General features: G+C 52.0%; 1 protein-coding gene across 2 annotated transcripts; it reads left to right on the plus strand.

Moving 5' to 3' along the window:
• Positions 1 to 4,324: 4,324 nt before the first annotated feature.
• Positions 4,325 to 38,179, plus strand: ATOH8 (atonal bHLH transcription factor 8). Of its 2 annotated transcripts, XM_068564516.1 has the most exons (3): positions 4,325 to 5,201; positions 14,507 to 14,698; positions 37,136 to 38,179. In XM_068564516.1, the coding sequence occupies exons 1-3, from the start codon at positions 4,446 to 4,448 to the stop codon at positions 37,139 to 37,141; spliced, it is 954 nt and encodes a 317-aa protein (XP_068420617.1). In that variant the 5' UTR covers positions 4,325 to 4,445; the 3' UTR covers positions 37,142 to 38,179. The 2 variants fall into 2 exon arrangements, with proteins under 2 accessions (XP_068420617.1, XP_068420618.1); XM_068564517.1 differs by lacking the exon at positions 37,136 to 38,179 and having other exon boundaries at positions 4,325 to 5,238; positions 14,507 to 14,665.
• Positions 38,180 to 70,787: the final 32,608 nt, after the last annotated feature.

A 70,787-nucleotide genomic window follows, 5' to 3' on the forward strand; every position in this document is an offset into this window, starting at 1 on the left:
TTCCAACCAGCAACGCTAGGAGGGCACCAGTACCTGGATAAGACCTGGGATCCATATGCCCGAGAACATCGAATGTCCAGAGGCAGTGCCCCTGCCATCTGACCCTGACCTGGAAGGAGCTGGAGGGTCATTGAGCTGGTCCAAGGGAGGACAGTGGTTTCCCTTGAGAAGAGGACAGCAAGAAGCTCGCCCCAGGCTGGTGGCACATGCAGGGACAGCCAGGCTTCCAGAGAGGCCAGCCCTGTAGGTGGCCCAGTGGCTCACCTCCCCAGATGCTACTCGCTGAGGTCTCGGGAGGCAGCAAAACACAATGGTTCAAAGCTTAAGTTTTTGGGTCCGTTGGCCTGGATTCAAATCCCACTTCTGTTATTTCCTTTCCATTGGCAAGTTTTTGTTTCGTTTTGTTTTTTGGTCTAGGAGCCTCAGTTTCCTTATCTGTAGAATGGGTTTACTTCCCTGGGTTGTTATAAGGATTTAGTGAAATAGAGCCTGTAGTCACTCCCTGTGTGGTGGTGAGTTTTGCTGCCTGGCTTTCTAACATCTGTTCCCAGTGGTCTAAGCCCTAAGCTCTTGCCTTCACTTCCCTTTCTAGTTTCATTCCCATTCCCTGGACCAGCCATACAGGGGATGTGGAACCTCCCAGTGGCACGGTCATGCTAGCCCAGAGTAACCTCAAACACTTGATTCAGTGGGGGATGTTTTTAATGTAGGGCATAGGTTTTCTTTGGATGTCCGTGTTGTCCCATTCCAAACAGGGGGTGAGACCACCTGGAGCCTGGAGAGCCTTTTTATCCTGGAAATTCTATGAATTCACAAAATCCAAATTGCTGTCATTGCAGGGCTACCACTCCTGGCTCTAAATCCTTGTGGGGGAACGGCTATGTTGTGTACAGTCCGGACAGTGTCATACCACCAGGGGGTGCTGGCAGGCTGGTCTCCCTCCACTTCTCCGGGAGGCTGAGGGAAGGGAGCCCTGGGTGGCCGGTTTGCCCTTAGGCTGGGGGACCTTGGGCAGTTAGCCTGGACTTCGAAGGTCTGCCACCTGGTGGGCTGAGAATCACAATAACAGGGACCCTTCACATCACTTGGGCCCCCCCGTTCCGGTACATGGCATTCCATCTTATGACTAAGGAGATAACGCCCAGATAACAAACTGCGGCTCAGAGAGGTGAAGGGGCTGCTCAAGGCCACACAGCTGGTGAGTGGCAAAGCACTAGGCTAGCCTGATGCCGACCCCTGGGCCCCGCGATTTGACCAGCGGGAGAGGCAGCATGGCGAGGGGGAAGGAGCATGTCCTGGGAGACCGGCTGGGTCTGAGTCCCGTTCTACCTCCACCCAGCGCAGATGACCACTCCTATCCACTCCCTTCTCTTCCTCCCACCCCTTGGGATCTCAGTGACCTTCTCCTCTGTTTTGGAAGAGTTGGTGACAGGCTCAGGATCAGCATGAGTGGAGCCTTTGCTATTCAACCAAGACGCGTGATTTTCCTGGAGCATAGCCTGGCCTCTTTAGGGACAATTTTCAGTCCTGCCATGAGACTTCTGCACGCCCTAACTAGCCATGGACACCCCAGCCTGCAAGTGCACCCCGAGCCTGGGGGGAAAAGCTGGGATGCAAGGAGCCTGGGCAGCTGTGCTAACCCAGGATGCGTAAAGCCACCGTCATTCCACTTACGTACCAGGCTCAGTGCTGTACTTGCAGCCTCACTTAATCCTCATGCCAGCCCTATGAGACAATATTACGATCTCCATTTTACAGAGGGGGAAACTGAGGCTCAGAGAGGACCTCAGCAGCTCTGGAGAGGTGGTCTTGGCTTTCCCCCCAACTCTGCCACCGACTGGCTGGGTGCATGAGGAGTGGGTAGGCTGGGGTCTCAGCTTCTGCTTGGGATCTGGAGAATGTAAAGGGCATGAAGCCTTCAGCAAAAGTTTCCTGGAAGACAGGGAGGAAACAGTGGCTTTTCAGGAGCTCACAAACCCAGGGGTTCAGGCAGGACCTCAGTGGAGGACGAGTTGCAGCAATTCTTGTGAGTGACCACATGCAGAGGCCAGCAAGAGTGACAGGGGGCTGTGCTGACCAGCCAAGGCTTACAGGAGGAGGGGAGACTGGGGCCAGTCATCAAAGAGTGAGAATACTATTCTCTTCAGAGGGTCCCAGGCTGGTGGGGGAAACAGAAGGAGAATGGGGACTTCTCTCTGGGGCTTACCCTGGGTCTTCAGGAGAGAGATAAGGTATGGGAAGATGCTGGGTGCCCAGGGAAGGAGGTGCCTCAGGAAGCACACATTTTATGATGCCGGGACCCATCCCGGTGGAAAAAATGAGGTTTTGCATTTACCATAGTCAGAAAACTGCATGCCTCTGTGTGTGTCCCTGTGTGAATGTGGACGTGTGAAGGGATGTTTGAAGTCTTATGTCAAAGTCCTTTTACATCTGTGATCTCTTTTTACTTCCCCAACTATCTTGAGAGGTTGGCTGGACAGAAATATCATCCTCAAGGACAGATTCAGAACCCCAGTGGGATGAACTGTCTTGCTCAGGGTCATGGAGCTTGATAGTTGAAAAGCCAAGTACAATCTACGCTCTTGCCCCTGAACCTTCTGCCTGGACCCCCATCCTACCTCACAGGACACTGTATGGCACAGGTCACCATGTCATCTGCCCCCTCCCACCCCCAGGGCATTCTCCCCTAGAGGAGAGAAGGCACTCTGATGAACCCTGTATTTTCACAAGAAAAACCCCACCGGGTTTGGTGGGTCTGGGGATGGGAGTGAATGACTGAAATCAGAAAGACAAAGATTCCAGTGGCTGCAGAGGTCAGAGCCCAAGGCCAGGGTCAAGGGTCTATCTTCTCTCAAACTGCTTAAAGCAACCACCACCAAGGAGGAACTTAACTACCACAGAGGAAGGACCTGCGAGGAGGGAAGGACCGTGTGCTGGTCCTCAGGGCAGCCTCCGGGAGGTGGGCTCCGGTGAGGGCCCACTAGTTTGCCCTTTTTTTCCCCCCCAGAATCTCCAGTGGGATGGCACTGAGGACCGAGGGTCTGGGCAGTCGACCTCTGTCCCCTGCCAATAACAGTGGGCACCTGCAAAGCTCTCACTTTGTGCCAGGCAGCTCTGAACGCTTTGCACACATATGCTCAATTAATCTTCACAACACCTCGGGAAGAAGGTACAATTGTTACTTCCATTCTACAGACGAGGAAAGGGAGGCACAGAGAGGTTCAGTGACTTGCCCAACAACACTCAGTTTGTAAGTGGCAGAGCTGGCATTTGAACCCAGGAAATCTGCCTCTAGAAGCTATTCTGTTATTAATAATAATAATAACCAAAGCTTCCATTTGACTGGTACCCCCTATGTGCCTGGGGCTGAATTCCCCACAGGAACGTAGCGGGCAACCTGGGGTGAGGTGACTTGAGATTCTCCCAGATGCTGCGTCTAAACCCAAAGCTTCCACGCTGCTCGGCCTCTTTAACTCGCTGCGTGACCGTGGGAAAGCCCACTCCTTTTCAGAGCCTCGGTTTGACTGGCGCTTAGGCCTTCTCTCTGCTCCAGCAAGTGACCCGAGCGGATGGGGCTGCGGTGCAGGGGGAGTGAGGGTCTCGGGCAACCCCAGAGCCTTTCCCTTCCCTCGTCGACCTACCCCCACCCCCGCCCCCCAAGAGAAGTCGCCATTCTGTTTCTTTCTCGATTGGCAAGCTGGGGTGGAGGGCTGGACGTGGAGGTGCTGGGTGCGGAAGGCGACGCTGCGTCACCAAGAGGTCAGCAAGGCCAGGGAGACAAGGCCCGGCTCTGATCTGGGGAAGGGCCGAAGGGCCCAGAAGGCACGTGCTCGGGAGCGGACTGTCCTCTGGGGAAAGAGAAGCGCCCCGGACTTGAGGAGGGGGCGGGGAGGGAGAGTCAGAGGACGCAGGTTCTGGGCAGAAGGGATGGGGGTGGGGGGAGGTGGAGAGGACGCGGACAAAGGAGGCGGCCGGCAGCCCAGCTGTTTTGAAAAATGCTTCCTGTTTCTTTAAAGGCGCTCGCTGATCGGGCGGCCGGGGCTGGGGAGGCGGCGGCGGGAGCTGCCTCCTCTCCGGGCGGCGGCGCTGACTGATCTAGCGAATTGGGCTTCTGTGTAAACTGAGGCTAAACAAACACAGATGGAGCGCAGCGGGCGTTCTCCAGAAATGCTGGCACGGCGGCAGCGACTTCAGATGACACTCTGAGCGCTCCGGGAACGGACAGCCCGGCGGCTTCGCTGAGCCGGCGGCGCAGCTGCCCCGGACGAGGGGGAGAAAGGGAGGGAGGGAGGGAGGGAGGGAGCGAGCAGGGGGAGAGCTGGAGACTCCGAGGCGCTGAGCGCCGCGGCCGCCCGGGCAGAGCCGGCGCGCAGCGTGTAAGAGCGAGCGCGGCGGGCGCGCTTCCCGGGCAGCCCCACGCCCCTGCCTTGCGCGCTGCCCGCGCCATGAAGCACATCCCGGTTCTCGAGGACGGGCCGTGGAAGACCGTGTGCGTGAAGGAGCTGAACGGCCTCAAGAAGCTCAAGAGGAAGGGCAAGGAGCCGGCGCGGCGCGCGAACGGCTATAAAACTTTCCGATTGGACTTCGAAGCGCCCGAGCACGGCGCCGCCGCCACCAACGGGCTGCGGGACAGGACCCAGCGGCTGCAGCCGGTCCCGGCCCCGGTGCCAGCCCGGGTGGCGCCGGCCGTTCCCTCAGGTGGGGGCGCGGACACGGCCGGGGAGCGCGGGGGCGCCCGGGCTCCGGAGGTCTTGGACGCGCGGAAACGCGGCTTCGCCCTGGGCGCAGTGGGGCCGGGACTCCCCACGCCGCCGCCGCCGCCGCCGCCTCCAGCGCCCCAGGGCCAGGTACCTGGGGGTCCCGAGGCACAGCCTTTCCGGGAGCCCGGCCTACGTCCCCGCATCTTGCTGTGCGCACCGCCAGCACGCCCCACGCCGTCGGCGGCCCCTGCTCCCCCGGAGCCCTCAGTGCGCCCGGCCCCCCCCACGCGCCCTGGGGAAAGTTCTTACTCGTCAATTTCACACGTAATTTACAATAACCACCCGGATTCCTCCGCGTCGCCTAGGAAACGGCCGGGCGAAGCTACAGCCGCCTCCTCGGAGATCAAAGCCCTGCAGCAGACCCGGAGGCTCCTGGCGAACGCCAGGGAGCGGACGAGGGTGCACACCATCAGCGCAGCCTTCGAGGCGCTCAGGAAGCAGGTACCGGCTCCCAGCCACACACCCTCACTGCGCCCGGGTATGACTGCGGGAGTGGGTGGGTAGGTGGCGGGGGGACTTTAGGGAGGATGAGGGCGTGGGTAAGCGGCAAGTTGTCCCCGCCCGGTCGGCCCCAGGGCCCAGACAGGTTTGGGTCCTCCTGGGGCAGTGACCTTTGCCACAGCGTTGGTACGGCTCTTAGTTTGCAAAGTGGGGGTGAAGGTTCGAGATCTCTGGCTCGGGCACGCCCTGGTTACAGCCACCCCCATCCCCCCTGGGGTGACCCTGTCTGCGCGTCTGACTTCACCCCTCATAGTTCACTTTTATGGCAGCGAATATTTGTCTCCCGGAGTCCCTCGGGCGCGGTGGGGAGTGGAGAGGGGCAATGTGGGAGTCAGTCTCCGGCGGGGAAAGGGGGAAGACCCTTACCCTTCCGGCAATTTGGCGTGGTCTTGGAGGCCCGGAATGCTGCGGAGGGGTGGTCCTGGTTTTGCCAGAACATAAGGGTCCCTCATTCCACGGGAACCTGTCAGTCCCTCCTCAGCCCCCACCTCCCAGCAGGGATGCCCCTGAACTCAGGTTGCTTCTGCGCTCTGCACCCCTCGCTCCTGGTGTCCTTAAGGACCCGGGGTACAAGCCTGAGCCCCCTCTGCAGGGGCGGCCTCAGGAATTGGCTGGGGAGAGCCTTCCCAGGAGATCCCCTCCACTGCTGCCCTTCGCCGCCCGCCGCATGCTGAAGCAGGCAGGTCTGCTGAGGGGACTGATTGGTCGGGGAATCTTCAGAAACTAGTTCTGGGGTGGGTTAGGGGCTTCTTAGTTTGGGGAAGGTGGGGGCTGTCCTCACCAGACGCTGTCTTCTGGGGCCGATGGGAAAGAATATTTGTCCAAGAATTACCCATAGTGGGGAGCGGCAGTTTTACAATTCCACTTAGACAAGATTGAGACCGCCCTGGGATTCTAGGCTGCTCATTTTCACAGAGCGGAGATCTAAGAAGAGTGTGGTAAGTGCCCCCTGCCCCCACCCCGCACAGGGCATGGGGAAGGGTTGGGGGGGGTGTGGATGTGACTGGTTTGAATGGTCAGGATTTTTGCTTGTTCTGCAGCTGATTTCCTGTGTGACTTCAGGAAAGTTACTCACCCTCTCTGGGCTTTAGCCAACAACAAAGGATTTCAGAAAACATGATCTTCTTTTTGGATCACACTCTCTCCTCTTCCTCCTGTGGGTGGGGCAGGGAAGGTGCCTGTGTCCATCCATGGGAAGGGAATTAAACTCCTGGGGAAAAGAGTTTCTATGACTTTTGAGCCAAAGTGTCACATTTGGGCTTGAGTAAGATGATTGGTCAGTGAGGTAGAGTGGAGTGGAGGAGTCAGATAACTGTCATAGACAGTTGGGACCTTGGGCAGTGGGCCCAGTGGAGAATTCAGTTTCACCCTCAGGCAGTGGCTCTGTGTCAGAGGGTGGCAGCCTGGAGGGCATCCTGCTACCTACCACCCAGGATGGAAGGATGAGATGGCAGAGAGATGACTGTCCACCTGCTCACCTTGCAGCTAGGGCAACCCGTCTCAGATTGGGGAGGCCACGTGCCCAGAGCATCACAGCTGGTGAGAGGAAGGGCAGGGCTGGCACCTAGGTCCTTTAACTGACAGTTCAGCGTCCTTTTTACTCCTCCAGCTGCCTCTTTCAGTTCCGAGAAAGTATTCACGGTCTCTGTGTGTTCAACTACATCTCATTTGTCCAGTGGCTTGAACTTCTTTCAGTAATAAATTCCATCTTATTTGATCTTAACATCCCTGTCGGTTGAATTAGCTTTCCATTTAATGGAATGGAAAACTGGAGCCTGGAGAAAGAAGGAAGGAAACGCTTCCAAGATCACCTAGTGGGTTAGGGAAGATGACAGAAGTTTCTGGAATGCCCGCCTGGCCAAATACTTCTCACAATGTCAGCTGTATCAGCGCTGTGGGCCCTGCACTCGCAGTGTTGTTAAGTCGGAAGGTGGGTGTACACATGGCTGACTCTCTGAGATGAGATTGTTAATCGTGGTTTCCTTTCACTTCTGTCCTTCTTGTGCGGAAGTTCTATATAAGAGGGACAAATTCAGGGAGAAAGTGTGCGCACACACACACAGGTACACACAGCTGTACCTATACACACGATCAGTACACGTGCCCAAGAGAACACACAAACGCGTGATCAGAAGCGCCTGCCCCGGTTTGTTCCCCCCCTTGTCCAGTCCATCGGTCCCTTCCCCAAAAAGGCTGCTGGTGGGCACCGGTCTATTGTCTGGGAGGGAAAGAAGTGTCACTAGGGCACACTCACCGTGTCCACATCACAGCCCCCATCCGATGGGGAAAGTCCTGCGTCTCAGAGGCGCTCCTTCCTCCTCTGGACCTCAGTATCCCACCTGTAGAAAGTGCACACGTGAGTACACACACACACTCGTGTGCGTATGTGTGTGTGTGCCCCTATCCAGGCAGGCTGTGACTCTGGATCTAGGCTTAGGCTTGACTGTCTGAAATGGACCCTGGGAAAGGAGGGTGAGGAAGAAGGACGGTTTTTCCTGAACTGAGGCCATGGCCCTTGCAGCAGCACCGAGGTCAGTTCTGGGACTGTGGCTCTGGTCTGGGGCTTCATTTCTCTGAGCAGATTCCTGGTACGGTGAAAAGAGCACTGGGCGGGGAGTCCGGAGGCCGGAGTTTGAGTTATACCTCTGCTGTATGCTTTCTGTGTGACCGTGGACAAGTCACTTTCCCTCTCTGAGCCTCAGTTGCTAAAGTTGGAAAATGGTGATAATGCTTACCTCATACACCGCTTCTCTGCAGAGAGCGAATGAAGAAAGGAATGGGGGCTGTAGGGGGAATGAACATTTCTCGAACATCTGCAACGTCCTCAGTGCTGGGCAAAGGCCTTGACCGATGTAGAAATAAGAATTCTGTAATCATTTTAATAATAATCATAGAAACTGCCATTTATCAGATGCTTCCTTTGTACTGGGTCGTGTGCTAAGCGTGTTATGCGTATTAGTTCATTTAATGAAGTAGATATTGTTCCCACCCCCCCATCCCCCCGCCCTCATTCCCACCCCTGTTTCACGGATGGTGAGGCCGAGGTTCAGGGAACTTCTGTAAGTTGGTGGAGGTCTCGCAGCCTTTGGCCACCGTATGAGGCCTCCTGGGTTTTGCACTGCATGCCTCCCCGGCCTGCCATTCACCAGGCTTCAGGGTGCCGGCGCCCTCCCGGGCGTGGTGCAGTCACAGCCTGCGTGGCTGTGTGCCGCTGTCATTGCAGAGCCTGGATTGAATCGGAGTCAGCGAGTCGCTCCAGGGCCCAGGCTCCTAACGGCCCCGCTCTTCAGCCTGGTGACCACCCCGGAGCTGTCCACCCTCAGCATGGGGGAAGCCAGACAGTCTTCTGTGTTGTCCAACCCATCATGCCCTCAAGCAGGAAGGGAATGGGGTGGGGGGCTGCTTGGCCATAACAAGTGCAGGTGGGGGAGAGGGAGGCCCCCGGGCAGCGGGGCCAGGGGGTGCGTATGCGGGGCAGATGGTCAGGCCGCAGCACATGCCACCAGCCCAGCTGCTCGGGGCCCTCCCCGCCGTCTCACGTGAAGGCCATGTGTGCATAGCTGGGCCTGGCCCATGTGCAGGGCTGCTCCGGGCCGGGTGGGAGAGGGTCCAAGGGAAAGCCTGGCCTTGCTGGGCGGCTGAGGGGAGGGGCCAGAACTGTGGGCCTCGGCCTCCCCCGCAGAACCTTCTGGTTCACAGGCTGTGCTCACCCTCGGGGCATCTGGTGTGTGTGCCGATTTGTGCAGATTTCCTCTCTCCCCAAGAAGCATGAAGCCCCTCAGCATTGATGGAGGAATGGCAGCCTAGCCAGGCAGAGGCCTGGGGCAGCCAGGAGGAGCCCTCAGGACCTGCTGAAGTGCCAAACCAGTGGCGCCCTCCTCTGCTGCCCCGGAGTGTCCCAGGGAATCCTCAGCAAGTGAACTCAGGATGGCCCAGGAGGGGGCATGAGGATGGCACCCCCAGCCCGGCACCTCCCTCAATCTCAGACCCCATAGGATGCCAGGGGCCCATGGCCCCACTGCAACCTGTACCCACCTCCTCAGGGAATGGGGGACGGGCCTGCTTGCATCCAGATGGAAGAGGGGTGACAGAAGCCTCTCTCCTGCCCCCTCGCATCCACAGTCACCAGGACAGCAGCTTGTTGAGCCTCATTGCACGGGGCGAAGTGCCTTACCTGGCCCTGTTGTCATGCTGCCTTCCCATTTCACAGATGGGGATGCTTACAGAGGTGGAGTGAGTGACCAGGATTTGTCCCGTCTGGCCCTGGGCCATGGCTTTTAACTACTCAGACCCAGGTTCTCAGGGTCCAGCCTCGTTGCTGTGTAGCAGGTTGGGATTTTGTTTAAATAGAACTTGACAAGGACCTTGAACAGCTCTGTGTAGAGTGGCTTCACCCCAGGGAGCCAGCACTCACCGACAGGAGCCGATTAGAGAAAAATTTCAAATGGAATCAAGTGCTCGGCTGTGTGCCGGGGATGCAGTGATGTTGGAGCTCTGCGGGTCCAGGAGTCTCAGTGGGCATCTTGGGCTGGGTCTGAAGGGTGGGTAGGAGTTGGCACAGAGGCAAGTGGGTGGAGGGCTTCCAGGCCTCCTCTACATTGGCTGGTTGGCTCCTGGCTTTGCTTCTCTGTGGCGCCTCCCTACATCTGCCCATGGCGATTCCATTCTGAGGTAGCAGGTATTCTGATTTCCTCACCATTTTATTGGTGAGGAAACTGAGGTCCCCTAAGGTTGTGGACCTAAGATCACGTGGATGGCCCGGAGTAGAGCTAGGTCCTCAGAATCCCGGGCCAGTGTCCTTCCTGCTTTTTCCCGCTTGCTGGAGCCAGGAGAGGGTCCAGCTTGGGGTAGGTGGGATGGAATCTTTTAGGGGCATGTGGGACCTGGTGAAAAATCCCCATACTGCACCTGCTTCTCTGAAGCGTAACAATTCTTGCAGGGTGAGCGTGAGGCAGGTCCTTTTACTTTACAGGAAGTTTTGCTGCCTGTCAGTAGCTGGAGCCGAGTGGCCCTGCTGCCTCCTTTGGCTTCTGTCCTCTGCCCAGGCTGAGCAGATGACTGCTGTGTGGTCCCCGGCAGGTGGTGGGATGGCTGGGCTCTGGGCCTCGCTGTGGATGCTCAGAGAGGTAATGCACCCAGGCTGGGGTCCCATGGAGTCCAGAACTCTCCATCCCCTGCTCAGAAGCGTGGGCTGCCCACCTCCCCACCATAGGCTATAGATGCTCATCCATCCCCCGAAGCCGTTGCTTCTGGCTGATTGGAAAGAGCCCAGCTAAGGTGTGAGTTCAAAACTCAGCTCATCTTTCATCAGCTGAGAGATACAGGAAGTTCTTACACTCCCTGGGCATCAAATGCTTCTCTGTAAAGTGGAAGTTGTCATTTCTACCTCATGGTGCTGTTTAAAGATGAATTATATTCACAACACCCAGCCCTCTGCCTGGCCTTAGTAGATCACAAGAAACAGCAAGGGGATGGCGTGGTTCCAGCAGTCATCCAGGGTACCCAGGCATTATTCCCACTCTGCAGATAAGAAAACTGAGGCTCAGAGAGGTGAAGCTACCTGTCCAAAGTCACCCCGCTGTTTGGGATTCAGACCAGCTCTTTCTGCCTTACCTTGACCTCCTAGAATCAGATCCTCATAGGCCAGGTTGCCTCTGGGCTGGGCTTTCGGGGGCCCAGCCGCTGCATCCTGGGCCGTGGGCACCAGGATCATCTGGGAATTAGCCAGGTGAGCAGAGGAGCACACCCTGGGGAGCGGGAGGAGGTAGAGTGAGCTGGCAGAAGGCGCCCTTGGTGTCCCATATATGGCCACCACTGGTGGTGGGAGTTTGGAGAGCCCGGTGGCCAAGCTCCTGGTGGGAGCTTGGAGAGCCCGCCTTCCTCGGGCGATAAACACACGAGCTTCTGGCTCCAACCGGGTCTTAGCTGAGTGACCTGGGGCCCAATATGTCACCTCTCTGTTTCCTCATGTGCAGATGGGGTAACAATCTTTATTTGGGGGAAAGTTTCAATGGGCTAAAACTACCTGTAAATAGTGACCACGGTGCCAGGTAAACAACCAGAGCTCAATACATGGGTATTTTTGTTTTTAAACTCCACAGTTGCTTCTTAATTTATTTACTTTATTTATTTATTTTTGGCTGCGCTGGGTCTTCGTTGCAGCGTGACGTAGGGCTTTCTCTAGTTGCGGCGAGCGGGGGCCACTCTTCGCTGCAGTGCACAGGCCTCTCATTGCGGCGGCTTCTCCCGCTGCGGAGCATGGGCTCCAGGCGCGCGGGCTTCAGTAGTTGTGGCGCACGGGCTTAGTTGCTCCGTGGCATGTGGGATCTTCCCGGACCAGGACTCGAACCCATGTCTCCTGCATTGGCAGGCGGATTCTTAACCACTGCGCCACCAGGGAAGCCCCCTCAATAGATGGTTTTCTTGTTAGACCTGGACTTTGACACAAGCAGTGGGACAGAGTGACAAATCTGGGGCAAAACTGGCTCAGAACTTGGCACGGGAACCCCTAGGTCGGCCTTGACCTCATCTGTTGCTCTGTGGTCCCGCAGTGACCCTGGATTCCCATGTGCAGATCCCTTCCAAGATCCCTGCTCCCTGCTGGCAGGGAAGCCCAGCTGCTCAGGGCCCAGGGCTCAAAGAGCTGGGTAACGCCCAGCATGGCCTCTGGGTAACAGCACACTAGGGCCTGTGTCACAGAGCCGCGCCCGGTGTCCAGAGCCTCCACCAGGAGGGCACTCCCTCCCTGGGTGCAGGGGAGGCAGAGGTGCTAGGCTGGTCCCTGAGACCCCTGCCCCTGCCCCAGGGAACCTTTCTGTCCCGCAGACCTTGTTTATTTGTTCAGGCTGATAAAGCAGGATTCTCTGGACTCTGGATGAGAACAGGCAAAGTGCATTGTTCTGCAGGCTTTTCTCAGATGGGTTTGGAGCTGTGGCCAGGGCTGGGAGGGGGAAGGGGAATGCACAGGAGTTGGTGGTCCCTGTGTCACCTCCCTGCCCCTCCCTGCGTTTCCTGGCCTGGTGAGGGGCAACTCCTTGGCTGCTAGAGGATTTTGAAAGGTGGCAGCAAACCTCACCTCGGGCCTGTGGTCCCAGGACCCCCAGGGGGTGGGGGAATGAGCAGGCAATATGTCCTGGCTCCAGATCTCCTGCTTCTCACCCTCTCTGGAGCCCCTCTTTGGAGACCCTCTGCAACACCCACCGTAATAATGTCACTGACTTGTATCAGGCCTTACTCTGTGCAGCGCATATGCCATCTCCTTTAGTCCTTACCATGCTGTGTGGTCAGTCCTGTTAGCAATATGACAAGGACACCAAGGCTCAGAACGCTTATGTCTCTTGCCCAGGGTTTGTAGCTAGAGCCAGGAGTTAGCCCAGGTGACCAGAAGGTGTACAAGCTTCACCTCTGCACCAAATAACTAAATCTTTATCCTCAGAGAATTTTGGGAATTCCCTGGCGGTCCAGTGGTTAGGACTCCACTTCCACTGTAGGGGGCGTGGGTTCAATCTCACGTCTGGGAACTAAGATCCTACAAGCTGAGCGGCATGGCCAAAAAAAAAAAAAAGAGAGAGAGAGAGAGAGAACAGTTTTTGAACCCAGTTCTAAACCTTCTGGAATCACCTGATAGATATGGAGGGAGAGCATTCATTTGTTCATTCATTCCCTCAGTCAACAAACCCTTTGGAGGCCGGTGATGGGCAGGACCTGGGCTAGGCTCTGCATACAGAGAGGCCTTCCCCTGTCAGCTCACACAGAGACTGACCATTAAATGAGTCACAGTAATCAGGAGTGAAGGACAGACGGCGGGCTATTAGAGCACCATCAAGGGGAGGCAGCCCTAGTCCCCGGGGTAGGGTTGGGTGGGAGGTCAGGGAAAGCTCCTGGACGAAGTGAGCTTTAACGTGAGATCAAGATGTTGACGCGTTTAGGGTCCTCATCTGAAGCGGCTCTCTTGATTATGTTTCTCGAGCACAGCGCTGCTGACGTTTCGGGCTGGGTCATTCTTTGTTGTGGAGGCATTGTAGGATCCTGAGCATCGTAGGATGTTTAGCAGCATTTCTGGCCTCTGCCCGCTACAGGCCGGTAGCCCCTCCCCGCCTGCTCCCCGGTGGTGACGATCAAGAATGTCTGCAGACATTGCCAGCTGCCCCTTAGGGACAACATCGTCCCCGGTTGAGAACCACTGGTCCAGAACAGTGCCCGGCATACTTGTTGAGTGGTCCCTGCAAGGCGCCCCACTCTCTGTGGGCTGAGGGTTAGTACCAGGTATCCGTGGTGGGGACGGATGCTGCATGTAGATCCTGGAGAGCCATAGAGAGGAGGATGCCGCAGCCTGGGTTGCAGTGCACGTTTGGGCCATTTAGGTGAACGACGCATCAGAGCAGCTCTACTGGTTAGCACCTGTCAGGTGGACTTTGTGGTGACGTCTCCGTGTTATGACACAGAACTCTGCTGCAGTCTTTGTAGCTTTTTGCTCAAGCAGCAGGAGCATTGGTGGACAATGTTAGAGATTCCATCGCTTCACCCATACAAATCCCTGTGCCATTAGTGAGTGCCTAGTTGGTGATGAATGTCAAGGCTGTCAAGTCTGGTTGGGGCTGTCCTGTTGCAATGCCCAGCAGCACCCCAGGTCCAGAGGGCAGAAAGAAAAAGAGAAAAGCAAAAGAAAGCCAATCATGTGTGGGCCCCCCAGCTGAGCACTGGTACTTTGCTTCTGGTCTGTTCCCAGAGTCCCGGGCACCCAACTCTGCTCTGACGTTGTAACGTCACTCTTGAGTGTAAGTTCTCTGATGGCAGACACGAGTTATTATTTGTTGTCGGGCCCCAAGTGCCCAGCAAGACAAGTGCCACTGAATGAGTAAGTAGACCCTCAGAGCTAAAAAACATCTGTTCTCTCTGAGAGATTCCTTCTCAGGGAGGGAGGCGGGTGGAGCTCTGTCCTGGGGGAACTCGGTGTGCTTCATGCTCACTGACATTCGGGCAAGAGCTGAGTCTCGATTTCTTCGCCTGCGACGCGGGAATGTGGATGCCTCCCAAGGTTGTGAGTGTGGAAACAGCGGGTGCTTAGAACAGGGAATAAAATCCGGGTTGAGGGATTAGATGGGCCACCTCTGCCGCCCTGCAGTCCCCTGTCCGGCGGTGCAGATGTCAGCGTGAGGGGCCCTACACCTGCCTGGCTGAGGTGCCCCCGGGCCGTTCTCAGCAGAGACCCTGGCAGCCCCTCCTGACGCCTTCTCACCCTCCAGGTGCCATGTTACTCATATGGGCAGAAGCTGTCCAAGCTGGCCATCCTGAGGATCGCCTGTAACTACATCCTGTCCCTGGCGCGGCTGGCCGACCTCGACTACAGTGCCGACCATAGCAACCTCAGCTTCTCCGAGTGTGTGCAACGCTGCACCCGCACCCTGCAGGCCGAGGGCCGTGCCAAGAAACGCAAGGTACGTGCCAGCCACGCAGGCAGCAGCCTCCTGGGAAGACAGAGAGATGGGGACAGGAACCTGGGGAGCCCCTCACTCCCCCAGGCTTCCAAAGGGACCGGTGAGCTCGGCCTTTAGGAGCTTTGCTGGGGTTCATGCCAGCTTCAGGGCTCCTCAGGCCCCTGGGATTGTGCGTGACTCTACTCCTGGTAATGGGGCTGCTGGGTACCTGGGACAGCCACCCTGGGCCTGTGTTTGTTCATCACTTAAATGAGGAGGACAGCTTATCTCTGAAGCTCTTTCTGGCCTTACATGCTCTTAGGATGAATCCCCCATGCGACCCCTGATTGATGTCATATCAGGGTGAGATCTCCTGAACTGGTAACAGCCCAAGAGAGCCCTTCGGTGTGTTTTGGTAATGTGACTTGGCCTATGGGTTACCTGAGGCCACGCATTAAGGCAAGTGATATTCATTCATTCATTCATGCATTCTGAAGAGATTTACTGAGCCCCAGCCATGTGCCACGCTTGCCGGGCAGGGGTATAAAAATGATAAACATGTGGTCGCAGCACCCCTGCAGCTCACAGGATGCTCAGAGACCCTCTTGCCTGTGGATAAGGGCAGAAGAGTGTAGGAAAGGAGGCCCCGGAGGCCTGTGCTGGGGCACGGGAAGGCCAGGCGGAGAAGGGACAGGTTACCTCTCCTGCCCAAGGGAGTTTGAAGGGTCATCTTTGTGTAAGTGGTGTTTGAGCTGGCATCAGCAGGACAACCAGGAGGTCACCGGGCAGATGAAGCAGGAACAATATCTGAGGCAGAGGGAACAGCCTGTACAAAGCCTGATGTGTTCGGAGAAATACGGGCAGGAGGAAAGGTGTCGGGCACAGCTACGCTTCCCAGATGGCCTAGGCTTCCAGCATTTCCAGTTGGGGGTCATTGCCAGGCAGTGCAGAGCAAGGCTGATGGCAACCCTCTGGATCTCTGTGCCCATGAGGCTAGAGGGAGAGAGACAGAGGGTGGGACCCAGTCTGCATCCATGAAGAGGGTAGAGGTGGTTAGAGATGCCTGACTGCCCTGGGCATCCGGGGATGGGGAGCGGGGGGGAGCCAAGTGACTCTGGCATCCTCCATTCATTCCTTCCTACCACCTCCTCCTTCCTTCCTGGCCGGCCCCTCCCCGCATCCCTGACATTCCTCCCCCAGCCCCCCTTTTCAAGGAGGCCCCTCTCTGGGTTCTCCAGGTTTCCCAGGGGCCCCTTCAAGAGGCTTCCAGCCAGGGAGGCCCTCTGTGGTCTCTCCTGCCCACAGCAGGGAGGGCCCCGGCATGTCCCCACCGCCAGCCACTGCCGCTGCTGCGGTGATGGCACGTTGGGATCCTGGGAGTGATTTAATGTGGACCAATTAGATGAAATCTTCATCAAGTGGGTGAGAGAGGAAGCGCCACTGGCTGCTCGCAGGGTGGCTTTCCTCTGGAAAGTGACACGGGTAAATTAAGGGCGTGATTGATGGCTCCATGCAGCGCTCTGTGACAAAGGAGGGTTGTAAACTCTCGGTGAACTTCCCCTGGCATTCGGTGGTGGTCGGTCGGAGGTGTGGATGGGCAGGGTGGGCAGGCGCCATTTCCCCCATCTCTGCCCCTCATCCCCCCCTCCCCAAGTCCTCCCGTCAGCCACCAAAGGCCAGAGTGCTGGGCCCCCCTCCTTCCCTGTTCTTTGATTGGAGCAAGTGCCCTGGGCTGGGGAGGAAACTAGATGCTTGGGAGGTGAGGGAAGAAGGGGGGTGGTGGGGTGACGAAGCCCAGCAGAGACGAGCTTTTGGCTTCCCCTGAAATCACATCAAATCTAAGACACCTTAGAGACCATCTGGTCCAGCCTCCCCATCGTCCAGATTGGGAGACTGAGGTGTTAGACTGTGGGTAAGAGCATCAAACAGCCCTGAGTTCAAGGCCTGGCTCACCACCTACTAGCTGTATCATTTTGGACCCATTTCTTAACCTCTTCTTGCTTCAGTTTTCTCCTCAATAAACGGGGATGGTGGAAACATCAGAGATTTCCAAGGCCCTTTTTAGTCTGACTCTACAAGCAGAGGTCCTGCCTCACCTCTGAAGGGCAAGGGGCCCCTTGCATCCTGTAGCCCCTCCTGCTGAGCGGGCTGTCCTGAGGCTGCCATCTCCCGAGGACCATGCCTGGACAACCACCATTGCCCAGAGGACTTAGAGGGAGGGATGGGACAGGGTCTTGGAGCTGCTGGGACATCTGAGGCCTTTTGGGCCCTGTAACTGCCCTGGTAGATGATTGGCAGATCACAGCACCACCCCACTCCTGGTGTGTGTGCCTTCCTGTATCTGTCCCCATGCAGGTAGGTGAGTTTCAGGGTGCCCTGAGGGATGGTCTTCAGTGACCCGCCCAGTGGCCCTGAGTGCCTGGGATAGGCCACCATTTTGTTAACCAGAACCAAGGGAGCTGGTGTCCCTGGAGACGCATTCCTTCATTTGTTCATACATTCATTCATTCAGTGTTTATCGAGCACTGGCAGTGAGTTCTGTGTTGGGCAATCCCATCCTGAGCACATGGGCACTGTGACGGGTATTTGCGGTGGGGCGGGCTTGACCCTCCCTAGTCCCTGTAGACAGGGCAGGTGGATGTGAGGCTCAAATCAAGCCCCTGTTGCCCCTCCCCTGCAGCCATTCAGGGCAGCCTGAGGGTTTGGGGATGGGAGTGAGTCAGGCTTACATTCTAATGAAGGAAAAAGAAAGGAAGAAACTAGAAAATATGCTGATGTAAGTGACCAGCTGAAAGGAAGTCCTCCATAAATGATCACCACCAATGCCACTGAGGGCGATCTGAGCTGTCCCAGAGAGCGTGGCTCTCTCACAGTTCATGTGCCCCAGAGGATGGGCGACCCTTTTCCAGAACGCCTCCTTGACAGATTGTACTCAGTGTCCCCTGATGAGCTGCCTTGTCCCTCCAGACCTGTGTTAAGAATGGGATTTAAAGTGATCTTTACTTACCCTCTAGGCCCCAGGCACATCCTTTTGCCCATCTCAGCCCTTCCTTGCTGGGGGTGGGGACCCATGTCCCTTGATGGGTGAGTGCTCTATATCTGGGCCTCACAGGAAGTGACTTTGAGGGTCCAGGGTCCGTTTGGAAGCCCTGGTCGTGCAGAGAGGCCCGTCGGAGGCTGCCAAGCAGAGAGACAGGTGGGAGGAGTGGAAGGGCTCTGCAGATCTCAGCTCGAGCTCTGGCTGCAGCCGGAGATAATGCACATTAAGCACCTGGCTCTGGGCCATGTTTCCGCAGCTCCTGTTTTTAAAGCAGCAACTCCTGGGAGCTTCTGAGGAGGAGAAGGAAAAGCAGCAGAACTGTTCCACACCTGGGCAGGGTGGGCATTGCCGGACCTGTGGGATAGGAGAGGACCAATTTCCCACAATCTAGGGCACTGCCTTCCAGTGAATAATAATAATAATAATAATAATAACAGCAGCAGCAGCTACTAACACTGATGGCATAGCTTAAGCCCTGGTGATAAATGGCCAGTAAGTTCCTGCCCCCAGGTTTCTCACAGGCCCCGGGGTGGCAGTGGGGGGGGGGGAGAGATAAGTCCATTACAGCGCGCTGAGCTAAGGGCCCTACCAGACGCCTGGGCACCGATTGGTGACCCCGGGGCTGTGACTGTAGCCGTGTGTGCCAGCTGGGCAGGGAAGGCTGGCTCTGCAAGGCCAGAGGCTGTTCCTCACCCTGTGGGTGGTCCAGTGCCAGAGGAGGCACTGAGGCTGGCGTAGCTCGACCGCGTCTTCTCTCTTCCTGCTGCTTTCTGGGTAGGGGAGGCTTTTCGTGGTGATGGCAGGTTCGAGCGTAGCCGGACTCCTGTTGGGAAGAACATCCTGGGTGCCGACTTCTGTATTTTTGGTGCTGGGGGCCAGCTGAGGTGGCACATTGGTTTTGGGTTGGGGGTTCAGTGGGAGCCGAGAGGGTTCTGTCTGGGGGGCTGAAACCAGGCCTCGGACAGGACCTGGTGGCACCTGCTCTTTCTGTGGTCTGTTCCGGAGCCCCAGAGTATGTGAGGCAGAGTCTCCAGCACCTGCTCTGGCTGGATCCAGCCCCTCGTGGGCAGGGTCTCCTGCATCCCCAGAGTCCCCATTGAGGGACACTGTCCTGTCTCTGTCCCCACCTGCCACGTACACAGTCACCCCCATTGGGGCTTTGGTCTCCCACTTCTGTAAGGTGAGTTGACCCCAGAAGTGACTTCTAAGGCCCCTTCTGGTCAGACTTTCCGAACTGAGGTCACCTCAGCTCCTTTTTCTGTCTAAATGACAAAAGGCGTTTACTCTCCCTTCCCCTCTGCCCATCACGGGCATTTCACACAGATCTGAAAGTTGCTCACAGAGACTGTTGGGACCCCAGTGCAGTGCACCTGGAGAATACTGATACTACCTGACGTTCTTAGAGCCCGGATCCCACGCCAGGCGTGGTGCTGGGTGCTTAGTACTTCTGACATATCACCCCGTTGACTCCTCCCGCCACCCCTTCAAGGTGGATCCTGACGTTGTCCCAGGAACCATGAATCTGAGGCTCAGAGGCCCGAGGAACTGGCCAGTAGGAGAGGTGCCCGGGGCTCCTACCACTTCCCTGTCCCGCCCCCCGCATGGAAATAGGGTGGTGAGAGGAGGTCCTGTTTCCACATCCTCCAAGCCATGTTACTGAGTTAAATACCATGTGCTTTGAAAGCCCATGGAGTCCGTCTATGCTGGGAAAGAAGTGGGGGTGGGTGGGAAACCACCATCAAATTCCCTTCTCGTCATAAAAATGGATGCAATTTATTTTTTCTGGCATTCCAATTACATAGACGTTTGTCGCCAGCTGTTTGTTCTAACACGGAGTGTTCTCTCAGCTGTGGTTTCTCCTCTCACAGTTGACACCGTTAGTCCACACGGCTGGCAGGGACCGGGATGGAGGGGTCGTGGGCTGGGGAGCCCCCCAGGTTAGCTTGGAGCTGGCTTCCTTGGAACGCAGAACTTGGCCCTCTGCTGTTCCCCGGGTGGTCCCGAGGTGGGGGAGAGACTGGGGCGCTGCTTTCCCCTCTCCTTTCACACTGTCTTCACCTCCTCCTCCTCTCCCCTCCTGACACGCACTCCCAGACCCCGCCCTTCTCCCCGCCACGCTGTGTATGAATGAAAACTTGGGGTCTCGGACAGTGAGAAAGAACCAACCTCTCATGCTCAGAAAGTCAGAGACGTGAAAAGTCCCCTCTGATGCTCTAAACTCCAGGGCACCTCTTTGAGCCAGGGTGCCCCGCTGGAAACCCCTTCAGAGGCTCAGTGGTCCAGGATGCTATAGGTGGGTGTTGAGTTGAGAGAACCCTACAATTCCTTTCAATTCTCTCTGGTGCTGTCATTTAACTAAGGCACATACAACAGGGAGACCCTTGGCAAGACCATGAGGTAGGGGAAGTGTAGGCTTTGGCGCTGGAGACCTGGGTTTGAATCATGGCACTGGTACTTCCTACCCATGTGACCTTGGGTGCGTTACCTAACTTCTCTGATCCCCCGTTCTCTCGTGTGTAAAGTGTGAGCTTGTAAACCTTCCTTGCCACCTTGCTGGAAGGATTAAAGGAGATCCAGTATGAGAAAGGGCTGGCCTTTTCTCAGTGCCAGAAGGGAAATCTCATGAATTTACAGCTACGAGGTAACAACTTCATATGGAATCCCAGGAAGGATCATCTCAGGAAAGGGCAGTGCCTGGAATGGATGAAGGACCAGACAAAAGGCAGATAAGGGCAGATAGTTCTGAATGGGGGACTCCTGTCTGTCCAGCATTCAGGGCAAACCCCCTGGCCCTGCATCCTTAAAGGGGGGCGAGCACCTAGCCAGCCCAGAAATCCCTGGGCTTTCAAAGTTCACAGATCCATATCAAAGAACATGCATAACGTGTGGCTGTACATGGTAATAATGCTAATAAACAGACTCTCACCAACAATCGTGCTGACCGAGTGGGGAGTGCCCATTGCGTGCCGAGCACCTCCCATACTTTATCTCTACCCTTTATGCTAACCCCACAAGTTAGCACCACTTCCCCATTGCACGGAGGGGAAACTGAGGCCAAGAGAAGGGCAGTAACTTGCCCAAGGCCATGCAGCGAGGAAGTGGTGGAGCTGCTTTGAGCACGTGTCTCTTTGGTTCTAAACTCCGAGCTCTTCAGCTGCGCCCGGGCCCTGAAGCTCACATACCGCCCGGCAGGGTGGCCTGCGCCCGGGGACCCCCAGCAAATGCGGGTGCAGTGCCTTGTCAGGAGCAGGAGCTCTTATGTAAGCAGCCGGGCTGCGGCGCTTGCAGGCTCCATTTAGCCGCGGGGAGCCAACAGCCTGCTGGGGGTGGCAAGGGGTGGGCCGGGCCGGTGTGTGTGGGGGGTTGTCAGCAGCCCCCCGCCCCCAGTGCCGCCGCCAGCGAGGCCTGACACCGGGTTAAGTCGCCCTGGCGGCCTCTGGCTGCAGCTGGGAGCGCGCCTGGTTCCCATTCGGGCGCTGTGGTTTTGATTAGCTGTTCCACAAGGCGGGCCTGGTGGCGAGGCCCTGGGAGCTCCGCTGGAACAGAGGGTCCCCCGCCCGGCCGCCGCGGCCCCCCCTCCTGGCAGCCCCAGACTCCAGATGTTCCGAGCGCTCGCTGGGAAGGCCTGCTGGCGCCACGGAGGGCAGAGGGCAGGGAAAGCACGCGAGCTGGAAGCCCAAGCACTCAGTCACCGCAGGCCCTGGCAGCCCGCCCAGCGCTCTGCTGGCACATTCCCCAGCTCTCCCCTGGCCATCTGTTCCCAAAAAACCCTTTCAGAGCCTCATCATCACTCAGGATACAACAGCACAAGCAGCTGGTTTGGAGGCAGCAGGGAAAACCGTGCAAAAGGTCCTTTGTGAGAGAGGAAACTCGCTTATGAATAACAGGGCTGGACGCCGTAAAAGTTGGCGGCTGGAATCCGTGTTTCTCAGGCGCCGCTGTTTTCTCTCGACTCTTTATCTCTGCTCTTTATTTGGTTTCCCCTTGTTTTCTTTTAATGGTGCTTCTTCCCCTTCTTGCACCAGTTGTGACTTTTCTTCCTCCTCTAAGGTGCCTGAAGGCCACCTAATTAGGTATCCTGGACGCTGCCGAACTGTTTTTTTCTTCGCAAAGCTCTTAAAATGGGAGATGGTTAGAAGTGACTGTTTTCATAAAACCCCGGGCTGGAGGAGACGGGGCAGAAAGAAGGTGCCCGGGAGGGCACAGTGTGGGCAGGGCAGCAGAAAGTCGTCAACCCGGGGAAGGGTCGGGGGCAGAGAGAGTGCAGAGACCGCCATCAACTCATCAGAAGGCAGCACGGAGCCGCTCTGGGAGAGCAGTGGCATTAATGAAACGCTCAGCGCTTGGCGCCTCAGCTGATTGCAGTGTGACAGGAAGCCTTTTTTAAGAACCGCCGCCACCGCCAGAAACTTCTGGGAGATGTCTGCCTGGAATCTGGGCACCTCCTGGGAGAAGTCACCGGGTGGCCTGAGTGGGGCCCTTGGGGTGTGCTGGGGCAGGGCTGGCAGCTGGGAGGCCAGCATTGGCAGGGGTGGGGAGGGGAGGGCAAGGTCCAGGCCACCCCCCTAGACCCCTGAGGGGGAGCTGAGAGTCAGGCCCAGGGCTGCCAGGTGGAGGTGGGGAGAGGGACACCTCCCAAGTGTCAGATGGGCGCGATCTCATAGGGGGGTCACGGGGCAGGGGCAGGGGACTGGGGGCTTCCCCTTTCCTTTCTCAGTTCCGGCACCCCTTTTTCACTGCCTGCCCCAACACTGTCCCATGAGACCCAGAAGCTCGGCTGCCCCTCACCCCAGCAGTGGAAAAAGCCTGTCGTCCACATCGCTACCGGTGGCCGGTCCTCACAAGCTGAGGCTCGGGCTTTGGAGGGCGTTTCATCTGCGCTCTACTCAGGCCCCGTACTTCACTCCTTTCTCCTCTCTTCCCAGTTTTGGTTGGAGAGGTGGCAGCTCTGGCAGGACAAAATATATATAAGTTTATCACAATTTCAGGGCTATTAATCTCCCCGTCTGAAGGGCTGGGCATGGGCCGAGATCCCCCCTCCCTGCTAAGGCCTTGGTGGGCAGCTACCTAGTCTGGACTCTGAGGCTGGTCTAGGCTCTGCCCAGGGGGCTGCGTAGCTGGGTGGCCTTGCTCAAGTGTCATATCCGGGAGATGCCAGCCTGACTGCCCACCTATCCAGGGGTCAGTGGCACAAAGGATGTGAAACTGTTTTGTGAACTCTGTCCTCCCTCCTGTGTCTCTTGCCTGGGAAGTTGGTCCCCGTGGAGCCAAAGGTGAGGAGGGCCTAGGGAAGGAGGAGTGGCCGCTGGCCGCAGGCCCCTGGTGATGATGTGGGGTCCGACCAGTGACCAGAACTTGCTTTCCAGCCCTGGGGCTTCCAGAGGAGCAGTGGGAGGAGGAGGGAGGGCGGGGCTGCCCTCCCACTGGAGTGACCAGGAGGGCGGGGCTGCCCTCCCACTGGAGTGACCAGGCCTGTCCTGCCCACGGCCCAGCCTTGAGCCCCTGCCCCTGGCACAGGGGGCGCCAGCAGGCCCTGGTCGTCCTTTTTCTACCTGCCCCTGCAGACTGGAGGCTGGTTCTAGGGGAAAGTATAAATCCCTGCCTTCTTGACCTCCTAGTATAAATGTTTCTAGAGGGCGAAGGCACCTGCCTTCAAGGTGCTTAGTTCTCTGCCCAGACTTCACGGCCACCTGGGGCCTGGCCCTGCTGCCCAGCTGCTCCCTGGCTCAGTTCATACCCACCTGAGCCGCTCCCAGCAGCTCTGCTGAAAGCCAGGTCTGACTGCCTCACTCCCCGGCTCAGGACCCCTCAGGGGCTCTCCACAGGCCAAGGGTAGAGGCCAGACTCCCCTACAGGGCACCTGCCCCTCCCTCTAAGTGACCTGGCTCCAGCCGGTCACTCCCGGTGTCCCAATTTACACTCCAGCAACGCAGAACTCCTCGCCCAGAGGGGCTATTTTTGGCCTCTGTGCTCATGCCGTCCCTTCTGCCTGGAATGCCCTTCTACCCTGTCTGTCTGGCTAAGTCCTGCTCATTCTGGAAGGCTTAGCTCCTCCTGGAAGCCCTCCCTGACCCCTACCCCAGCCTCCACCTAAGGGCCCCATAGCATGGCCACTTCCCTGCCCTTACCATAGGGGTGTGTAGAGTCTAATTCAGGAGAGCATCCTATGATACAGTATGAAGTAAGGATATAGTATGTGATACTCTATTATGTGATATTTTAGAGCTCATTTTATGTCATTATATTATATTTTTAGGTGATATGTTACCTGATAAATTATGTTATATTAAAACTCTATACTACATTACATTATGTCACACAATGTGTGTTTAGTACACCTCTCTAGCTAGACTGTCAGCCCTTTCATCTTTGTGTCCCAGCTCCTGGCACAGAGGAAGCTGCCAAATAACGCACAGCATTCCTTCCACGAAAATCCACACACACTGGGGCTGAATATTCCTGAGCTGAAGGCAAAGACTCTAGGGAAGAGTGAACTAGGGGCTTTAGGACACAGACAGAGAAGTGCCCCTGGGCTCCCCCAGGCTCCTGTTTGGGGAGTTTGGGCTCTTGTTGCCTTGAATCAGTGCAGAAAGCTTTGCATTTCAGATCACAGAAACCCCTCTAGCAGCAGCTTAAACTAACAGGGCCCCTGTTTCTTACAGTTAGGAAAGGTGACGTGAGGAGACTGTTGCCTGGCTCCAAGGCTCTGGTGATGCTAAGGCTTCGGGCTTCTTTCTTGGTCTTTACCTCATGACTGCACAGTGGCTGCCACGGCACTGAGCACTTCATCCACACACTACATCCAAGGCAGGGCAGGGCCTCGCCGGGAAGAGCGTTTCTCCTCACCAGTTCAGTCAGTCCTGTCCAGACATCCCCTACCTGCCCTGAAAGAAGGGGTGCTGTCCCTGAAACTGAGGAGGACATTGGGGCCTCTCATCTGGGAGGACAGCAGGGTAAACAGCCACGTAGCTCATCCCTGGAAAGTTGACCCTGATTTTTGACAGAGTGGTTTTCTTCCCAACGGGGCTGACCGATGTCATAACCTCAACCACAGTGTCAGAACCCCATCTCTGCGAGCTTGCCTACTCCTCCCCCCAGCCCCGCAAAGTGAGGGCCAGGAGCCCTGTTTTCAGTTGACAGCACTGAGGTTCAGAGAACCTAGGTGACTAGGCCAGGCCACTGGTGACCTGGTCCCTCTGCACAGTGCTTTTCAGTTTGCAGAGCCTTCTCATGCCTCTTGTCCTCTTGAGTTTCGCAGTGACCTCCTGAGATCCACATCACTAACCATGGGAGCTAGGTGAGGAGGCTGGGACCCAGGGGGGTGAAGTCACTCAGTGCCACACAGCTGGGTGAGGCCGGGCAGGACCTAGGCTCATCCAGCCCCGTGAAACAAGCGCTCCTGAATCTAGACCATCACTGCCCTCTGTTCTCCCAAGGTGAGGGGGTCTAGCAGTGACGCGGGTCTGTCTCAGCCCAGCCACTCATGAGCTCTGTCAGCTCAGGCGCTTGCCTTCTCCAAGCTTCGCTTTCCTCATGAGACATGGATTGAAATGTCCATGGGTGAGGAGGGTCCCAGGAAATGATGGCCACGAAAGGGCCACGTCAACTGGGTGCACTACGCAGTCACTGGGGCTCCTGGAGGGCAATGCTGTCCATCTGGAAGGTGGGCAGAGGGACCTTGAGTGTCCCCTCCCCACCCAGGGGCTTAGACTGGCTGGACTTGACTCTGTTGCCAGGCAGCAGACACCGAGTCTGCCCTTCTGCCCTGTGTGTGTGTGTGTGTGTGTGTGTGTGTGTGTGTGTGTGTGTGTGTGTGTGCACGGGTTTGTTGGAGCATCTGTAGGCACTGTCTGCCAGGATCAGATGGAGGGCCTCCCACATGGTGGACTGAGTGTCTGGCACTGGGGAGGTGCCCGGAGGCCTTCAAGGGTTTCAGAACTTCCCCTCTCCCCCAGGGGTCAGGATCCACTTTGACCACCCACCCCCTCCACGTAACCACGCAGTGGTGCTTCATTTATTCAACAGAAGCAGAAAAAGATGAATTAAGCTTGAAGGACGCAGTACATTTATTTAAGAATAAACAGTTTTGAGTGTTTACTATGTGCCAGGCATTGTTTTAGGTGCTGGGTCACTTTGGAGAACAAAACAAAGGCCCCACCCTTTGGAACTCAGGCTAAACGACACAAAGGCCAGGCAGGAAAGCTCACGGGAGAGCCCTGCAGGACCTTCCTCGGAGCCCACTGTGCTTAGCTCTGCACACAGTTCTTACAAGCCTGACTCCCGGGAGGCTCAGGTCGGAGCAGCTGAGCAGAAGCAACCAGGAGGCCAGCTCCTGGAGCAGGTGCAGTGACAGCCCCCAGAATCGCAGCCAGTGGCCTGATGGCGTGGGAAGGAACAGAGAACAAAAAGAGCAACACCAGGGGCTCAGAGGAGCCAAGAGGCTTGGAGCCATTTAGTGTCGGGCTAAAGGGCCCCAGAAACCTCAAGGACCTGGGGAGTCTTCTGTAGACTGACGTTCCCGGGCTTGACCTTGAGTTGTCAAGAGGAAGCTGAAGTACATCCAGTAGCGTCTGACGGAGAATGCAGGGAAGTGCATCAATTATTGGGAACTGGGACCTGTCCAAGCTGTTTGGGCACAGAAAACACACGGCTTCCTTTCTCTAGGGAAACTCGCTCCTGCTCAGGGGCTTGTTCTCCTGCGGGGGCAGCGCTGGGCGGGTCGGGGTCCTTGTCTGTTTTGCTCACTGCGGGGGGGCCCCCCATGCTCCGAATGGAGCCCGGCACGGTCTGAACACTCAGTACATGTTTGCTGAATGAATGGAAGTGTGAAAGCCCGAGCAAGTGAGGTGTTTCTAGCTGTCTTCCACACTGTCTATCTCATGGGCAGCTAGCGCCTCTCTGCCGTGTCCCCAGTGGGGCCCTGGCCACCTGATGGGGAGACACAGCTCCTGCCTTGACGAGCTGACATGCAAATGGGGGGAGACACACACACACACACCCCCACGTACACACGTGTGTGTACTGACACGTGGCTGCCTAACCCTGCGTGCTTGGCTTCGCAGCCTTTGTGATCGTTAATCCTCTCTTCAACCTCAGACGGTAGACTACTATTATTACCATTTTATAGGTGGAGAAACCGAGGCACAGAGAGGTTAAGTAACTGCTCAAAGTCACACAGCTGGTGGAACGGGGAAGTCAGGATTCAAACAGAGGCTGTCTGATGCCATAGCCGGCACATTTAACCACTGCGCTGCACTGCGTCAGTGAGGGTGCCTGTGCGTCAGGGAGTGTATGTACGTGCACTTAAGTGTGTGTGTGGGTGAAAGATCCGTTTCTCTTCCCAGTACTTTTGTGGTGTCACTGACGGTCAGGGTGGTGGTGAGTAAAGAGCCCTGATCAGAGATGTCCTACCCTTTCCTGAATCCCACGGGAGCTCCAGAATCTAGCTATGAGGGGCTTAGGGACAATGGGAGGGGCCAGAGGAGGGGTTTGCACACTGTTTTTTCAGAAATCATTTGGTTATTTGGGCTGTCCAGGGGCCTCGTGGCCTCTCCCAGCCACCCCATTATTGCCCCCACTGATCCTGAAATATCCACAGCCAGACTCTTACTGGGGATCTCCTGAAGACATGCTGCGGGCTTTGCAAAGGCTTGTGGGCCAGCACTTTGAGCATGAATTGGCTTGTCTGGTTGGTTCCCCATCACTCTTGCTGTGGCTTTGCTATAAGGATTGGGAGGGGAGGGGAGGGACTTCCCTGGTGGTCCAGTGGCTAAGGCTCCGCGCTCCCAGTGCAGGGGGCCTAGGTTCGATCCCTGGTCAGGGAACTAGATCCCACGTGCCACAACTAAGAGTTCACATGCTGCAGCTAAAGATCCCGCATGCCGCAGCAAAGATCCTGCGTGCCACAGCTAAGACCCGATGCAGCCAAAATAAAAAAAAAAAAAAAAAAAAGGATTGGGGAGAGGGGAGGCACGGAGGTATGCAGAAGCATGATGGGGGCCCCAGGGACCCCCGACACTGTGGTTGGGGGTGTGTGTATACGTGTAGTGTTGGCGGGGGGGGGGGTAGTGTGTGTGAGGGTCATGAGTTGGGGCCCGAGGGACGCTTCCAGGGAGCAGGGCCTTCCTCACCTGGCTGGGCCACCTGTCTGCCCAGCTGTCTGCTGCCCTCCAGCCCGGGTACCTTCTCTGGCTATGGCACAAGGGCAGGAGCTCCTTGAGCTTCTGGGGTCTGGAAGGGTAGCATGCAGCGAAGTGGAATTGGCTGGACAACCTCACAGGATGGGGAGCAGATGGGAAGCTGCAGCAGCTGGGCCTCAGACCTCACCCAGGCCAGCTCGGCCCTTGTGCCCTGTACTGTGGGCGGGGTGAAGTGGGGACCCAGAAAGGCAGATAGGCTGACAGACGTGGAGAGAGAAGCAGAGGGGAGACCAAGAGAGAGCTGGCACAGAGAGACGCGGTGGGAGAACGGAGAGAGAAGCAGAGATTGTCAGCCTGCAGCCCAAGAAGGGTCGGCGCGGCGGCGCCTGGGGTCTCCCTGCCTGTCCCCTGCAGGCGCGGGTTCTCCCTCTGAGCTCTGGCCCGGCTCTGCGAGCGCCGGGCCTCCCACCTTCCCTTAGGCCCCAGGGGATGAAGGCTGAGATTTTCTTAGAACCAAGAGAGGTGGCAGCTGGGGGAATGGCTTGAGGACTTTCTAGTCCCGAGTGCCAGTGAAGAAGCTGAATCCTCTAGGGGCTGAGGGGTCTGCCTTGCTCTGCTGCATCCCAGCGTGTGACCTGGGGCCTCCATTTCCCCATCTGCAAAATGGAAGCAGCGACAACACCTCCCAAGGACTGTACAACCGCACATGCAAAGGAGTGTGTTGGGCTCCGGACGAGGCCGCCCTCAGCCCATTCACCGACTTCTGTCCCCAGGCCTGGGAGGACAGGGAGCCGAGGACGACCTGGCGCCCTGTCTCGGGAGCTCGTGGTGGAGCTGTGTGGGCTGAGCAAGTGGGCGATGGCAGTTGCACCAACCATGACTCGAGCACAGAGGGATACAGGAGTCGGTATGAAGTGCTTGGAGGCTTCGGAGGGGAAACACATTTCCCCAGACTGCAGTGAGGTGGGTCTCGGGGCAGGCAGCTGGACCGGAGCCCCCGTTGTCCTGGACTGGGGACACAGCCGGCAGAACCCTGCCCTCCTGGAGCCTCCGTTCCCGTGGGCGGAAGGAACTCCGAGCAAGGCTGTACTGGAACAGAGGGGACGCCCGGGACAGGACGGGGCTCTCTTTAGTGCTGGCCCGGGTGCCTGGGTCCCAGCTCCAGCATCTTAGCACAGGAGGGGTCCCCAGGGTTACTCAGTGGTTGTTTCCTACCGCTAGGAAAGTCCTTCTGTATGTCCTTGACTGACCCTGAGGTTTGAACATAAATGTTGGCCTCAGTCAGCGAGCGGTTTAGACTGCTGGACCCACCGTTGCTCCTGACCTGGGCCGGCAGGGCAGGACGTCGTCCTAGCATCACAGGCAGCTATCTGCACCCTGTAGCCGGGAGCCCCTGGCAATCGTATTCGCTTCTCTGATGAGTGGCCTGGAGGGACACAACGGGGGGTGGGGGGCAGGGGGAAGAGGTGACTCGACAGCGTTTACCAGGATAGCATTTTGGTGGTCTCTGCTTTGCCCTGGGGTTAGACTGTAAGCTGCTGCAGGGCAGGGCCTCCAACCCCGATGCCTGTCACAGAGCTGACAGGAGGAACTCAATAAATCTTCGATGACTAAATGAATTTTTCCCCCAGTTCATGGTCCCCAGGCGGATTCTCCTGGCTCACAAGGGGCTCTGGCTATAACTTTGCAACTCTCAGGTCCTGGCACCTTGAGAGCCCTCCCAGCCTGGACACAGTGTGGTCGTTGATTCGCACCATGTTCCCGCCCTCAGCAAAGAGCAGCCAGCTCCAACTGCTCATAAATTTCCTGCCTGTCACCCGTGGCGCCCAGGCCAGGCGAGGCGGGAGGCGCTGGGGGTGGGCTGGTCCATACCTGCTTCCAGTTGCCTGGGAAGTTTGGAGGCCAGAAGCCCAGGCCTATGCTTGTGCCCAGAATAACCGCAGCAGAGCCTGGCCCTGATGTAGAAGCAGATCTGCCAGATGCAAAGATGTATGGGCTGGAGTGTTGGAGAAAACACAAACACCAGCTTGCCGTGCAGTTTGCACAAGCTGAAATCCAACATAGGTCTGCCTACGCATAGGAAAAGCATGTGGATGGATGGACCTAGAGATGATCATACTAAGTGAAGCAAGTCAGACAGAGAAAGACAAATACCATATGCTGTCACTTATCGGTAGAATCTTAAAAATGATACAAACGAATTTATTTACACAACAAAAACAGACTCAAAGGCTTAGAAAACAAACTTATGGTCACCGAAGGGGAAAAGGGTGGGAAGGGATAAATTAGGAGTTTGGAATTAACAGATACTCACTACTATATATAAAAGAGATAAAACAGCGAGGACCTACTGTATAGCACAGGGAACTATATTCAATGTCTTGTAATAACCTATAATCGAAAAGAAAGGAAAAAAAGGAAAAAAAAGGAAAAAAGGAAAAAGTATGTAGAACAGCAATCATCCAGCACTATCATGGTTTCTCTCAGTGGGGAGATGGAGGTGATTTAAATGGTTTTCTTCTGTTCACTCTTCTGTGTTTTCTAACTTTTCTATAATTAACGTATACTACTTATGCGTTTACAAAAATTTTAACATTTTTTTAAATTATAAATTTATTTATTTATTTTATTTTGGCTGCGTTGGGTCTTGTTGCTGTGCGCGGGCTTTCTCTAGTTGTGGCGAGCGGGGGCTACTCTTCGTTGCGGTGCGCGGGCTTCTCATTGCGGTGGCTTCTCTTGTTGTGGAGCACGGGCTCTAGGTGCACGGGCTTCAGTAGTTGTGGCACACAGGCTCAGTAATTGTGGCTCACGGGCTTAGTTTCTCCGCCGCCTGTGGGATCTTCCCAGGCCAGGGCTCGAACCCCTGTCCCCTGCGTTGGCAGGCGGATTCTTAACCACTGCGCCACCAGGGAAGTCCCAGAAACTTTAACATTTTTATTGAGATTATAGTTTACCCATTTAAAGTGTACAATTCAATGATTTTTTAGTTTTTTCACTAAAATGTGGCCATCACCACAGCCAATTTTAGAGCATTTTCATCAGCCCCCAAAGAAACACCATATGCTTTAGCAGTCTCCTTCTCCCTCCCAGCCCTAGGCAACCACTAATCTATGGATTTCCCTGTTCTGGACATTTCATGTGAATGGAATCATGTAATACGTGGGCTTTTGTGTCTGTCTCCTTTCACCTAGCATACTGTTTTCAAGGTTCATCCAGGTTCTGTCATGTGTCAGTACTTCATTCCTTTTTATGGCTGAATAATATTCCATTGTATGAATATACCACACTTTGGTTATTCATTCGTCATGGATGTGACTTAAGTAATTTAAAAGTTGTGCTTATTTTTAAAAAAGAATTCGTCTAAAGCAGATTGGTCAAGATGACAGTTGGTTCCATATGAGTATTTCTGGTTACTTCTTTTGAGACTTTTCAGCCTATGATGCCATTTTATGTTTTCAAACACCAGTGAATCACACCAAGGACCCAGCTCTTTGCAGGAATGGGAGCTGGTGCTTACACTGTGTACCAGGCCCTGCTGGGAGTGTGGCTCTCTTGTCCCATTGATTCTTTTCAACTGAGCTAGACAGTGGGTACTATTTCTGTGCTCATTTTATTTTTTTAATTTTATTTTGTAAATTTTTATTGGAGTATAGTTGATTTGCAATGTTGTGTTAGTTTCAGGCGGACAGAAAAGTGAATCAGTTATACATATACATATATCCACTTTTTTTCAGATTCTTTTCCCATATAGGTCATTACAGAGGATTGAGTAGAGTTCCCTGTGCTGTACAGTAGGTCCTTATTAGTTACCTATTTTTCATATAATAGGTGTACATGTCAATCCCGATCTCACAGTTTATCCCTCCCCTGTGCTCATTTTAAAGATGAGTAAACTGAGGCTTTGATAGATCAACCAGCCTGCCCAGGGCCCCAGAGTCCCACTGACTTTGGGGCCAAGATGAACCCTAGTGGTCAGCATTTAGAACCAAACCCTTTCTAGCCCATATATTGGTGTACATAAAAGTGAAAGGTAAAGTAATGCCTGATAGTGTGGGTCTTGAAAAATACTTCTCCCATGCCCTCCCTGCTTGTCTTTCATATTTTAGTTTTAAAGTAACATTGCAATCTGACTGCTCCTTTTAGGACAAACCATAAAAAACAAAAAACTCACGATTTCAATCCCATTTGACGTCTTTTTCTGCACATAGAAGGCTGTATACAAATTGCTTAAATACAGAAAGATGTATGATTTGAAAACAGTCAAAAATGGTTAAATAGGTGAAGTGACTGAAAATGAACTTAAAAGGTAAAATAACTTATAGGCAGAAATAATCGTTTTTTTAAAGGCCCCCGAAGTGATAAAATTACCCTGCAGCACACAGAAGTGATGAGGAGAGGAAACCAATCCACTTAAAGCCAGGGACAAACTTAGTAAGCAGAGGAGGTATAATTAGAAATTTAAAAACTGGAAGTGAACAAAAGCAGAAAGATACAACATTGTTCCTGGGTTCACAACAATTACCAAAAGTTGCCCTAAAGCATAGGCACAGTTACAAAAATGCTCAGTGTTACATTTGAAATAGGAAGCATATCTGGTGGCACTTAAATGCTACAGTAAGTAAAATGCCTGGTAACTGGAAATATTTATTCACATGTCCAATAAATAACAAACATTTATTGAGATGCTACTGTGTGTCCAGACTGTTCTAGGCTCTGGGGCTACAGCAGTGAACAAAACGACCATGTCTCTGCCATTGTGGACCTGACATTCTGACCACAAATGAGTGAGCAGATAAAAAGATGATTTCTGGGAATTCCCTGTCGGTCCAGTGGTTAGGACTCTGCACTTTCACTGCCGAGGGCATGGTTTGATCCCTGGTTGGGGAACTAAGATCCTGAATGCCATGCTGTGGCCAAAAAAAAAAAAAGATGATTTCTGAATGTGATAAACCCAGACACTTTGTCACCCTGACCAAATCATTTCAATCGGACCCAGCACGTCAGACCTGCTGAAAGGGACCTGGGAGGCATCTTGTCTAGTCATTTTCAAAGTTTATATTAGTGAGCAGCACGACCTGTGTTTAAAGGGCATCTTTTAACACAGATGTGTGGAGGGGCCATGCTGCAGGGGGCTCCTCAGGACGGTGAGAGCCTTACCCAGCCATAATCAGAGCCTTGGCCGCAGTGGGAACACCACCCACAAAAGGCCAGAGCCAGAGGGGACGCAAGAGGCCCTTTCAAGCTGTGCTTCTCACATGGACCCAAGCAGGATGTTGCCAGGAGTTACATGAGAAGGGGGTCTGTGGTGTGGTTGTCACAGCGGGGAGTATGTCCAGCCCTCTCCCCTGTATTTGCAGTTATGCTTGCATGTGTGCGTGCACACACACACGTCCACACGTACACCTACATACACGCACGCGTGCACACACACACACATACCCCACCTCTCCTGAAGGGATGGCATAGGTAGGCTTGTCTCCTGTCTCTCAGCCACACCAGATTGGTCTAGGGGAAGAAATCTGACTGAGGCTGGACCAACTGACTGCCTTCACTGGGCGTTTGGGGTTGGGATGCTGAGAGATTGGGCCAATGGGCAGACAGGCATGAAAGAAGCAGAGCCTGGAAGTGGCTGAGTGATGTTGTTGGCAGGCACCTGGAGGGAAGGGCCATAGATTGCCCCTACTGAGGTTCACAAGCTTTCCTGAGACTCTCCCCCGGCCCCTCTGAAATGCCCTTGTGTAGCCTTAAGTAACGGGAAGAGTAGAGTGAGTTTCTACTCCTCACGATGCAGTTGCAGTCACACAATCAAATGGGTTGGGAAAACACTGGGTAAGTAAAGCCACACGAATTTCTTTACTGTAAGACTTTTCAGAGACTTTAATATGTTCATATACACAGTGACTTTCCAAGGTAGGGCCAAGGTCTGTGATGTTTCCCAAACTCATGGGGTATACCTCACCTGGCTAGTATTCTGAAGAGCACCCTTTGGGGGGTGCTAATCCATGTACATGTACTTGCCGTACAGGTGAAGGAATTAAAGCATAGAGAGGGAGAGTCTGTTCCCCAAGTTCACGCAGTTGGTTAATTACAAAAAGGGTCATGGCACCTAAGGCCTCCCAGTGTTCTTCCCACCACGCTCCAGTTGACATAAGGCTTCTTTGGACGGATGATGCATGTGCTGGGATTCCTGGACCAAGGTGGGTGGTGGGAATGCAGGTCCCGGGTAGACGTTAGGGAAAGGGTGGGGTTGAGAATTGAAGGTCAGGCCTTGGCGAGAGAAACCCCTGTCTCCCTTGCTCTTGGGCGGTAGCCATGGCTTCAGTGGAGTCTGAGAGCCGACTGAGGGCTTGGGGCTGGGCCCGGCCAGGCGGCCGCCTTTACAGGGCAGCCAGTGGGATGGCTTCAGCTGCCCCAGCCTTCCGTGCCTTCCCCGACCCGACCGCAGGCAGACTGAAGAAGGGAGGAACTCCGGGCCAGTCCTCGGCAGGGCCCGCCCAGGCAGCCAGCGCCGGGATGACGCGGCTGTAAATCACCCCGCGGACCACAGACCCAGTGCCATCCCCACGGGTTTCCTTTCCGCTTCTTAATCCTCCTCCTCAGACTCGGTAACAAAAAGCAGATTCCTGCTGGGGCCAGCCACGCACCATGGGCTCGGAGAATGTGAGCCTGGATTCACCACATCAAGATGCTCCCTCCTCTCACTTTTCCTTTTCCCCTTCTTAGCCTCTATTAGCTGGAGGACACTCCCTCCTCCTGGCTGGGCTCCCTCGCCCTCCCTGGACCCCACTTCCAGCCTTGCCCCGGCCTCGCACCTTGGCTGCCTGCCCAGCACCGCCCAGGCCTGAGGCTCACCAGGGCCTGTGGTTCGCAGCCCCTCCAGCCCCGTGGTTTGGCTCCAGCCGGCTCCCCGAGCCTCCCTTTCAGCAGGAGCGGGCTCTGTGTGGTAGAATAAACACTGCCGATCTGGATTCAAGTCGTGCTGCTGCCAGCTCGTAGCACTTACCTCTGAGCTGGGGATGTGAGGAGCTCCCTGGCATGTCAGAGGTGCCCGACAGATGTTTTGCTTCAAAAATAAGTGCTTAGCTGTTTGTTCAGGGTTGTTGCAGGAAACAGGAGAGAGGGACTTGGAACTGCGTTATTAGGGGTGTGCTGTGCCCAGGTAACGGACGGCTGTTTTTCTCCTGCGTGCTCTGGGTGCACTGGGAACCCCTGAAGAGCCTCCCCACCAGCTCTGACCTCCCCCAAAGCTAAAGCCCCGGCAGCCCCAGGACCTTTTCGCATCTCCTGTCCCTTCCTGTAGCAAATCACGCCCTCTGGTCAGTTTGCTCACGAGCAACACCAAGTTTGGCTGCCAGAGTGAAGTTTCCGAAGGTCAGGACTGCAAGGAACTGAAAGACGGTCTAACCTAGGGGTTTTCCAGTTTGCCCCATAGCACCTGGGTTCTCACAGCCATCCCAGGCTCCACGTTGGAAGGAATACTGTAGACTCTGGGCTCCCCTCTCTCTGTGTCCCCTGTACTCTCCCGATCCAAATAGACTAGAACCATGGTCATCTGTTTTCTGTGTTAGAATTCCCAGGTCAGACTTCATTTCTACTACAGCTGAGGACACTGACCTCTTATAGATGAAGACACTGTCATTTTATAGATGGGAACACTGAGGCCCAGCTGGCGGGGGGATGGGCTGCACCTAGAGTCAGCCTCTTGGCTGCTGGTGTAGTGTCTTGTCTGAAGGGTGTAGGGCAGCGGTCCCCAACCTTTTTGGCACCAGGGCCCGGTTTCGTGGAAGACAGTTTTTCCACGGACCATGGGGAAGGGGATGGCTCAGGAGGTGTTGTGAGCGATGGGGAGAGGCAGATGAAGCTTCCCTCGCTTGCCGCTCACCTCCTGCTGTGCAGCCCGGTTCCTAACAGGCTGCAGACCGGTACAGGGGTCCCGGGGGTTGGGGACCCCTGGTGTAGGGAGAAGGAGGTAAGGATGCCATTCCCGTGGGGGACAGGGCTGACTCTGATATCCCTCAGAGGTGTGACCTGGGGGATTGTGGTATCAGGACCAGGGGTCCCTGAGCTTCCTCTACAACCCCGCCCATCCCCCAAACCAACAAAATCAGCAGTGGCTCTGAAATGCAGCAAGGTAGGGGTGGGGCGTAAGGGGACAGTGTGGGCTCTGGCAGCAGCCAGTCCTGGGTCCAGATGCTGGCTCCATCCCTTACTGAACCTTTCAAGATTCAGTCCCTGCCTGGGCCCTACGAGGCCCTCCTGAGTCCCTCCCCGGGCAGCTGCGAGGACTGAGCAAGAGGAGGTGCCATGGGTGCCGGCACCTGGTACAGGTTGGCCTTCTGGAGTCAGGACGAGTAGGGGCTACTTCTGACCATTGGTTGTTTTTTGTTTGTTGGTTTTTTGGCTTTAAAAATTTTTTTATTTATTTAATTTTTATTTTTGGCTGCGTTGGGTCTTTGTTACTGCGCATGGGCTTTAGTTGTGGCGAGCAGGGGCTACCCTTCGTTGCAGTGCGCGGGCTTCTCATTGCGGTGGCTTCTCGTTGTGGGTTCTCATTGCGGTGGCTTCTCTTGTTGTGGGGCACGGGCTGTAGGCACATGGGCTTCAGTAGTTGTGGCGCACGGGCTTAGCTGCTCCGCAGCATGTGGGATCTTCCGGGACCAGGGCTCGAACCCGTGTCCTCTGCATTGGCAGGCGGATCCGTAACCACTGCGCCACCGGGGAAGCCCTTCTTTTTGCTTGTTTGCTAGTTTATTGAGGTATCGTTGATTTACAATATTATATTAGTTTCAGGTATATAATATAGGGATTCAAAATTTTTATAGATTATATTCCATTTAAAGTTATTATAAAGTACTGGCTATAATCCCTGTGCTATACAATATATCCTTTTAGCTTATCTATTTTATTTTATTTTTTGTTTGTTTCTTTATTTTTATTTTTTAAAAACATTTATTTATTTATTTATTTGGCTGTGCCGGGTCTTAGCTGCTGTTTCTTTATTTTTTTAGTTTATTTTTTTATATTGGAGTATATTTGATTTACAATGTTGTGTTAGTTTCAGGTGTACAGCAACGTGATTCAGTTTTATATATAGATATATGGAGATATCTATTCTTTTTCAGATTCTTTTCCCATATAGGTTATGACAGAGTATTGAGTAGAGTTCCCGGTGCTCTACAGTAGGTCCTTGTTGATTATCTATTTTAGATATAGTAGTGTGTATATGTTAATCCCAACCTCCTAATTTATCCCTCTCCTCCCATTGGTTGTTTCTTTCAGGAGTGACCGGCCATGGGCTTGTCCAAGGACGCTGCTGTGGGCCCTCTTTCCAGTCAAGCTTGAGGAGAAGGTGAGCTCGCCAAGTCCAGCCTTGTCGTCCTCTCTAAGTTGCCACCGGATGCTCAGACCACCACCTCTCAGGACAGGAGCTTGCCTGCCCCCCTCTCGCCCTCCCCCCGCCAACCACTCCATAGTGACTTTGCACTTTGCTCTCTGCCTGGTGGGACGGGGAGAGCAAAGCCTTCCCCTTGCCCGGGCCTGAGGCCCACCGTCTGGCTGCAGAAATTCATTGCCAAAGATTGGACAGAGACACTGAACAAAATGGGGTGAGAAGACCCCATAGTGAAAAGCCACACTGTTGCTCTGTGATGTTTGCTCCTCCTGTTGCCCGGGTCCCATCTCACGCCAAAGAACGAGTCAGCAGTTCCACTAGGAACTCGTGGAAAGGATGGACGTTTGGTGACTGTTGGAAGCGCTTGACCCTCTGACCCGGAACTCCCTTTCTACAGCTGGGCCCCGAGCTGGCTGTACGCAGATAAGCCTTCTGGGGGCTGTGATAGGGAGGCTGGGGGCGCCTGTGGGGAGTGAGATCTGAGATCCCGGCCCCCCTCTCCTTCCCGCTGGCTGCCCAGGCCTCTGACCCCGATTTTCCCATGTTCCCTGGGCCCAGGCTTCTTCTTGGGCCCTAAGCATCATGAGAAGTGAGTGGCGGGGTGGGGGGTAATACCGACCACCCATGCCTCACCCCAGGGACCTGCCCCAGGGTGACCCCCAGCCGGTCCAGCCAGCCACTCCTTGCCAGGGGCCCGCCCTCCTGACTGGGCACACAAGATGGCGCCCTGGCTGGGGGCCGGCGGTCTGTGATGGTTGTGCAGGGGGGCAGAGGGGAGGAAGGGACCAGGGGAATGGGCCAGTATGTGGGGAGGCGGGCATGTTCAAAGTCAAGGCCTGTTCCTTCCTTGTGCTCACAGGGCCAAAGCTGTTCACATCTGTGCTCAACCATCTGCTTCAAATTGAAGTAAAAGCCCCAACATGTAAAGAAAACACTTGCTTGTGTTGATGGACTCTGTGGGTGACCAGGCCTTTGGCCGGTCAGCTGGAGAGGGTTGTGGGGGGAGAGAGAGGTTGAGAACCCTTCAGGAAGTGAGCAGTGTGTGTGTGTGTGTGTGTGTGTGTGTGTGTGTGTGTGTAAGGGGGTGGGGCCCTCGCCATGGCCTCGGCCTGGACTAGTGACCAGGAGGCCAGGTCAGGAACATGTGAGGAGCGTTCTCGGCTTCGTGCCTCATTTACTCCATACTGTGAGTTTATAAGATGGGGACTGAATTTTTAATCCCATTGTACAGATGAGGAACCTGAGGCGGGGAGGAGACTGGGCCAGTCAGTGACAGAAACAGTTCTCACATCAGGGCGGCCTCACTCCACTGCCTGTGCGCTTAGCGCCTCTCCAGCCCCATAGGCCAGCTCCTGCCCGAAGTCTTTTGTGTGGCCTTGGCCTAAGATGGGGCAATAATGGCTCAGTGGGGATGGGGGAGGGTTAATAAGAGAAGAACTAGGAAAGGACTGTCAGGGCAGAGGGCTGTGTAGGAGGGGCAGGGCTGCCCAAGGAGAGGGGAGGTGATGAGGGAAGGAGGCTGTGCCCTTGCAGAATACACACCTGTCCCATGGTTCCGCCCAGTGTCGCCCTCTCTTGTCTACTCCCGGGCTCCTGGGCTGGGGCTGCAGTGTCTGCACCTCCTCTTGCACCAGTGTTTCCCAGACATGGCTCTGCCCCAGGACCAAGCTATGCGGGCTGGTCCTGGATCTGGGGCAGAAGCAGGGGCCACAGGCTGCTCATGGAGCTCCTCAGAGCAACAGTGCCCTGGAAACAGGCCAGGCAGAGTGGGCTTGGAGTGGGGCAGGGGGAGGTGGTCCGTCACCCCAGGCCTCTAGGCACAGATGACAGACTCACTCTGGTGTCCCTCTGAGCCTCTGAGTAACACTGGTGGCATTTCCTAGGGAAGCAGGAAATGTGGACCAACCTGCAGCAAACTTGTTGACATAAAAGGACCCTGTTACTAACGGTTTGGGGGAGATACCCCCATCCTGCTGACAAGGGAGCAGACCCGTGGCCTTTCTACCCGGAAACAATAATGGTCTCTACTCCCCACCCCTCTCCTACTCATGGCCTTCATTACGTACTTCCCTTCCATTCTGAAGCATCTATTGATCACCAGCCGCATAGCAGACTCTAAGCTGGGTATCAGGAATAGAGAGATGGATCCCACGCAGTGTCTTCACGGAGCTCAGAGTTCTGAACAGAAGATGGGACGGACAGATAGACAAGCAAATAACTGTGATACAGTTGGATGACTAAGGTGTTGTTGGGAGTTTCGGGAAAGAAAAAGGTAACTCTCCCTGGGGAGGTATCATGAAGGGCTTTCCTAGAAAGGAGCTATGTGAGTTGGGTCATGAAGGATGAATAGAAGTTTTCTGAGCAGAGGAAAGGAAGAAGGACTTTCTACGCAGAGAAGTATTCAGCCCTCGAAAGACATTGGAATCACCTGAGGAGATTTTTAAACACTGACATAAAGTATTAATACCAAAGTTCCATCTCTAGAAATTCTGCTATATTGGTCTGGAGTGTGGTCTGGGCATTTGGGATTTTTAAAAGCTCCCCACGTGATTCCAATGTGCAGGCAAGGTTGAGAGCTACTGGTTGAAGTGGGCTGAGATCTCTGACAAAAAAGTGATTTAGAATCACTGATATGGGATACAGGCTGTGCCAAAAATGTACAGGGATATGTGTGTGTGTGTGTGTGTGTGTGTGTGTGTATACAAATAGACAAGCTAATAATTGTGATACCGTCAGACGACCGCTGAATGTACACACACAGGTATGTGTGTATATGAGTGATTGAAAGTCCATGCTTTTCTTTCCTTTTCCAGCTTCTCTCCTAATACAGCAGCTTGGGTTCTTGTGCACACACGTACACACACACACTCCTTCTTGTGTGCATATGCACACCCAGATACCCACCGCGTACATTCCCAGGGAAGGGAAATCCATTTCACATGGATTCAGATTTCATCGGCAGCCTTCTCAACAGTTTGTGTAAACAATCGTGCAAGAAGGCCCTCACCAAAATAAAAGTTATGAAGAGCCACCCTCATGGGGCCTTGACAGCGCCTGTCCCGGTCCAGCCGAGGGTGTGGTCACAGGGCCCCGGCAGATTTGTTTGCGCACACACCCTCTTGCTCCGTTGTTTGCTCTGGGTCCTGGCTCCACATGCCGGGGATGGCTCATCAGCCACCAGCCACAGAGGGAGGGTGTCCCCGTTGGAGGCCACGTGTGTACACACGTGTCTGCACCTCTGGTGCATGCCTGGTTCCTGCAGCATGCTTGCTTCCTGCTCTCCAAAGGACAAACCCACAAAGAATGGCTCTGCGAGTCGGAGATCTCCCCAGCTCAAGGCTGAGCCCTCCAAGACTCTTCAAAAACTCCATGCATACGGGCTGCCCGCTGCTTCCTGGTTCCGGCCTCGGACAATGCCAGAAGAGAGGTGTAAATTCTGGGCAGGGCCTTCCACGCGTCCCTGGGCCCCTTCAGCGTGGCCAGGGCCCCGGTGGATTCTGTCTCCCCACACTGTCCTTCCTCCCGTCCCCATGGCCCACCGCGCTGTCCTGGACCTCTTCCTTCCCCCGCCCCCCTCCACCTCACCTTGTCCTGTGCTGTCCTATTTCTTTTCCTGATCCCTCCCACGCATCTCCCCTTCCTTCCAAGCCAGTGAGAGGCAGGAGCCGGCAGGTCTCAGGGGCTGGGAACTGGGTAGCAGAGCCGTGAGCAGGGACTGTGTAGGGAGCTGAGGTGCAGACAGGGCTCCTTTGTGCCCGAGATACAGGGCAGAGACCTGGGTACCGCTAATTAGGCTGAGCCGTACTGTAAGGCAGCCAGGGCAGGCCTGCTAGGGGGCTGGAGCAGGGGCTGCACTTGCCTCCCACCTTCCACGCTGCTTCCTGGGCTAAAAGGGACTGTTGCCAGCAGCCCGGCTGACAAATAGCCTGGCCTTCTCAAAGCAAGACTCAGACATCTCCAAGTGTTTCCTTCAGCGGATTTGTGTTGCCATTCTCCCTCTGTCTCTCTGCCACCTGCACAGCTGCCTTCTGTTTCCAGGCTCCAGGAGGACGGGGAGGCATGGAAGAGACCCTGCCTAGGCGAGGGGTGGAGAGGAGGGGGCGGCTGGCTTTGCCCTTTGCCCCAGGGTCCTCACCTTCCCATGGGTCCCCTCTGGTCCCCTGGACCCCAGACAAGCTATGCCTGCCTCCCTGAAGCCAGGCACTCCAAGGAACTTGGATTTATAAATAACGACTTTGTTTTACGGCTATGCGGGCATGTGTCTAATCTCCAGATGGCGCTATGAATTCCTAGAGGGCAAAGATTAGGTCAAATACATCTCCAAATCCTTGAAAAGGCCTGGCAAAATGTATATGTTGGTTTCTTTGTTGAATGAATGGATAAAAATGAAAAATATGGTAAGTCACGCATGTATTTTCTTCCTTCCACAAATAACTACCAAGCAGCTAATTTATTCAAGACCCTGAGAGACTCGGACACAGGCCTTTGCCAAGGCTTCAAAGAGGCTCAAAGGGAGAAGGTCCAGAGCAGAGTGGAGCCCAGGCTTGGGGCTTTTTGCTCTTTCTGTGGCTGAGCCTTTGAGAACTGTGCTCCAGCAAAGGGGAGAGCTTCATAGCACCTGCACCTGGCATGCACTAGGTGCTGAATAAACATTTATTGAAGGTGTGTGGATGAATGAATGAACGCTGCCCCACCCTCATGCCCCTCCTCAGACATCTCTAATCAATGGTGGCTCTTTTTCTCCCTGGTCCCTGAAGCTGCCTGAGTTCAGGACAGTGCTTCAGGCAGTCGCTCTTAATCCACTGAAGAGATGTGCTCTCTCGGCCATCTTGGTCTCAGGGCCATCCTGGAGTAAGTGGTAGGTGGGGACACCCTCAGACCAGCCTCCTGGGGCACCATCAGGATGATATGACTGAGGATATGTTAGGAGGTCGCCTTCCTTATGCCCATAGGGCTATGCGGCCACCTCCTGGCTGGCCTCCCGCTGTCTGATCTGTTCCCTGCTGCCCCTCCCTCCTGCTGATGGAGGTGTGTCCTGAAGTTCCTGCCCTGGGCCCATCGCCTCCAGGCAAAGTCCAGTCTCCTTAGCTACCTATAGGACTTGTCATGGAGGGTCACATCCCCTCCTCCAGTGACTCCAGTGCCTCCCCAGGCTCAGTGACCCCCCGTGTGGGCATCTAAGGATGCTGGCTGAATCCCATCCCCAGGTGTTAATAGCCCCTCTTTCTTAATCATGTCTCAGTTCCCTTTCCTCTGGCTGCCCACAAAACAAGATTCTTTCTGGACCCTCGTGTTTACTGCAGTGGAAACTGTTCCTGTTTAATCTAACTTTCCTCTGTATTGCATCCACCCAGGCCCCTGGTTCCCTAGGGGACATCTAGGTTTCTCAATCCCAGAACCTGGACAGGCGGAGAGGCCCTGCTTAACCCAACAGCAATGGCCTGGGTACATGTCCTCCTATCCTAAGGACTCGTCTTTCCTGTTCATATATATTAATCAGAACATCACTTTGCCGCCCCATCTTCATTGAGAAGCCAGCATTGCCCCAGATCTCTGAGGATTCTTGAGGGGCTTACATCCCCATGGTTATCTCTGCTTTGATCTAATTATCTCTCTCTCAGTCGCCTCCTATGGCTGATCCCTTCTCTTTACTCTGCTTTACAGGGAACACAGCCACTTTCCCTTGATTTCCCCAAAACATCACTCACACAAGGCAGTTGTGTATAGAGGAATTATTTTTCTCCTTCCTGATGATTTTTTAAAATGTTTACACTCACAGAAAACCAAATAAGACCTTGCCTTTTTCTTCCCAATTTATTTAGCTGATTTCATGTATTTTTGACAGGTTCATCATGTTTCCGGCAGTTATAAATATTTTCCCCTCTGGCTTCACTCTCTGACACTACATTTCTGGGCTGTGACTCACCGAAGTTGTCCCACAGCTGGGGCTTGAATCCAGTCTTTTTTCTTCAATTTAACATCTCCCTACCCAACCCCAGGTCACCACCAAATCCCAGCCTGAAAACAGGAGACTATAAAATACGATGCCCAGTGGAAAGGTCACAAGCAAATATGACAGCTGGCCAGGCCTCTCACCCACACTCAGCTGAACAGGCATCCAGGGTCTTGTCTCTGGGAGGAGAGATAGCATGACCTGGAGAGATGCACATTCCTTTCCCCAGGCTCTCCTATAACCAAGGGCAGCTGACTGGTAATACCGTGGGGAGGAGGGGACAGGACAGAGCCTGCCCCCTCCCCCAAGAGGCAAGCAGGGCCCTGAACTTAGCCCCGTGCCAAGCCCATACCCCAAACCACATTCAAAGCCATCTGGCCCACAGACAACATGCGTTCCTCCTCCGGGATTTCATTTCCATCCCCACAACCAGAAGTTTCAAGAGAATTTTCCTCTTGCAGGCACACATATGCATGCAACTCACACACTTTTTTTTTTTTTTTTAATAAAGAACTCAAAACCCTTCCAAGTCCCAGGAAATAAATTTCTATTTTTGGAGAAGAAAATAGAGCAAAAAAAATCAAGCTTCGGGTATGCTTTGGGATAGCTATGCTATGCTTTATTTTCTAAATAAAAATCAGGACAAAGGGTTTGACGAATATTTTAGTGCCTCCTTCAGGTGTGAGAGGCAGCCTAGGAAGTCAAATGTTGTAACTTCGGGGCAGCTCTAAGATTAATAGGGGGACTTCCCTGGTGGGACAGGGGTTAAGAATCCATCTACCAATGCAGGGGACATGGGTTCCATCCCTGGTCTGGGAAGATCCCACATGCTGCGGAGCAACTAAGCCCGTGTGCAACAACTACTGAGCCCACGTGCTGCAACTACTGAAGCCTGTGCGCCTAGAGCCCGTGCTCTACAACAAGAGAAGGCACCACAATGAGAAGCCCGCGCACTGCAACAAAGAGTAGCCCCGGCTCGCCGCAACTAGAGAAAGCCCGCGCACAGCAACGAAGACACAACGCAGCCAAAAATAAATTAAAAAAAAAAAAAAAAGATGAATAGGCTTTCTAAGAACAAAGTGTTCAGTGATCCTCTCCACTGGGAACCATAGCTAATATTTCCCCTTCATAAAGGCTCTGAAAAGTCCTGCATAAGGAAAACCCATTTAAATTTTTTTTAATTTATTTTTTATTGAGTGAAAGATTCTTTAAATTCTATAGTGCTTTACAATTTTCAAAAGTTTTACACACATGATTTCAGATAATCCCATAACAACCCTGTTTTAAAAATATATTTAATTAAAAATTATTTATTTAAAAAATTTTTAAATTAAAAAATTTTTTTATTAAAAAAAAATTTAATCCCCTACCCCTGTACTGCCCCTCCATTTAAATTTGAGGACACAGTGTCTCCCAAAGTTGTTTGAGCACTTACTCTTTAAAATAAATTTTTTATCGTAGTAAAATGTATAACATAATATTTATCATTTAAATCATTTTAAGTACACAATTCTGTGGCATTAAATATAGTCACGATGTTGTGTAACCATCACCACTATCTATACCCCAAACTGTTTCATCATCCCCAACAAAAACTCTGTACCCATTCAACAATAACTCCCCCTTTCCCGCCTCTACCACTACACCCCTGGTAAACTCAATTCCAGTTTCCGTCTCTATGAATTTGCCTATTCTTAGTACCTCATATAAGTGGAATCATACAATATTTGTCCTTCTGTGTCTGGCTTATTTCACTAAGCATAAGATTTTCAAGGTCTATCCATGCTGAAGCGTGTATCAGAACTTCATTCTTTTTTTATGGCTGAATAATGTTCCGTTGTATGTGTGTGCTACATTTGGTTTACCCATTCATCTGTTGATACAAGGCATTTATTCTTTATTTCATGCCCCAATCTCTCGCTGGACACCATGTGGGGAGGTCCACGGAACACAGTTTGGGGACTGCTGGTTAATGGGGGTTTTGGATGGGCCAGGATTTCCTTACCCACATGGCGGCCCCAGGCACTGCCAGAGGCGCTCTGTTCGGCTCAGTCTCGAAGCTGAAGGCAGAGGCTAAAGCCCCAAGAGGTGAAGCTGTCTGGGAAGGACCCGGGAGGGGTGATCAGTGATCAGCGCTGGGGGAGAGCCAGGAAGAGCTCTGTCCTCCAACCCTCACAGGACGGTGGCTGTGGTGAGCAGACCTGCTGGGATGACTGACAGCTCCGTGCTGGTGACATCTGTCAGGGCGGCCTCCCTTGGCTTTGATGACAGGACTGGACCAGAGCCAAGCCCGAGGGAGGCCCCAGTCCCCTTTTGGCAGCCTCACAGGTGCACCCTGTCCTGCTCCTCAGGGAGCTGGACGGACTGTTCCAAACCACTGCCCCTCCCTGCCCTTCCCGTCAGCACTTCCCACGGGCAGACCTGCTGGGGCAAAGTGAGTGCCCTCTGGGCTCACCCTCCTCCAGAGGGCCTTCTGCTGTGCATTCTTCTCCCAAGCTCAGGGATCTGGGAAACGCAAGGGAGGAAACACCCAGAGCCAAGCCCCTTGTGACTGGGGGAGAACGCGGTCCTCTGGGAACCTGGGGGCCTGGGGTCCAGCTTGGCTAGACCTTCAACTCCCCGTGTGACCCGTCTTGAGTAGACAAGTAGACAGTGGCTCTGTGACCTCCAAGGTCCCTCGCAGCTGATTTCCATCCTGGGTTCCACACTGCCTTGTCCTGCCTGCATGCCTCAGTTCAAGGCTCAGATTACAGCTCCCCACGTGGGCTCTCCCACCACCCGGAGCCTGAGGTTCTTCCTCCGTCTTGCTAGAGCAGCTATATTTCTCCTGAGGGATTACCTTTTGAACCAGAGAATTATTTGAAGGAGCAGATACCTTCCAGAGTTGTTAAACCAAAACCAACAGAGCATCTTTAGAGAAATTACAAATAAACAAGTGGTCATCCTTCTAACCTGGGTACAGGTCACCTCCCCAGACCCCCAGACTCCTGACCTGCTGCCTCAACGAAAGGTCCTTTAACCTTTGTCCAAACTCCACATGCCTTGGGCCTCTCAGGACACCCACTTTCCCCCTTCTGGCACTGTTGCTTGCCTCTCCATCTATCTTTCTGGCTTGGTTGTGGGCTCCTGGGGGACAGAGGGTAGGTCTATCTGTCTACACATTGCAGGACAGTCCTAGGCCCTGTGGCCTCGATGTACAGCTCTGCTGGCCTGGGCTGGGAGGGCTCCTGGGGTTTCTTTGCCCTGGTGAGGGGCTGCAGGGTGAGCCCAGAGGGTCCTGCCCATCCCACTTCAGCCCAGGTTGTCCTGCAGAGCCCAGCAGAGATTCAGGCAAGGGAGAAAGTATTAAACAGGATGAGTGTCCTCAGCATGAAATAAATAAGGAGCGGGAGCCAGACGGAACGCACAGGGAGTGGAACCCCGGGAGTACCTGAGCTTCTCCAGCCCGAAGGTATTCAGAGGATTGAAGTGAAATTGACTTGCCCACAGGCCGAGGTGCAGGGTGTTCTTCCCTCCCAGGGCCTGTCTGCCCTTCCCTCTAGGTCCTGAGCCCACTGAGACCCACCTTCTCACAGACCTCTAGCCCCCTCTCCCACCTGGGCTAGGCTGTTCCCCGCTCACAGAGCCCACTGCTGCTGGGAGCCAGGCCTCTGCTCCCTCCTCTGCCCATTGGCTTCTGATGTCTCCTCCTTTCCCCTCCCCAGCCTCCTTTCCTCAGTACGTGGATTCAGGCGGCAGTCACATTTCCCAGGCACCCCCTGGCCTGCAGTTTGTCACAGGTGCCAGGGGCCCTGATGCTGGTTCTCAGCCCTGCTGCTCACTGGCTGTGTGACCCAGGGCAAATGCCTCCCCTCTCTGAACCTCAGTTTCTCCATTTGTAAAATATGTGGTTTGAGGACATGACGACTAAAGCCTCTTCCAGCTATATAGTTCTGTCTGTCTCTCCAGAAAATATCACTCAGCACCAGGCTGAGTTAAAAATCTGTTTCATTTCTATTTTAAATTCACCATTTTCAGCCTGCCCTGCCCCACCAGGCATCACCCACAGCAGGAAGGAAGAGGCATTTCATTCCATCTGCTTTTCTCACTCAGGACTGGCCTCCACTGGCCTGGCCTCTCCCCAGGCACCCGGGCTCCTCCCAGGGCTGTGGCCTTCCTCTGGCGGGGCTCTCGGTCAGGGACTCATTTCCTCCTTCAGACCTGAGCACTTTTCCGAGGAGCCAGTGCCTGTCCTGGCGGCCTGGATGCTTCCTTAGAGGCAGGACCTGGATCAGGCCCTGCCCGGCAGCTTGGCAAGCACCGACTTGCTGTTGATGGGACTTAATTAACGCGGGGATCCGCTTTCCTCCCGGCCCTGGGTGAGAGGCGCCCTTCTCGGAGCTCAAGGGCACAGGGCACTCCATTGTTCTCTGGAGCCGGCCAGCTGCCCCTGCAGCCCCTCATCAGGCTGCTCAGCTGCTGCCTCCTGATCCCCTCTGCTCTCGCTGTTCTTTCCACTTCCCTTCCTGAGGGGCTTGTACAAGTGCCCACCCTCAGTGACTGAAGTCCTCCGCCGGGGCTGGACCAGCCCGTCCCCTTCAGGATGTTGGTCCTTAGCCCTCATCAGACTTGACCTGTCGGCCAGCACATTTGACGCAGCCCATCCGCCCTCCCTGAAATGGAGGCCCGTCTCCCTGGGTTACTCCCTACCTCTCTGGTTGCTCCTCCTCAGCCTTCTTTGCTTGTTGGGATGCCCTGCGGCCCGGTCCTCAGTTCCCACAATCTCCCCCTCCTCCCTCCCTCAGGGCTGCATGCCCTCTGTAGGCTGTTGACTTCCAAATTCCTATCTGCATCCCAGAGACGGCTAGATCCCTCTCAGAGTAAAACCAAGTCCTTGCAGTGGCCTCCAAGGCCTGTACCACCTGTACCTCTATCTGGTTCTCGGACACACCAGGCCCAGTCTGCCTCTTGGCCTTTGCATCGGCTGTTCCCCCGCCTGGAATACTCCAGTCCTGAATATCCCCATGACTTGTTCCCTCCTCTTCTTCAGTTCTTTGATCAGATGCCACCTTCTCAGTGAGGCCTTTCATGATCACTCTGTTTCAGAGTGCAACCCTCTTCCCCCGACCCCACATACTCCACTTCCCCTAGCATTCTCTCCGTCTTTCTTCCCTGTTTTATTTTTCTCCATGCTATGTCTTTTAAATGTATCTGGTTTTTAAATTGATTCCTCCCTCTGCAAGATAAACTTGATGGGATCGGGGATGTGTGTTTGTTCTATTCATTGTATTCCTAGTGCCTGGTACACGGTAGTTAATCAACAAATGTTTGTTGAACAAATAGGTGGGTGTCTCAGTAGATGTCCTAGTACATGTATCTTCATGTTCTGGGTTTTTTAACTTCTGTAGAGGAGATCCTGGAAGTGAGGTTGTTCTAACAAATGTACATATAGATTTATTTTTCATTTTCGTAATCAACTCTAGATTACTTTCCCAAGAGTCTGTAGCAATTCATGCCCATTGCCCTGCTTGTGCTGGATGTTCTGGCTCTTGAATGTGCGATGTCAGTGTGCTAGAGGAGGGGGAAGGCATCTCCTTGTTTTAATTTTCATTTTCCTGACTGATTAGAGAAGAACATCCTTCTTATTTATTGACCTCATGAATTTTTATTGCTATGAATTGTCTCTTTTATAGTCTTTGCTCCCCTTTTTTGTTGTTGTTGTTGTGGGGAGGGGTTTACCTTTTCTAATGAGTTTGTATAGGGAATCCTCATTTCTTAAAAGAAAATCCCATACAATTCTGATACTTATGGAGGTTCTGGAGCGATTGGTCTAGAGTGAGCGTCTTCCTGGTTTGCCACTTCCTGACATGCTCTGGGGTCCCCTGTGCATTTTGGAATTAAAGACGTTTTAAAGTTTTTTTCTCGTTGGTTCTTTGTCTCTTCTACAATGTACTTGTGTTAGTTAAAAAAAAAAAGAAGATATTAAAAAAGAATCATAGGAAAATCCTTGTGCTGTATTGCCAAGTGGAAAAAACATTTACAATTAGGATGTACTTTTTGATGACAGCTACATAAAAAGGCTCTCTGTATATAGAAACTCTAGCAGTGAATCAACCAAAGTGAAAAGGGGGGGATTATGGATAATTTTTCCCTACTATGGGAGACAGGCAAGTGGGGGAAGAGGGGATGGTGCTGAATTCCCAGCGGAGAAGGATAAGCTGTTGGAATCACGGCACTTGGCCTACACTCTCCTCTGGGTCTTGGCAGACACCACCAGTCAATCACTTCAGTGGTTCCTCCTAAGCCCAGACTTAGTCTTAGAACCTCTCTCAACCCAGGAGTCCAGGGAGCTGCTAGTCATAGGTCAGAGCTGGCAGGCAAGATTAAACCCATTCACCCATCCTTGCCCAGGCAGGAGGCAGTGCAGTCAGCACCAGCCCCGCAGAGGCCTCTCTTGCTGGGGCTACTGCCCATGCTCCCCGGCAGCCTCCTGGTTGCATCGGGGCTGCCAGTTGGCTGCGTCTCCCCAGAAGTGCCCTGGCTGAGGTTCCAGAGGTCTTTTCAACCTGCATTGGCTCCCATCACTAATACCAAGCATCAGTTTCTGAAATCTCTTTTCCTCTTTTTCCCTAGGGCTCGTTGGAACTAGGAACACTGTCTTCAGCCTGGATGCTTAGACTGTGACTTTGCCCAGACCCTGGCACATCCCCTCAGGCACCACACCTTGGCTGCTCCCACTTTTGGTCTGACTCTCTGTTCTGACTTTTGTCCTCATGGCATGCCCCCCACCACTGATCTCATGGTCTCAGCTGCGATTTCGTGCCCTGGTACTACGTCCACTGGCACATCCTCACTGTCTAACCAGACCCCTGGCCCTGCCCTTCCTGCTGCCCTGTGCTTGGCTTGCCTCTGAACTGACAGATTCTCCAGCAAGACTCACGGCAGGACACCCAGGAATTTCTCACCGACATTCTTTTTAGACCAGCCTGGGGAGGTGGGTTGATTAGAAAGGATAGGAAGAAATATTGTTTATGTCTATTTCTATTTTGGGGAAGAATAGTAAATGATATAGAAGAATGACAGAAATGTTTGAAAAAACTGCCAGTAATTCAGCCACCTGGAGATAACCACAATTATCGTGCTGGCGAACAGCCTTCCAATCACCTCTCAGCCTCCGCACCCATTGAGATCTGCATATATCAATTGTCTTAAATGGCATCATGCTGTTATTCAACCTGCGTTTTTCACTCGTCCATATGTCATGAGCATTTTCAAGGATGCCAATGATGAGAAACACAGTTTCCCTTGCCTAGAATGTAAATTATATTCCGCAGGGTCCTTTTTTCAGCTGGCATATCTGCATTTTTGCTTCTTTGGAGGCAGAAACTTTACTCATGCTCCATTTCCCTCCCATAGTAACAGACCGCCCACTGGGTGTCCAGCCACTACCACAAAGACAATACATCCCAGCTCCCCTTGGACTGTGTTTGGTCATGTGACTGAGTTCTAGCCAATGGGGGGTGAGCAGAAGAGGAATATGTACAATTTTTTGGATGTGTCCTGTGGTGGTTTTACACATGTTCATAAATTCTTTGACACTCCTTTCATTAAGGTGAAGCCTAATTCCCCTCTGCTTAGGTTTACGCTGTGCTTAGTGACTTGCTTTTTTTTTTTTCCTGAATTTTTTAAATTGAATGAAAGATTCTTTAAATTCTAGAGTGCTTTACAATTTTCAAAAGTTTCACACACACGATTTCATATAATCCCATAATAACCTTATTTTCTCCCACCCCATATTGCCCCTCCTCCACCCCTGTCCCCACTGGTAATTACTAGTTTGTTCTCTATATCTGTAAGTCTGCTTCTTTTTTGTTATACTCACTCGTTTGTTGTATTTTTTAGATTCCACATGTAAGTGATGTCATACAATATTTATGTCTTCCTGTATCTGACTTATGCCACATTAGCATCACGCCTTCCAAGTCCATCCATGTTGCTGCATGCAAATGGCAATATTTTGATCTTTTTTATGGCTGAGTGGTATTCCATTGTATATACACGCCACATCTTCCTTACTCACTCATCTGTTGATGGACACTTGGGTTGCTTCCTCAGACAATTGGTTGCTTCCAACTGCTTCCTTGGCAATTGTAAATAATGCTGCTATGAACATTGGGGTGCAAGTATCTTTTCGAATTAGTGACTTGCTTCTAATGGATAGACTATGGCAGAAGTCATTGTGTGTGATGTGCAAGGTTAGGGCAAGGAAGCAGTTGGCTTCTTCCTTGCTTTCTCTTGTAATAAGCACGATGGGGAAGCCAATTGCCATGTCATGAGGACAATCAAGAAGCCCCTATGGAGTGGCCCACGTGGCAAGGGCCTGAGGCTTCTTGCCAACAGCCACATGACGGAGACATTTTGGAAGCAGATCCTCAAGCCTCAGTCTAGCTGGCATTCGGATGATCACAGTCTTGGCTGACATCTTGACTGCAACCTCTGAACTGCTGACTTGCTGAAACTGAGATAATAAATGTGTTTTGCTTGAAGTAACTAAGTTCTGGGGTAATCTGTTAGGCAGCCACAGATAACACATGCTCTTAAGAGGATGGGTGGGCCTTTGCTTCCCCTTCGCCCTCTCTCTGTATGGAAGGTGGGTGTGGGGTGTGCCATCCTGGATCTTTCAGATGAGGGCAACATGCTAAGGATGGAGGAGCAACAACATAGACAGGGTGTGGGCCCTTGATGGCTTCATAGCGCAAAATCACCATAATAGCTCACTCTTCTATCTGACAGGGAAGTAAACATCTGTATTAATAAGGTCAGAGCTTCCCCACCGATGTTGGGCTTCCCTGGTGTGTGGGTTACAGGTGTGTGAAGCTACTGATTGCCTAGAGCCATCCCTGGGCCAGTGGAGCTATATAATTGTTGTCATTTTCCCCGTGTGCCAGAATGGGAATACAATTTGGGAAGCTTTGGATCTCGGTCACAACAGCCAAATTTTATCCTAACGAAGACTCTCTGCAAAGTGAGCTTTTGCTTAGTAGTTTGACACGCGCTTCTCTCCTTGATAAGGCCCCTGGGTGGTCATGCCCTGAAGGGGTCAGTCAGATCTTGGCAGCCGAGGCTGGTGGGTGCTATAGGTGGTTCGGCTTTCCCCAGGTGCAAGAAGCCCCACTCCCCCTGCCTGCGCAGAGGGCTAGCTCAGCAAACTGAACGACCTCCCCTCCCCAGCCTCAGAGAACCGCTTGGGCTGTCTTGGACCCCTCCTCTCTTCCCCCTGAGCTGCCTCCACACCCCAACCTACCTTCTCTTCGGGCTCTGCCCGCCTCAGGAACAGAGGTGGCAGCAGAGCTGAGGTGGATGCCTTCCATCTTCTCATAGGCTGTTTAATAATGTCGTTTCTCCCTGATGACAGTCATGGGTCACACATGACCCATGAACCAAGCCTCACTTGGACAGAATTCTATTAAGTGGGTTGGGCCAGGGGCTTTCCTGATTTCCCCACTCAGAACAGCAGAGTCTGAATTTTATAGCTTGGTAAGGTTCCCCTGATCCAGGGCATCAGCTGAAGGGTCCTTCCTTTTGTTTAAACTCAGGACGATGTGAAGTCAACAAAAGGATTCGTTTTCGCATGAATGACCTCACATTGTGACATGAGAATGCATTTTACGACACGGCTTATACAAACATAGACTCAAATCTATGTGACTATAAATACTCCACAGTGCATTCTGGTGTCACTGCCCGGAGGTTTCTCACTAATGACCAGAAGGAACCCTGAGTGTGGCGGGGAGATGACACCGGCTTCGACAGGGTGGGCTCCTATCCTGTAAAGCCCCGCTGCCCCCTTCCGCCTTCCACACCCTCCACACCCTCCACTTCGTGCCAACCCGACACTGCTGGTCTTGGGACTGGGTGTTTTCTTGTTTCTGGGCCCTTATTTTCAAATTAGTCTTATTATCTGCTAAGGTGATTGCACAAAGTTCACTTTGAGCATTAAGGGATTTTTTTCCCTCTTTTTGGAGGGAGATTATTTACTGTGCATTAACAGAAATTTACCATTTTAACGATTTCTAAGCATACAATTCAGTGGCATTAAATACATTCACAGTGTACCATCACCACCATCCATCTCCAGAATTTCTTTTATCACCCCAAATGGAAACTCAGAACCCATTAACAATAACTCCCAATTTCCCCCTTCCCCAGCCCCTGGTAACCCTATTCTACTGTCTGTCTCCATGACTTTGCCTATTCTAGATACCTTATATATGTGGGATCAGACGTTATTTGTCCTTTGTGTCTGGCTTATTTCACTTAGCCTAATGTCTTCAAGGTTCATCTATGTTGTAGCATGTACTGGAGTTTCATTCCTTCTTATGGCTGAGGATTGTTTTTAATCAATAGATTTTCATCAAGGATTGATGTTTCCAATACATTCTGCCAAATTCCCGCAGACATTTATTAAACCTGGAATAAGCTTTTCTCTTTCCTACATCCTTGTTCTCTTTATCCTTGACATGGCATCTGACATCTGACAGTGTCTGGGCAAAGTGTTTCATTCTGTTCTCTTGGATGAGAAGAGGGCTCCCACGTTGGAGTTTGTTCTGGGAACAGATGCCCTGTGGAGTGGACTCTCTCTCTGGTGACAGCTCAGGAACACTCACTGCTACACTCCACTCCCATGTTCTGTAAGCCTGCCTAACATCATGCTTTGGTTTTTCAATGTGGCTTCACATTGCTTATTTGATTTAACCTAAACTCCATGATGTAGGCTGGGCATCAGTAACCCTTTTTCACTCTGAGGAAACTCAGGCCTAGGGAGGTGATGGCTCTTGTCTGCCCAAGAGGTCAGTGGCATCCCTGAGACTGGATGAGGGCACCCAAGTCGAGGAATTCTTCTACTACTTCGTCAGGCGTCTTGAAGGCAGCAAATGCTTCAGGCTCCCTTCTTGCATCGTCCTTCCTCCTGCTGCCTTGAGGGGGCTGAATGGAATGATAGGGTTTGGAGAGCATGGACAAATGGGGAAGAATGAACAGCTCTTTCCATCCCTCAGCTTGTGGCAAAGCCAACCTTCTTTTGAGCTACAATTAGGGCTGAGTCTGGCGCCCTCAAGAGGCAAGGGTGGGAAGGTGGCAAAATGCGTTGTATCACCTGGGGACTTAGGGCTAAAGCTACGGAGCTGGGAGCCTTCTCCTTACTTGTGCAGCCTTCCTACAGGAAGTGCCAGTAACTGCAGCGTTTTTTGAGAATAAATGTTTCACGCACATGGTTCAAATATTATGCGATACAAAGAGAATGCAGGAAAGAATCTCTTCTCACTGCTGTCACCAGCACCCAGTTCCTCTATTAGAGGCATCAATATTTGCTATTTTTTTTTTTTTAACATCTTTATTGGAGTATAATTGCTTTACAATGGTGTGTTAGTTTCTGCTTTATAACAAAGTGAATCAGCTATACATATACATATATCCCCATATCTCTTCCCTCTTGCGTCTCCCTCCCTCCCATCCTCCATATCCCACCCCTCTAGGTGGTCACAAAGCACCGAGCTGATCTCCCTGTGCTATGCGGCTGCTTCCCACTAGCTATCTATTTTACGTTTGGTAGTGTATATATGTCAATGCCACTCTCACTTTGTCCCAGCTTACCCTTCCCCCTTCCCGTATCCTCAAGTCCATTCTCTACTTTTGTATATCTTTTCTGAGAAAAGTTATATATACCTGCAAGTACATATATACATATATACACATACATATATATGTGTGAATGTGTGTGCATGTATATATATGCATATATATTCTTTTTTCACAAATAATATACTTTTTATACAAATAAATATACAAATAACAGCATATTATACATACTGCTTTGTGTCTCGCCCTTCTCCTCACCCCTGCAATATATAATATTAATAGCGATGAACGTTTATTAAGTGCTTACCACGTACTGGGTACTGTCCTAAGAACTTGATACCTGTTAATTGTCTTAATTCATTTCATCTTCACAATAACCCCGTGAGGTAACATTATAATTTTTTCAACCTTCCTCATAATGAAAACCATGCAAATTAAAACAACACTGACTGAGATAGTATTTTTCATTCATCGTGCTATTAAAGATCAAAAAGCTTGCTAACACACCATGTGGGAAAGGGTGTGGGGAAATTGACAAGTCCATAGACTGCTGGCAGGCAATTAAGTGATATCATTCAAAATTATAAAGGCACATAATTTTGGCTCAGCAGTTCCGCTTCTAGGAATTTTCCCTGCAGATACACTTCACCAATGCTGAATGACTTGGGCACAAATTATTCATGTAGTGTTGTTTGTAACAGCAAAAGTTTGGAAATAATTTCAATGCACATCAATAGGGACTGACTAAGTACTTATGATATATTGCCATCCATTCATTGAAATATTAGGTTGTGATTTTTTTTTTTTTTTTTTTGCTGCATGCAGGCTTTTCTCTAGTTGCAGCGAGCAGGGGCTACTCTTCGTTGCGGTTCTTGGGCTTCTCATTTCGGTGGCTTCTCTTGTTGCAGAGCACGGGCTCTAGGCTCACAGGCTTCAGTAGTTGCAGCACGCAGGCTCAGTAGTTGCAGCACGCAGGCTCAGTAGTTGTGGTGCATGGGCTTAGTTGCTCTGCGGCATGTGGGATCTTCCCTGACCAGGAATTGAACCCATGTCCCCTGCATTGGCAGGCAGATTCTTAACCACTGTGCCACCAGGGAAGTCCTTAGGTTGTGATTTTAAAAATGAGCGAACTCCTTATGCATTGAGGTGGGATGCTTTCAAAGATGGAGAGCGTCTTAGTCTGTTGGGGCTGCTACAACATGATACCACAAACTGGGTAGATTACAAACAACAGAAATTTATTTCTCATAGTTCTAGAAGCTGAGACTTTCAAGATCAAGAAACCAGCAGATTCACTGTCTGGTGAGAGCCAGCTTACTGGTCCATGGATGTCCGTCTTTTCCCTGTGTTCTCACATGGCAGAAGGGACTAGAGAGCTCTCTGGGCCTCTTTTATAAGGACACTAATCCCATTCATGAGGGCTCCACTCTCATGACCTAATCACCTCCCAAAACCCCCACCTCCAAATACCATCACATTGGGGATTAGGTTTCAACAATTAAATTTGGGGCGGAAGGGGCACAAACATTCAGTCTATAGCAGAGAGGCAGTGCAATATAATGGTTAAGAATCCAGATGTGAGCCAGGCTCCCTAGGTTTTCCTTTTGGCTCTGCTGCTTATCAACTGTGCAAACTTAGACTGTTACTTTACCTCTCTACACCTCTGGTCTCCTCATCTGAAAAATGGGGTTTGTAATAGCAACTTTAGATACCCCCAGCCAACACAAAAACAAGTGGCAAATAAGTGCTTATGATTATATGCCTCAGGGATTTGTGGGTGTTTGTTATACAGCATGATTGTGCTAATAGCTAACGGATACAAGCACATGGTAGGTGCTCAATAAATATCGCTTAATAGGAAACTAAGCAAGCCCTTTCCTTATAATGGGGAATTCACAGGTTACCTGAAGAGTGGTTCCATATAGGACCCAAAGAGAAAGCTCACAGTTAACATCCAAAGTATAACCAAAGCACTGGGGTTTTATTTATTCAACAGGCTGTGTTTTGAGTACTAGCCATTCTGGAAGCTAAAGCACATACAAATAGAATAAGGATTGACCCTTGTCCTCAGAGCTGACAATCTTTGGAAGGAAAGATTTGCAAACAAGTAATTACAAGGTGAAGTGCACTTGCTATAATAAAGGTGTGGACAAAGAGTGTCAAGGAGGGTAACAGCACATCCACCCACGGTGGATGTGGGGTGACAGAGGTGGTGGCTTAGGAAGGGGATGGTGCCTGGTGAGGAGGCAAGGGATTTAGAGCTGCAAAGGTAAGCTGAATCCAGGGTGGGAAGGGCCTTGAGGGCCTGGGAAGGGAACCTGAATGTCATTCTTAGGGTCCGAGAGAAGGTGGTAGGATCTGGGGGCAGAGCAGTGCCATGTTCAGGTTTGTGTTTTGGGGAGATAACTCTGGAGTTGATGTGAAAGGTGCAAAAAGCTCCTGCTGCAGAGCCCCGGATGTGGGGCACTTAAATCTTACCTCCTGCTGCAGTCAGAATTGATCAGGGACAACTTCTGGGGACAGGATTGATCTGGGGCCATACAACCCCGGGTGAGGAAAGAGGAGAAGCACAGGCGCTGATAACCAGAAAAAGTCCTTTCTTCCAACTCCCCTGCTAGGAACTGTACCAGTTAGGAAAGTATTTGGCTGCAAGTAGCAGGAAGCCTGGTTATAGAAGTTTAAACACACAGGGGAGTCTTTTTCTCATAACAAGAAATCAAGAGGAGGCCGTTATAACATTGTTGTTGTAGCTCAACGACTCTGAGATTTCCTTTGGCCTTTTCTTATTTATTTATTTAACTGAAGTATGGTTGATTTACAATGTTTCAGGTGTACAGCAAAGTGGTTCAGTTAAATATACATATATATATATTTTTCAGATTGTTTTCCATTATAGGTTATTACAAGATATTGAATATAGTTCCCTGTGCTATGGAGTAAGTCCTTGTTGTTTATCTATTTTATGTATAGCAGAGTGCCAATTTATCACTCCCTGCCCCCTTTCCCCTTTGGCAACCATAAGTTTGTTTTCTATGCCTGTGAGTCTGTTTCTGTTTTGTAAATAAGTTCATCTGTATCTTTTTTTAGATTCCACATAGATGTGATATCATATGGTACTTGCCTTTGTCTGACTTCACTTAGTATGATAATCTCTAGGTCCATCCATATTGCTGTAAATGGCAATATTTCATTCTTTTCTATGGCAGAGTAATATTCCATTGCATGTATATGCCACATCTTCTTTATCCATTCATCGGTTGATGGACACTTGGGTTGCTTCCATGTCTTGGCTATTGTAAATAGTGCTGCTGTGAACATTGGGGTGCATGTATCTCTTCAAGTTAGAGTTTTCATCTTTTCTGGATATATGCCCAGGCGTAGGATTGCTGGATTATATGGTAGTTCTATTATTTTATTTATTTATTTTTAACATCTTTATTGGGGTATAATTGCTTTACAATGGTGTGTTAGTTTCTGCTTTATAACAAAGTGAATCAGCTATACGTATACATATATCCCCATATCCCCTCCCTCTTGCATCTCTCTCCCACCCTCCCTATCCCACCCCTCTAGGTGGACACAAAGCACTGAGCTGATCTCCCTGTGCTGTGCGGCTGCTTCCCACTAGCTATCTATTTTACATCTGGTAGTGTATATATGTCCATGCCACTCTCTCACTTCGTCCCAGCTTACTCTTCCTTGTCCCCGTGTCCTCAAGTCCATTCTCTACGTCTACGTCTTTATCCCTGTCCTGCCCCTAGTTTCTTCATAACCATTTAAAAAAAATTTTAGATTCCATATATATGTGTTAGCATATGGTATTTGTTTTTCTCTTTCTGACTTACTTCACTCTGTATGACAGACTACATACTGTTCTCCGTAGTGGCTGCACCAATTTACATTCCCACCAACAGTGTAGGAGGGTTTCTTTGGCCTTTTCTTCATGGTCTTCGATGGCTGGTACAACTCTAGGTATCATGCCCACATTCAAAAGAAAACAGAGACAAAAAGATGGAAAGAAAGGGTCCACGCCAGCTGAATCCATCCCATTTTTTCAGGAAAGCAGAAGCTTCTGGACTTAACACTGTGAAACCCACTGTGTCTCCCCACTTCCATTCCAGACACTCGCTTCAGTGGGTTGCAGTTTATCCCTACTCCCCCTTACAGGGGTCATTAGAAGTAGATCCAGGGGCTTCCCTGGTGGCGCAGTGGTTGAGAATCTGCCTGCTAATGCAGGGGACACGGGTTCGAGCCCTGGTCTGGGAAGATCCCACATGCCGTGGAGCAACTAGGCCCGTGAGCCACAACTACTGAGCCTGCGCGTCTGGAGCCTGTGCTCCGCAACAAGAGAGGCCACGATAGTGAGAGGCCCGCGCACAGCGATGAAGAGTGGCCCCCGCTTGCTGCAACTGGAGAGAGCCCTAGCGCGGAAACGAAGACCCAACATGGCAATCAATCAATAAATCTTCAAAAAAAGATCCAGCCCCTGTGTCTGGGGTAGTGATTGGTGCTAAGCAGAGTGGGGAGGGGTCCCTGGGTCATCTGACACAGCACCATTACTGAATTCCCTGTGGGCCTTTTCTGAGCTGAGCGGGTGCAGGGGGCCTGGGGACAGCTGCTGCTTGGAGCCTGGTGTCCTCGTAGCAGAGAGTGCTAGCAGCAATATGCTCTAGGGGCTGTATTGTCCATATAACTCTATGGTTGGTCTCCTCTCCTGGCAAGTCCATAGTGAGGGGAGTGAGGGGCCCTCAGTCCAACTTGGTGGCTGTATCAGTCAGGAGAGGCTGAGTCATGCTGTGGTAACAAATGGCCTGAAAAGTGTAATGGTTTAAACACAAAGTTTACATCCTGTTCATTCTAAATGTCCATCATGAGTCCACTGCGGGCTCTGTTCCATTTCTCCGCCCTCTGGAATGCAGGCTAATGGATGGCCACCATTTTGAACTTGCTGGTTGCCGGGACAAAGGGAAAGGAAAGATCTGGAGGGTCTTGAAATGGCATTTAAATGCTCTGATTTGGGAGAGACTCATGTAGTTTCTACTCCCAACTCACTGGCGAGGACCGACCCAACCACAGAGGGGCGCCCGAGGAGTGATTCCCACCATGTGCCTGGAAAAGAGAGAGTGGGGAAGGGATAGGAAGCAGCACTCATGCTGAACATAGTAATTTGGGGAAAGTCGTTTCATTTCTCCAGGCTTCCTTTACTTTATCTAAAAGTGGCACTCTAAGGCAGCAACTGGGTACGGTCAAAACGGCTCTTATAATCCCTTTAGCCATTGGTTATCCACAGACAAAGGAATGAACCTCAACTTAACCCCACGCCTTACACAAAAATCAACTCAGAATGGATTGTAGACGTAAATGGGCTTAAACACAAAACTATAAAACTTGGAAAAGCATAGGAGAAAAATCTTTGGGATCTAAACCCAGGCCTGATCCACAAAAGGAAAAATGGATAAACTGGGCCTCATTAAAATGAGAAACTTTCCTCTGCAGAAGTCCCTGGTTAAGAGCCTCAAAGACAAATGCGCACGAGGGAATTGCAGAGCGGTGATTGTGGAGGGCAGGCTGAACACCTCCACGCGTGGAGACCTGGGTGACCTGGGCTGTGTCCACAAAGGTTGCTGTGCTCAGGGTGTGCGTGACCCCTGGAAGGCCTGTGACCAGTCCCCCGGGCGTGGGGGTCCTGGCGTGCCCCTTCCTGGCCCTGAGACACATTCCTCCCCTTATTGCCTGGCTGTGCGGGGTCACAGCCCCCGGAGGAGGGGGCCAGGCCTCCCTTCCTCAGAGAGCACCTTGTCTACAGTGCAGACTGCTCACAGGCTCCTCGGACCCCAAGATGCTGGAGCTGGGGCTGGGGCTGGGGCTGGGGCTGGGGCCCGAGACAGAGCCCCATCAGCCCCTTTTCACAGGTGAGGGAATTGAGGCCCAGAGAGGGCGAATGAGCTGTGTAGACTCACACAGCCAGCTAGGGAAGGAGACTGAGTGATTTCAGACAGTGGCAGAGACGCCGGGGGCAGGTTTAAAAGAGGGGACTGGACAAGCCTCCCACCTCCCGGGGTGCAGCCTGGACCAGTCCCCCCCAGTCACGGGGGAGCCCTCCCCACCTCCTATGAAGTGAAAGAGGTTCCCAGCTCACCCTTTCTTCCTCCAGGCCAGGGGGGAGCACAGGGTCACGTGGTCCGGCCCTCGCCTCCCCCCATCAGTGCCCCAGGCTGGGGGTGAGGGGTTGCTGGCGGTAGGCTAGGTGGCCCGGGCTTGGGCATGGGCGCCCTCTGCCCCCCGGGGCCTCCTGTGGGCGCCCCATCCCTGTGTGGGCTGCTCTGACTCCGTGCCGGGAGCCGAGCTTAGGCAAACCACGCCGCACTGGACGCCATTCAAGCTTTTACAGGCCCTCAAATTGGGGCTGGAGCCGGAGAGGAAATACTAAAATCCTGTGTACACAACTTCTGTCTGTGCGCGCCCAGGCTCCAGGAGAATCAGGCACGGCTGCGAGGGACACGTTTGTACTGTTTTAAGGGCTCTATGCCTTTCCCCCTGCTCTGCTTTGAACAGGCAGCACTGATGTGTCGCCTAAAACCGAGACTCCTGGATGTGGGCCCCGGGACGTGTCTGTAGGGGTTGAGGGGGGACACTGAACTTTTCTCCTACCCCATCCAAGACCCACAAAGCTGCGTTCAGAATCCTGGGATCCATGAACCACAGGGCACAGCCCAGGCCCCTTCGCTGGCAGCAAGATGCAGCCAGAGGAGACGGCGGCTTAGAGGTCCCTAGAGCCAGGCAGGCCTGGGTGGGAGATTGGCTCAGCACTTTGCAGCTCTGTGACTGTGGGCAAGGACACCCTCCTTCCCCCATCTGTAAAATGGGTGTGATAATGGTAAGATGATGGTACCCCTGAGGTTTCCTGTGAAGATTAAAGAGATGATGTAGTTAGGGAAACATCTCAGAGTCTGGTACATTATACTTGCTCCCCAAATGGTAGCCGTTGTTATTATTTATATGAGGTAATAGTAAGAGCACCCTTATGAGCTAGGCACTCGCTAAGTGCTGCATGCAGTTTAATTCACTTCATCCTCACAGTAACCCCATGAAGTAGTACTTTAACCACACCCTAGGTGAGAAACTAGAACACCAACGAACGGAATGACTTACCCAACGTCACACAGCTAGTGATTGGCTGGGTTGGGATTTCAGCCCAGGCAGTCTGCTTCAGAGTCTTAGGTGCTTTGCTGCCGCTCTGAACTGCTGGTCAGCTGTATGTGCCCATGGCGTCCTCATCCTGACGCGAAGCTCCCCACACTTGGCCCCTGCCCACCTTCCCAGTTTCATCCCTGCTGAAGGCCCTCAAGCACTCCTATGCAGCCACCCCACGTCTCCCTGGTTCTGAGCCTGTGCTCCTCCTCCCACCTCTCGGCCAGGGCTCAGCCCCTCTCCTAGCCAAAGATCTGTCTGCTCACCATCTGTGCGTTAGGTCCTCCCAGGCTACCCTGGCCAGAGAGGCTCCCTCCCTCTCTGAGCTGCCCCAACACTCCCCTCCCCCCACCCTCAGGTCTCCCATGCCCTTGACCTTGGGCCACCTTGAGTTGTGGATGTGTTCATCTTCCTCATCTGGTCCCTCATCAAGACCCCTGCATGTCTGACCCAGTTTCTTGTGCAGATAGGACCTCGCATTTGGGGGAATTGAATTTTCACTGATAGTAAATCTGGGCTGATTGGCGACATCACACTGGTGACCTGTGTGAGGGAAACAGAAGAGGGGCTCAAACCAGCTTGCTCAGAGGAGGTGGGAGACAAGGTGGGCACCAGCCCCATGTTGCTAACATCTGCCACCGGCCCAGGAATCAGCCAGGACAGTGAGAGTGTGGCCTGGGCTCCCCTGCCCACCCCTGCCTCTACTTCCCCCTTAAGTGTCCTGTCATCAGGGTTTCCCAGGAGCCCTGCTCAGTCTCAGGTAAGGACGGACACCTCACAGGGGTCTGAGCTCATTCTGGCGGGGCTGCCCCAAACAAGCGGCCTGCAAAGGGCGTCTATTCTCCAGGCCTGTCTGTGCTCCACGTGACACCAACCTCAGCTTGAGCACAATGCATCTTCTAGCCCTCTGCCGGGCAGCTAGACCCACACACCCTCCCATGCTACTTCCCCCAAACAGCCGAACCCTCGGTGCCCACGTTCAAGAGACTCAACAGTGCTGTGCAAATCACATGGCCTTTGGAATCTGGAGGTCTGGGTTTCAGTGCAGTTCCATGAGGTCTTGGGCAAGTCACTTCACCTATCCTGAGCCTCAGTTTCCCCATGGGGGTGATGTTCTCTATCTCGTTTCCTCGAGATTAAGTGACAGCAGGAGTATGATAGGGCCTGGCACACTGTGGGAACAGAAGTGTTGGTGGGGTTAAGTGGAGTCACACAGGTGGGGTGACCTGGACCCGCCAGACAGTCTGGGACCTGGGCCTGAGTGGATGACCCTGTGACCCGGTCCCAGCTGTGAGACTGCTCCCCTGAAAGGAGGGTGGATGCTGGACAGCACATCTGCTCTGTACAGCCCTGGGGGCTGGCAGCCTCCCTGAGCCACCCATCCCGCAGGCTGAAGCAGGAACAGTCTGCACGGCATGGCATCGCCCTCTGCTGGCCAGGCTGGGCTGGCACTGGCTGCTCCTCAGCACAGGGTGATGGTGACCCTAAAACCAGCCTAGGGCAGGGCCTCCACACCCCTGTGCTGGGCACGCAGGCCAGGCCCCGGCCCAGGAGGGACCCTGGTAGGTGGGAAGCCCATTCCCATTTTACAGATGAGAAAACTGAGGATCAGAGAAGTGAAGTAAACTGCTGTTGAATGGTCGAGCCAGACCCACCCCGCAGTGCTCTTCCTCCTACTCCAGATAGAGTCATCTTGTGTGAATATAACAGAACAGGCATACTGGAAACAGTGCCCTTCTTTATTTCATTAAGATCAAATTAGACCTGGGTGGGGGAGGGATAAATTAGGAGGTTAGGATTAACATATACACACTACTATATATAAAATAGATAGCCAACAAGGACCTATTATATAGCACAGGGAACTCTACTCAATATTTTGTAATAACCTATAAGGGAAAAGAATCTGAAAAAGAATATATATATATTCATATATAACTGAATCACTGTGCTGTATGCCTGAAACTACCAGGACACTGTAAATCCACTATACTTCAATTAAAAAAAAAAATCAAATTAGACCTGATGCCACCTTTCCAGGGCTGCAGAAAAATTCACTGTTACTTGCTTTTGGAAGTGGGAGTGGGGCTCCTCTCCCCTAGGCCCATGCAAGGACCCGGGAGCCTAACGTGATGCCAGAAGAGGGGGGAGTGCGGGGGAGGGCAAATCTTCAGTATGTTGGGGCCACTGTGAGAGCTTCATGTCTAAGCCTCCAGGAGGCTCTGCTGCTTCCTTGCCAAGATCGGCAGCCCTGGGGCCTGGGCCCATGCCCACATGCTCCCCGGGCGCTCCACACAGCACAGCCCTGCCACCTGAGGTCCTGTCTCTTCCTGGTGAACGCTGCTACTCTGGGTCACTGCATTCTCCCCAAACTACCTCTTTCTCTTCTCCCCGAACCCCCAGCCCAATCCCCTTAAATTGCTCAAGATCCTGAAAATAAAAGTAGGAAAAGTAGGTTGAATAAGGGGAGGAAAGTAGATCAAGAAAAAAGGGTAAATGACTATCTCGAGAAAAGTTCCTGCCCCTCTAAACTCTGCGGGGCAGCAACTTGTGCCTATGGGAAAATGCTATGTCCTTGGAATGACCTTCTTGCTGCAGCTGAAGCCAATAAGACATGGCTCAGACAGTGAGCAGGTTGGTTGAATCCAACTGAAGAAAGCCCTGAGAGAGGGGTTGGTCATGAGGAATGGAACATGTTAACTCATGTCCCAACTAAACCGATAAAAGCTTAAAAAGAGGTTATGGAAAACTGGGTAAGGGGATAAATACCCAGAGAGCTTGGGTTGCAAAACCATTCCTATCTGAAAGGGATGGACTTGGGGCCCCTGTTGTCATCTCAAGTATACGAACGGCCTGGCGGGTCCAAACTGCGGCCCTCTGGACTCCGCAGTTCCCAGATCCACAATAGTGTCTTGAAGTTCTGACCAAAAAACATCCACCGCTTGGCCATAAACTACCAGCTTAGTGTCACCAGTTCCCTGAGGGTGGTGCCCATGGCCTGCTAGAGATAGTGCATCTGCTTCCTCAAGGGCCCTTTTCCAATCTGGGAAAGTTTAGGTTTAAACATGAAGATGATGAAACAAATTAAGCCCTAAGGATCAAACTATCATGTTAAGTTTAGAAGTAACCTGTCTATAGTGGTTTCTTTAAAATATTGTAATAGTTAAGAGACTCTAGCACATTAAAGACTGACAGATTAACTTGATGCATTTTAAATATGTAATAGAATTTAGACTTGTGACTTTCAGTTGGAAGGGGAAAGAAAATTTGACTCCATTTTTGGGAATATTATGAGATTTTAAAGAAAACTGGTGCTTCACTATATTAATACATTTTATTTCTTAGGCTTATAAGAATTTATTACTTGGAGATATTTTGCTTGGTCAGGCAACCGAAGTGCTTACAAAGGAAATGTAATATATTAAATTTATGATTGCAGTTCAAAGTGTTTAGGGGAATTTAATTAATTAAGTTTGTAAATGATTTTTCAAAGGAGCTTAGGGTCTTCAAGTTGAGTTAATAGATCATTAATCAAAGAGAATCGAAGGTCACTAGTCTTATCTTGCCATATTTATAAACAGAATAACAAGATTTGTAAACTGAACATAACTGCTTAAGGATAACTAGGTTATTTCTATGTTATTAAGGGAACATTAATTTAAAATCTAAGTAACTCTAAGTAGTCCTTTCTGGACTGCCCTCAGATTTAAAAAAATAATTCACAGGAACAGCTATTAATGCTAATAGCTAATATTTATGGAGGGCTTTACACGGACAATCTCATTCCATCTTCCATTCTATATGAGACCCTAGGAGGTCAGGAACTTGCTCAAGGCCACACATCTAGGAAGCTGTACAGGTTGGACTTGAGTTGGTTCTTCCACTCCAGAGGCTACGGTATTATTTTTTGGAGGAGAAATTCTGCATTCTCCCTTTTTTTTTTCTTTTTTTTTTTGGCCTTGCCGCACAGCATATGGGATCTTAGTCCTCCAACCAGGGATCAAACCCATACCCCCTGCAGTGGAAGCGCAGAGTCTTAACACCTGGACCACCAGGAAAGTCCCCAGAAGCTACAGTATTAACCACAGTGCTGAATGATCTTTGGGGCCTGGGTTCCCAGGGTCTGCACCGAGGTCCCTGGAGAATGGCTACACTTCCCTAACTTATACCAGTGAATGCGAGCTTGTCAGGGCCCCATCTGCCCAGCTGGTTTGGTGCTCAGCAGAAATAGGGAAGGGACTTTTTTTTTTTTTTGACATCTATTAATTTTTTTAAAAAATAAATTTATTTATTTATTTGTTTTTATTTTTGGCTGTATTGGGTCTTCTTTGCTGTCAACGGGCTTTCTCTAGCTGTGGCGAGCGGGGGCTACTCTTTGTTGCGGTGCACGGGCTTCTCGTTGTCGTGGCTTCTCTTGTTGCAGAGCACGGGCTCTAGGTGCGCTGGCATCAGTAGTTGTGGCTTGCAGGCTCAGCAGCTGTGGCTCGCGGGCTCTAGAGTGCAGGCTCAGTAGTTGTGGCGCACGGACTTAGTTGCTCTGCGGCATGTGGGATCTTCCCAGGCCAGGGATCGAAACCATGTCCTTCATTGACAGGCGGATTCTTAACCACTGCACCACCAGGGAAGCCCTATTAATTTTTTTATACGTATACTTTGTCCCATTTTCCCTTAAAATGTATGTCTTCAGGATTTTTTTTTAAATATTGAGCTATAGTTGATGTACAATATGTTTCCGGTGTACAACATAGTGATTCACAATTTTTAAAGGTTATACTCCTTTTACAGTTACTATAAAATATTGGCTATATTCCTTGCATTGTACAGTATATCCCTGTGGCTTATTTATTTTATACATAGTAGTTTATACCTCTTAACTCCTTACCCCTATCTTACCCCTCCTTGAGGAAGGGACTTCTGAGTGGCTAATCTGAACCCCAAAGTACCATTTGTGGAACTGCCATATACTTGTGTCCTGTAAACACAGAACTTCTGACAACAGCCATGGCCTTGTGACAGGTGTGAACCAGGAGCTATGCATATTTTCTTCCTTGTTGTATACATTAATCCTTTCCCCTTGCTGTCCCTCTCCTAATGATTTACATAAGAAATGGTGGTGTTTAACAGTACAGCATCGTTTCTAGGTAACAGAAAACTCAGGTGGGATTGGTGATTGAACCAGAAGAGAAATTAACCTTGCCGAGAGATGGAGGCAGAGACTAGTGGGACCTGGTGTCTAAAATTTTGTAAAGAGAGTGAGTGTGTCCACACCTGTGTGAGTGACAGTTGCATTCTGCTAGGCAGCAGTGTGAGGGTGTGGTGATCCCTGTCACTCAGGAGTTTAAATATGGGTTGTTGTGGATGCTGAGGAGAAAAGGGATGGGCTGTGCTGGGTCACGTCTGCTGTCTCCTGATTGCTTGTCTAACCATCCTCTCCACTGAAGGATTTGGAAATCTGAAAGCCGTGTTCCCTGACTCTACCTGTGAGGTTCTGCTGATGAGAGGCAATGGTGGGAGACTGGAAGGGGGAGACGGGAAAGCCTTTTTAGGGGTGGGGGCTTCTGACAGCAGCTCTCCCGGTAGCAGTGGTAGCAGTGGTGGCGGCAGCGGTGGCGGTACCCGGTAACACTGCTGCCCTTTTGCTTCCTGCAGGTACGAATCTGTAGGTAGTCTGAACCTCCACTTTTGTTCCTCCAGCAATTCCAACCCCTTTATCATTAATGCTCTGTGTTCAATCCCCTCTGTTTAAAATGTTTATGGTGCTTTCCATTTTGTTGATTGGACTGAAACAGATCTCATTCTCTTGTTTGCTTTTTGGGCTCAGCTCTTTGATTTGAAGATAATCCATCTTGTAGCATCTACACCAGGTCTGTCGCCTCTAACTGCTGCGTAGTGCTTCATGGGGTGTGCATGGACCACACTGGACCTATCTCCTCCTCCAGGGTGGACACCCAGATTGCGCCCCCAACATGCTGTGATAAGTATTCTTATACATATTTCCTTTTTAGACCTGTGTGAGAACTTACCTGCAATTAAGACATATACCCAGGACTGAAATTGCTTTGTCATAGATCATAGGTATGTCTGTACTACATTTGACTAAGTATTATGAGATCATGATCCTGAATAGCCACACCTCCCCAAAATATAAGATAATGCTACATATACTATTCTGTAATTAAATTTCTCCCACTTTAGGTCAGATGAAAATTCAAGTAATTCCAACGAGGGAAAAACTTTTTTTAATTAAGGTGCAAATTATAATCAATTCTACTGAAACAGAAACAGTGTTTCGGATAACAGCTTCTAGAACGAGACTGCAAATTCCAGCTTCACCATGCACTAGCTGTGTGACTTTGGGACAGTTGCTTAACTTCCCTGTGCCTCGTTGTACCCATTTGTAAAATGGAGATGATAATAGTACCTACCTTATTAGGAGGTTGTGACAATTAAATGAGATAGCACACATAAAGTGTTCAGAATACTGCTGTTGGCTATTATTGTTGAACATTTAGGTAATATCCAATTTTTTTGGTTATTTCTCAACAATGCTGCAATGAAGTTCAAGATTTTTTATTATTACCCTTGCTGTTGTAAAAAACACATAGCATTAAATTTATCATTAATAAACTCACATCTTACTAAGTGAAATAAGTCAGACAAAGATAAATATCATATGATATGACTTATACATGGAATCTAAAAAAAATGATACAAATGAACTTATTTACAAAACAGAAATAGACTCACAGACATAGAAAAGAAGCTTACGGTTGGTTACCAAAGGGGAAAGTGTGGGGGGAGTGATAAATTAGGAGTTTGGGATTAACATATACACACTACTATATATAAAATAGATAAACAGCAAGGACCTACTGTATAGCACAGGGAACTATACTCAGTATTTTGTAATAACCTATAAGGGAAAAGAATCTGAAAAAGAATATATATATATATATATATATATATATATATATATATATATAACTGAATCACTTTGCTGTATACCTGACACTAACACAACATTATAAATCAACTATACTTCAATTAAAAAAATTTTTTTAAATTTATCATTAAAGTGTGGGATTCTTAGACTGCCTGACTATTGCACTGGAGTTCTGGCAGCAAATGCCAGCCTGAATTTAGCAACCTTTTGGCTTGGGACACCTGGGTCTTTTTAGAGTAACAGGATGTCTGCACACCATTTGCCCCACTGCTGCATGATCAAGGCCTGTGGCTGGGAGAGCCCTTCCTGAGGTTCCCTGATTTCTGCAGAGCCAAGATCCTTACCAGGGCCTTCCTGAGCCCTGGGGTGGGTGAGACAGGGCACTAACCTCCGGTTAGGCAGTGGAGCATCTGTACATGGTTGTGTGCCATGAAGGGATAGAATTGATTCAAACTCCACAGCTCTACCATCTGTGTGATCTTGTGCAAGTGATGTCACATCTTTGGACCTCTGTTGCCTCATCTGTAAAATGAATCCTGGCTTCGAGACTCATCAGCAGTGTGGCTTGGGTAAGTCATTTTTTCCCCTGGGGTCTTAGTTTTCCCATCTGTGAAGTAGGGTATCATCCCCTTTATAGGTTTACTGTAAGGATTAGGGATAATGTTTGCAAAGTGCCTGGCACAGTGCCTGGCGGAGATTCTGTGGCTGGTAGACAGCTTCAATACTGGAGATTCTGTCTGCTTGACCCTATAAAGCAGTGAAATGCTCTGGAAATTCTGACTCGTTGGCATCCAACCTGCGCATCGAACATAAGGTCCCCAAAGCCCTTTCGTGCTTATGCTCCAGGGTCTCTCTGAGTTTGTAAACCCTCTTTCTGGATGCCCTGTGGGAACATTAGGCAGCCTTCTGTCCCTGGTACTGGGGCCACAGCCTCAGGATCCCTTCTGAAACCTCTTCCTTCTCCTCTGTCCCTATCTCCATCCCATCTTTATTTTCCACACTCCAAAGGCAACCTTTTTCCTTTCCAACATGAATGGATGAAGACATTTCATCTACATACATTCCCAAGGGCACCCCGGGAGGGGGCTGTCTCTACTTCCCCACCTCTTATTTGTAACTCAAAACAGCAAATCAGGGGGACCCCAATTTTAGCTCTGAAATCTTGGAAGTCGTTGCTCCCATCCTTACAACAGGAGAAAAGCTGAACAAACTGACAGATCAAGGAGACAGAAGATCAGTAATTACATAGTTGCGCTAAAGAGCACCATCAGTTGTCTGGATCTAATTGACACTTATAGACTACTTACCCAACAAGAGCAGAATACGCATTCTACTCAAGCTCACACAGAACACTCACCAAGTGTTTGTGTCTTCCCCAAATTCATATGTTGATGCCCTAACTCCCAGCATGGCTGTATTTGGAGATGGGGCCTCTGAGGTAGTAGTTAAGGTTACAATGAGATCATAACGGTGGGGCCCTGATCCAACACAATTAGTGTCCTTATAAGGAGAGACATCATGTGAGCACAGAGCGAGAAGGCAGCCATCTGCAGGCCCAGGGGAAAGCCCACACCAGACACCTACTGGCAACTCCCTCTAACTTGCAGTTCCAGTTTCCAGAACTGTGAGAAAATAAATTTCCGTTGTTTATGAAACCGTGCCCCATAGAATTAACAGAAGCTGATAACAGAAATTCTTGAACTTGTCTTACATAACAACAGATAAAGGAACAACTTGTTAAAAGTCCTTTGCTTGTAAACTGCCTTCGTTGATTAAGCTCACTTTAGTTTTTTTCCTTCTTTTTTTCCCCCTCTCTTTAATTACATACCTTCCCAGC

Source organism: Eschrichtius robustus, chromosome 15, assembly GCF_028021215.1.
Source record: "Eschrichtius robustus isolate mEscRob2 chromosome 15, mEscRob2.pri, whole genome shotgun sequence".
In the NCBI taxonomy this organism is placed as follows: domain Eukaryota; kingdom Metazoa; phylum Chordata; class Mammalia; order Artiodactyla; family Eschrichtiidae; genus Eschrichtius; species Eschrichtius robustus.

Bases quoted from the DNA above. Each gene is read 5' to 3' on its own strand.
- ATOH8 (XM_068564516.1), top strand. From the start codon at position 4,446: ATGAAGCACATCCCGGTTCTCGAGGACGGGCCGTGGAAGACCGTGTGC. The intron at 5,202-14,506 runs GTACCGGCTCCC...CTCACCCTCCAG, and splicing joins TCGAGGCGCTCAGGAAGCAG to GTGCCATGTTACTCATATGG.